General features: G+C 47.1%; 2 protein-coding genes and 1 long non-coding RNA gene across 3 annotated transcripts in view; all 3 read right to left on the reverse strand.

The window, feature by feature from the left end:
* Positions 1-1,016: 1,016 nt before the first annotated feature.
* Positions 1,017-4,117, reverse strand: LOC136471070 (probable histone acetyltransferase HAC-like 1). Its single transcript, XM_066468806.1, has 6 exons — positions 3,959-4,117; positions 3,413-3,663; positions 2,940-3,045; positions 2,662-2,802; positions 1,397-1,520; positions 1,017-1,307 (listed from the first exon to the last, which is right to left on the reverse strand). Exons 2-6 carry the CDS (start codon positions 3,619-3,621, stop codon positions 1,237-1,239), a joined length of 651 nt encoding a protein of 216 aa, XP_066324903.1. The 5' UTR covers positions 3,622-3,663; positions 3,959-4,117; the 3' UTR covers positions 1,017-1,236.
* A 27,768-nt stretch (positions 4,118-31,885) lies between these two features.
* On the reverse strand, positions 31,886-35,725 carry LOC136471071 (probable histone acetyltransferase HAC-like 1). The gene is made up of 4 exons (XM_066468807.1): positions 35,283-35,725; positions 34,810-34,915; positions 34,531-34,671; positions 31,886-32,511 (listed from the first exon to the last, which is right to left on the reverse strand). Exons 1-4 carry the CDS (start codon positions 35,489-35,491, stop codon positions 32,329-32,331), a joined length of 639 nt encoding a protein of 212 aa, XP_066324904.1. The 5' UTR covers positions 35,492-35,725; the 3' UTR covers positions 31,886-32,328.
* Positions 35,726-66,487: 30,762 nt separating this feature from the next.
* The window catches only part of LOC136478533 (uncharacterized), a 13,290-nt gene continuing 8,166 nt past the window's right edge, over positions 66,488-71,611 (reverse strand). Inside the window, exons 2-3 of the long non-coding RNA XR_010764268.1 lie at positions 66,679-66,813; positions 66,488-66,589 (exon numbers count right to left, since the gene is read on the reverse strand). This is a non-coding gene — a long non-coding RNA (uncharacterized lncRNA). The remainder of the gene's footprint in view (positions 66,590-66,678; positions 66,814-71,611) is intronic.

Consider the following 71,611-nt stretch of genomic DNA (forward strand, 5'->3'; position numbering starts at 1 on the left):
GGGCGCAGGGCGCCTGTTGCATGCTGGCCGTGGCCGGCCAGGTGGCCACAGAGGAGGAGGAGGGGGAAGGCAGCCGACTAGCCTAGCGGGGACGTGGGAGCGACCTAGCCCTGGTTATGGAGGGGTTGTGAGTTGGGTTGTAGATGAGGGGTGTTGGGATGGGTCTGAAGACCTACTCCTAATGCCCACGACCGGGTCTACAACCTCGACAGCCCTACCCCCTCAATGAGTCCTACATAGGTGCCTTAAAATAGGTTCCCTTCCTATCCATGGTTCATACAGGGTCTTAGGAACTGCCTTACCATGAACTCTATCCAGCAAGTACACGAGGATCCTTAATGCGTGCATCCACAAAGACAAAGGTACATCAGAATAACTTCACATATTCCTAACCATTTCCATGAGTGGGCTTGTGTCTTACATCCACCTCGTTTTGACAAGGTGTTTTAGGCACAATAAACGCACAAATGCCATGACTGTGAAGTAACTTTGCGAATGGATCTGGACATTGACCATTTTCATCATGCTTTCTAAACTATTCACCGCTCTATCAGATTTCTTAACCTTTACTTTCCCGATCAAGTTGCCTTTCCACCCATTGACAAAACACGTCTAGGATGCTTGCAGCTAAGTATTGATAACAATAACGTGAGAAATCATCAATAAAAAGAATGAAATATTTCATGCAACAAATATAGAATCAATAACATAAGAAATCATCAATAAAAAAGAAGAAATATTTTTCACCACCCCAAGAAGGAACGTCAAAGGGACCACAAATATTAGTGTGTATCAACTATGCGAGGTTTGCATGCCTTTAATGCAATCCACACATACATTCCGGTCAACAAAATCCAAATGAGATAGTATTTCACTTTTCACAAGCTTCATAGCTCTTTCTTTGGATATGTGATCCAATCTCTTATGCCACAAGAAAGCCAATTTCTCATTATGCGCGCTATGTTTTTCCAACAATATGCTTAACATGAAACGGGGATCTAGCAAAACCATCATCAAGATTGAAATGGTATAGGCCATCAATTAAAATACCAGAACCATAACAGTATTTATTCTTATATAATGAAAACATACAGTCAGCAACCATAAACTTAAAACTTATTACATCCAACTTGCACATAGACACAAGATTTCTAGGACACTAACATAAAGACACCTTTTCAAATCTAAGTGCAGACGAGTCTTGAGGATTATTCTATAAGTCTCGATCCAGTCACTTTAGGCCTTCATCATATTCCCATGTACAAGAACTTTTTCGGTCCGCTTATGGGTTGGATCATACAGAATTCCTGCATAATATGTGAAACATGAATAGTAGCACCAGAATCTAGCCACCCGGTACTATTTGATTTTAAGCATATAGAAACATAATGTATACCTTTCTTTTCAAACCATTTCTTCCTCTTCAGACAATCCTTCTTTAAATGGCCAATTTTCTTGCAAAAGTGGCATCTCAACTTCTTATGGATTTGTCCCTCACTAACATGAAGCGTATTCTTCACCTTCACTAACACATAGGAATGCATAAGGAATAAATACATGTTTTAGTATGGATTAGGAAAATTTTATAGAAGGTTGACCGAGCACTTTAAAGAGAAACAAAGTTAACCTTTTGATTAGTTGCTCAAATGGATGATCAGAGGCCATGAAAACGAAGGCCTCGTCGAATGCATTCTGTTTGACTACCCATACACGTTGTTCGGAGTTTGGATCATGAAGTTTTCTAAGATCTAGTAGAGTTTGAGATTTTTTAATGCATGGTTATAAGTATATGAAAAAAGAAAAGGAATAGTGTAGCTGTCATGAATGGTAGTGCATAGGTAGGTGCTTGAACGGTGGGTGTGAGGCTCTAGTGTGTTATTCATGTTTGCATTTGTTTGTATAATGGTGTTGGTATTGAGATTTGCTTCTAATAAGGTGGTTTGCCTTTGGAGCATGCTCAACTCTTCGCTTGATCGTCGGTAAAGGCAAGTAAATGTGGCGTTGTGTAGTCCACATACTTTATTAACTTTGTTGTTTGAATTAGCTCTACTAAATGTCAGTACCTCACACTAGCCATATAAAGGGGCTACTGCCTTGGCAATATCGACCATGGAGGCTGACAGAGTTGGTGGATGAGGTCGTGCGACTGGTGGTGACCGAGATGGGGGCTCAGCTTCTGGAGTCAGGAGCGCCATTGGGAGTGGTTGATGGGGGGACACTTGGATCCACAAGGGGACCCAGCGACCCCATCATCCACAACGACGACATGTGGTGGAGAGGTGGCAACCACAGGCAGGGATGGGCGCACCGAGAGAGTTGGGCTGTGGAGGAAGTTACAGAGGTGATGGCAGCAACGACCATAGATGAGGAAGCTGCATGGGGCGACTCAGTGATGAAAAATAGAGGTGAGAAGAGATGGAAGGGAGAGACGTGGGGGGAGACAGAGAGGGCTGAGGTACAGGTCACCTCCACCGACGGTTGCAACGGTGGGAAACCCTTGGAGGGTCGTCCTCTCGTTGCCTATCATGACCTCATGCCCATCCCTCTTAAGGTATGGAGTTGACTGTGAGGGCCAAAATAATAAATAGTTTTGGTCTAGCAAAATTTTAGGTTAAACAAAGAAGGTTAAAGTATTAAAAATTAAAATGCACAGAGATATACCAGATTTGAGCTGGATGAAGGTGGTGTTTGCCTTTCCACTTGTGGGTTTCGTTGATTTTGTTGGTTCTGAGCGCTCAAGGTCTTAATAGCAAACTGCAATTGCGGCTCGATTGGTCCCTTCGTCATATTGTAGTAGTCATTCTGCTCAAACAATACAAGAACAAAAAAACAAAATGGCGATGAAACAGCAAGATTTTATTCTGCTCCCCAGAAATATACTTGATCTCTAGTATACCAACAAAGCCTTGCAAAAGATGAAGGGAATGGGATAGCAATGCCTTGTTTGGGAATTTTCTGTACAAGATCTCCTCAAGCCGCTTTGCCAGTTCTGGCAACCGCTTCCGCCACTCAGCTGATGATTGTTTACTTCCTATATATTCGAATCTGCATGAATAGTAAAAAAAGATGTCATATACCCTCTATCGGGTTGAAGAAAAATCTGTCACAAACCTAAATTTTGGGCGATTATAGGAAGGGAAATCAATAAACCTCAAAATTTTTTAGGAAAGCCAACAACATAAGTAATGCATCCATTGTCGCATTCGTAATTATGGCAAGGAAATAAATTTATAAGCACGAAGTTTGATAAGGTAATATTTTTGTAGGGGCATGTAGACAATTTGGATCTGGCACTTGGTATCAGGATATATGTTGCCATTCAGCCAGCCCGAAGCTCACTAACTCAGTGCAATCAATACCTGACTACAACTGGAGTATTTAGTTAAGCCAACAGTAGTAAATAAACACATACATCTTTTCGCGCATAGCGGTCCGAAGCATGACAAACTGCTGGTCCGTTCCCGAGAGCGCCGCCATCTCCTGCATTGGCTGGTGCTGTGGCAGCCCATCAGCGCCACCAACGCCAACACCAACGCCGACATCGGTGCCGGGAACCTGATTCATCTGCGCTGTCTGCCCAGACATCTGCCCGGACAGGTGGGCAGCCTGCCCCACATTCATCTTGGCAGCAGGCGGAGGCTCAGGTCATCCCTCGCGCGGTAGCTGGACACAGGGCACCCATATGAGCAAGAGAGTGAAGCCATACGTGGGAGAAGGAAGAGAGGCAGTGTGGCAGCGGCCGCATGTATCAGCAGGCAGCCCAACGAGTGGAAATGGCGCCCACGACCGCGCGGGGGCAGCGCAGCTCGCGGCGATCGGCGCCCGAGGCGCGGGGGAGCCGGGGCGTGGAGCCCGGCCCGCGAATTGCAGACCCCCTAGGGTCGGCCCAACCGAAACCCTAGAATCCAGGCGGGGCCGCGCGAGCGGGGGGTCGGGAGCTGCTGCGGCGACCGGGTACCTGAGATTCCGTACGGCGGCGAGCGGCGGCGGGAGCGGGTCGAGGATGCGGAGCGGGCGCGGCGGGGAGTTCGGGGGGGGGGGGGGGGGGGGGGGATTTGGGAATGGGGGAATTTGTCGGGGCGGGGCTGCTGCGAGCGACGCGGGGAAGGAGAAGGGGGAGGGGAACGGGGACGAGGAGGAGGAGGCGTCGACCAATCGCGGATCTGCGCGGATTCGGGCGCTGCGGGTCGCTGCGGGTGGGCCCGGGGAGTGGCGGTTCTAGGCTCTGGTGCTGCGCGGGGGGTAAATGATTGGGTGCGCAAGCGCAGCAGACCAGCAGGGACTCCGGACTCTCGCTTCGCTTCGGCTCGCCGGGTTCGTTTCATTACACACGTGCGTTCAGAGCTCAGGAGATGGATCGTCCGGCCTTTGGGGCTTGGGCGCTCGTGTGTGGGTGCTCCTTTTTTTCAGGTCAGATTCAGTCGAGTCGGTTATAGCACTGCAGCGATGGTCCTTGGTGGACAAATAACGTCTTTTTGTAGGAAAGAGATCGTCACTGCTGCTACTTCAGGAATCAGGATTGAAGTAACCATGACCAACTCCGGACACACGATTGTAAGAAAGCTACTATTTCAAGCCGCATGCGGATAGGATAGCAGCATTACATGTGCTTCTATTTTCACTTTTATTTACTGATGATGATGTTTGAGTTACCAATTTTTGTGTCTTCGGTATGAGTTGGTTTCAGCTAAGTGTTCTTTTCGCATATACAGTCGTATCCCTCCGTTCTAAATTTTAAGACATTTTGATATATTTTTTATATATTTCTTTTGCAATATATCTAAACATAGCGTGTGCAAGTCTCTAGAAATGTCTTATAATTTAGAATGGATGACTTGTCGCCATCTTAAGCTGCGGTGCATGACCTCTTGTCGCGGCTCTCGACCTCCAGCCGTCTCCTGTCATTGTGTTCGTAGCAGCACTCGACATCATCTGCGCCCCTCAACAATCACCCAGACACATATTCGACCACCACCATTCGATGATGCTATTGAGGATGTTGCTATCATCGACGACAATGGCACCAACGTCTCTTTGGATAAGTTAAGTCACTTTCACAATTGTTTCCTTTATGTTACATACATTCTCTCCGCTTACTTGTTCTAAGTTGGCCTCCGACTTAGCAGAAATTTAGGGGCTACTACACATAACAAGCACACTATGGTGCATGTCTGCTTTTTTCTTCGATTTAGGTACCTACACGACATGCTCTAATTGGGGAATTTTGTTTGTGACACTGACTTACGTCACTAAACCAACACGACAACATATCACACCATCGGCAGCAAACACCCTGCACGCGGGGGGCTATATTCTAGTCAGCGAAGTATGCTTCACAGCGACCACTCAAAATAGGAAAACAACAGTCAAGCTCACCCTCCAACTGATTCTTCGAACCTCAATGTTTCGCCTTCCAGCCCGTGTAAAAGGTAGGGTTCATACCGTTGGCCCAAATAATGGGACCACTCAAGCCAACCCAATCAAACCTCGAGCGAGGGGGTACTCGTAGTAGCTGTTAGCCAGTCCTTAACCGCATCGCGTGTGCACTTGGAAACTATGGTACTCGAACAAGCACTTATTCATATCTATGAGTATGGCTCTCAAGGGAACTCGGAAGACCGTCGATCGTATCTATGATTCAACCACGAGTTAATGGCGTGCCCCCTACTAGGACTACGAAGCTGGGTACTTAACAACGAGTACTTGGATGCCACTTGTTGGTGTTTCAAACAAACATCGGCTAGTAAATTTATAATTATTGCGCGTTAGGCTCAGATGGTGTACTAAAGTACACAAGGTTTATACTGGTTTGGGCAGAATATCCCTACGTCCAGTCTGCTGCTGCTCGTATTATTAGTACCGAAAAAAGTTCGTAGTAGGGGGTACAAACGATCGAGAGAGGGACTGGTCCCAAGTCTCTGATGGAAAGGTCGAAAGGACGCCAAGAGCTCGGTTGTAGCTTGACTGTGTGTTGTGTGTGGAATTGATCCGTCGTCTTCTATATGAAATCGATCGGGGGCCCTTAGTGGGGTGCCCTGCCCTCCCTTTTATAGACCAAGGGGGGAGCAGGGGTTACAGATGGGAGAAAGAAGAAAAAACCAAAGATAGAGAAGGTCCTTCGAGGGAGCCGGGTCTTCCTTTTCAACTGTGCCTGCCCTGCTAACAGGGCAGATCATGTCAGGAATGGCGTGTTCGTCACTGTAGATGATGTGAGTTCTGTCTTGGATCATAGTTGTTGTTGTATGCTCGTGTTAGTATCCACGTCCGAGGGATGATGGCGGCGCCTACAACACCGTGGAACAAAAGTCAGCGCCTACAACACTGTTTGGGCTCCGTCAGGCCGGAAAGGGCCTAAAGCGCCCGTCCCGTCGTATCCTGACAGTACCTTCCTGCAGGCATGCAGGGCATGGCACTCGGTACTGCGGTTGACTCGAATGTCATGTCGTACCATGTGCTCATCTTTATGAAGGAGCAGGGTGTGGTCGTCGGGCGAGGCGGAGCCTGTCCTCAAACGTCGGGCGAGGCAGAGCCAACCCTTAGACGTCGGGCGAGGCGGAGCCTGCCCTCGGACATCGGGTGAGACGGAGCTAGCCCTCAGCCGTCGGGCGAGGCGGAGTCTACCCTCAGACATCGGGCGAGGCGGAGCCTGCCCTCAGACGTCGAGCGAGGCAGAACTAGCCTTCAGCCATCGAGCGAGGCGGAGTCTACCCTCGGACGTCGGGTGAGGCGGAACTAGCCTTCAGCCATCGGGCGAGGCGGAGTCTGCCCTCGGACGTCGGGCGAGGCGGAACTAGCCTTCAGCCATCGGGCGAGGTGGAGTCTGCCCTCGGACGTCGGGCGAGGCGGAACTAGCCCTCAGCCGTCTGGCGAGGCGGAGTCTGCCCTCAGACATTGGGCAAGGCGGAGCCTGCCCTCGGACGTCGGGTGAGGCGGAACTAGCCCTTCGCCGTTGGGTGAGGCGGAGTCTTAGCCCTTAGGGTCAGGCGAGGTGGAACCGATCTTCCATCGTTCGAGCAAGAAGTGTAGTAGCGTTCTTATCAGACCGGAAGCGTTAATGTTCGATGGTTATTAATTCCACCTCATTGGGTACCCCGGTATTAGGTCCTTGACAGTAGCCCCTGAGCCCTCAGGTGATTCAGATAGGATCGCCCGGGGGGTATTTTGATTTGCCAGAGGGTGCGCCCGAGCGCACCCGATAGGTGTAGCCCCCGAGCCCCTCGGTGATTCGGGCAGAATCGCCCGGGGGTGTTTTGATTCGCCAGAGGGTGCGCGCGAGCGCACCCGTCGGGTGTAGCCCCTGAGCCCCCGGGGATTCGGATAGAATCGCCTAGGGGGTAATTTCGGACCCTTTATAGGTATGGCTGTGAGATTCGGTTTTTGTCAACTAGACAGTTTGAAGGACACCCTGGTATCCCGTTCGCGGGGATTCATCCCGAGTTTGCCTAGTTGGGACTTGATTGCGCCTCGAGGCTCCCTTGAGGCTTGTGTGCCTGAGTTCTGGTCGCTCGTGGGCCCATCCCTCGTTGGGACGGCCGTCGAGATTGTTGGGATGGCCCTTGGACTCCTGGGCCTAGGCGGGTCGGAGAAAAAGCTTTTTGACCCGTATCCCCTCTGTGGGAAAAGAGTCTTAGTCTGCTTGGGAAGGTGAAACTCCCAGCGTGATTTTGGTGGGAAAGGATAGGGATCGCGGGCGCATATCACGCGATGTGACATGGTGGTGTATCGTGGTAGGCTCGGAGACCGAGGCGGGCGGTTGCTCTTCTCGCATCCGTCGCCCCTATAAAACCACGGGGTTCGCCCCCAAGGTTTCATACTTCGACTCCTCGCCTTCGCATCTACAACCTCTGTCGCCAATCGCCTGAGCCTCCTGTACCCGCATCGCTGTCGCCGTTAAGCTTGCATCCGCATCATAGCCGCCATCAAGCTCGCATCCACCCCCTTCCCCATCATTTCAATGGAGCCGTGGTGTAGATCCAACATCACCCCTCAGCACCTGGAGGGCCTCGTTCGCTGTGGCCTCCTTTGCCCGTTGACCACCGTCGAGGAGTGGCGGCTGCCCGGTGATGAGGACGAGTCATCGCCGCCCAAAGGATATGTCGTGTCCTTTGCTCACTTCCATGAGTGGGGATTCACCATACCTGCTCATAAGTTCCTTCGAGGGCTGTTGGATTACTACCAGGTGGAGTTGCAGCACCTTACTCCCAATGGGGTCCAGCACATTGTGGCATTCATCGCCCTATGTGAGGGGTTCCTAGGGATTAGTCCCCACTTTGATCTATGGTGGTATCTCTTCACCATCAACCTATCGAAGAAGCGGGTTGGGAAGCAAGAGCTAAGTATGCCGATGGGATGTGCCAGCATTCATCTGCGCAACAATCGGGTGAACGACTACCCGTCGATGCGTCTGTTGACCTCCAATAAGGGGTGGCATTCGCATTGGTTTTACGTCAAGGACGACATGGCCGCCCCCTTGCTGGTGTTCTCCGGGTGCATCATCAAAGAGGTCCCAGGGTCATGGAAGTGGGGTGTCCCGGACAAAGATAAGAAGAGGATCAAGGACCATCTCGCCGCCCTCCAAATTCTGCAGAAGGGGCATAAAGGGATCGGGGATCATTGGTGCCTACCATACGCGGAGGGTGGCGCCGTTGATGAGCCGCGCGCTCCCCCTGTACCTGATGGTGCCCGGGGCATTGCTTGAAGGGACGACGCTCGTCGACAAAGCGCTCTCTCCCACCAAAGTGGCGCACCAGATCAAGGAGGCGATGGAGCCTTTGAAAGACAGCGCCGACGTTGTCCTTGATTTTGTGTATTCGGTGCCAGGGCATCCCCCAATGTGGCCGAAACTGGGGTTCATCGATTTCGTAAGTTCCCTTTTCCCGTGCCTCCTCTTCACTTGAATTTCTAACCCCTTGATGCTGACCTCGGGATAGCGGGACCAGCCGAAGAGACTCATCTTTGGGGATAGCCCGGCTCCATTGCCGAAGGACCAGATCCTGGCGACAGCAAATGGCACCACGACCGAGTGGGATAGGAGGACGAGGGAGCTCAAGAAGAAGATGCTACGAAAGCAGCAAGCACGGGATCGAGGAGAGGAGACAGGCAGTGACGACGACAACGACGATGAGGATTTTGACAAGGTAGTTGCCAATGTGGATTGGGATGTCCTGGAGGGCGAGGATTCGCTGACGGGCACCTAATTGTCCACGTAGGGACCATTCTCATTCCACGTTGGGGAAAGTGAGTCCGTGAGGCCGGCGGAGACAGGCCAAATCATCGACCCATCCTCAGGACCGGTGGGAGCCGGTGGATCCGCCGCCACACCCAGGGTGCCGATGGCAGATCGGTGGATGGGGGGAGGTGGATCTATCACCACGCCCGAGGTGCTGATGGAGGGGGGTGGCTTCGCTGCTATGCCCCATGAGCCGATTGGGGGTGGGTGGACCTGCCGCCACGCCTGAGGTACTGACAGAGAGGGGTGGCTCCACCGCCGCGCCCTCAGAGACAAAGGAGGAGAGACCCTCTGCCTAGGAGCAGGAGGCAGGTTCAAAGAGGTCCCGCCCAGATGAGTTGGAGCAGGAATCTAGGGGTTCGTCCCCAAAATGTTCCTACCACCCAACAGCACCAGAGTAAGTCACCGATTGCTCTATTTTTTATGTTTTTCTATTTTTTTGGTGTGACCTTATGCCTTTTAACTCTTGCAGAGTGTTGTGATGGGGCCATTCTTTGGTGCTGACGCCCAAGAAGAGTGTTGCTCTTCAGGCGGTACGGGTGCCGTCGCTTGACGTCGCTCCTATTTCAGGCAGGAGTGGAGCCAATGTTGCAACCTTGTCAGCCGGTCAGGCGTCGCCTGCTGTGGCGCCCGTGCCCTCGGCGGGTCAAGCAGGCGCTGGGTTGAAGAAGCTCCCTCGGGGGTCGCCGAGCAGACAACGGCAGAGGTGACTCCGCCGCCTACGTTTGGAGCTGACGGGGCTGCTGCCCGTGCTTGTGGCGCCCTCTATGGTGGGCGCGGCACCACAAGTCAGGGCCCTGGTGTTGCAAGTGGAGGTGGCCGTGACCGCGCCAAGCCAGGAGCAGCCGGATGCAGCCATGGTGGTGTCCGAGGGGCGGCGCAATCCGCGCCTACGGCGGCCTAGGCGACGAAGGAGGATACGGCCGGAGGGTGATGGAGAGGACCAGCGGGAGGTCGCCCTCGGCCCTGATGTCGGGGAGTAGCCGCTGCCCCGCGCGGGGTGAGCCGCTGCACCAGTGGATGGATCCTCAAGACCCAATGTCGACTCTCTTCTCGCTCGATGATGCTACCAAGAGCATAGAGCGGGGGAGTCTCTACGAAGGGATTTCGGCGATGATGGATGTCCTGGATCAGGCCAGGGTCGTCCTGCATGACATCATCATTCCCAATGGCCGGGTATCCACCTGATCTTCCCTCTCGCTTTCATTCACTTTTGTATTTTTGACACTAGTCTTCTTTCTAGTCCCTTATTACTCATAGCCCGGAGAAGTCCTGGTTCCTCCACGAGCAAAAGGTGGAATGGGACCACCTCACCGAGGGTGCAGTAGGATGAGGAGGCCCGGCTGCGTGGAGATTTGAACGCCCAGCTTGCCGCCGCCCAGTGGCGGGAAGCTGAGGCATGTCAGGACATGGAGGCAGTCCATGGGATGTTCCAGGATCTGTCAGCGAGGGTGCAGCAGGACGAGGAGGCAGTCGCCTGGATCCGAAAGGAGTGGGATAAGTTGCTCCAGAAGGATACTGAGGCCATCTAGCGGGCCGTCGAACTCCTAGATGAGCTAGAGATAGAGCGGAATCTCAAGCTGAAAGCCGAGGATAGGTCCGTGGCACTATAGCCGAGGGTGGATCAGGATGCCGAGGTGATTGCCCGGTTGCGCAGGGAGCGAGACAAGCTGTGCCAGACTACGGAAAGACTCCGCTAGGAGCGCGTCACGGTCCACGAAGAGCGCGATCGGGCCATCTGAGAGCATGACGAGGAGCGTCAGGTGGTCAGCTCCCTCCGAGTGGATCTTGGAGCTACGGTGACCCGAAGGCTAGAGGCCGAGAGCATCTCTGCTAGGCTAGGCATGGAGCTTGTCGAGGTGCGGGGGACTCTTCAGGCCGAGAGTGACGAGCATGATCTTCTATGCGTCGCCGTCGGGGTGGTCTTCAATGACCTAGGGTGGCACGGCCGGAGGAAACCAGCTCACTTGTGGCCCATGCCATGGATATCATGGCGCGGGTGGGCTAGCTTGAGGAGAACGCCTTCCATGCTGGGGTCACCCAAGCATTTGCTGTTGCTCTCTCTCATTATGATCAAGAAGTTAACCTAGAGGTAATGAGCCTCGGCTTCGCGCTTGGCTATGAAAACTCCGAGCTAGATGAGATTGAGAAAGCGGTGACTCCCATTGCACAAAACCTGGCGAACAGGCTAAAAGGCATAGTTCTTCCTCCGAGGAAGTAGTTAGTTGAATAAGTTTGATAAACATTTATCTGTAATATGTGAACAAGTGTCGGTACTTTTGTGTCCGAAAACAGTTTTGTTTCGTAATTTTGTTTCGTTCGTTTGAGCTTACTTTCTTCCCCTTTGCAATTGAGAAAAAAGGTTTATGCGATCCGACCCTTCGGTTCGTTAAGACCATATGGCCCGAGGTGTATAAGGGGGAAATTTCTATTATGCTGGTGAGCAAAGTTACCATAGCTGTCGGGGTGTGGGCTTTTTGCAGTCTTACCGGGCATGCTTGTTTTGTTCCCACCAACCTTGTCGCTAGTCTTACCATGAGGAAAAGGTTTGATGCAATGGCTATTTCGAAAAAAGAAGGTATTCATATCTTTATCAGCCCCCGAGTGAGATCTAACCCCTTGTGGTCGCTAGGGTTGGATGTTACTGGAGACCAAAGTGAGGGCAGCGAACTTACTCTTGTATTCGCACGTACCCCTAACTTAGGATTTTAACGATCATTCTGTGACCATGCGTTTGGTCCTATTGCTCGCTCGGCCTTCCCCGAGCCCCTGCGCGTGGCGAGGATTCGGTCAAGGGTTGGCTCATTTTGTGACTGTCGCCCCATCCATAGTTTTTCGCAACTGGAGGGGTTAAGGCGGCGTCACTTGCCTCGACAGCTCGAGTGACATGCCTGATGAGCTAGCTAACGGGGATGTTCAGATGGAATCAGATCCTATGGCTTTGTGACAAGGTTGGCAAAGCCCTCGGGTGGCGTTCCGTTGCTCCTTGACATGCCTTCCAACAGATTCCCCCTCAATAGGGATTCTATGGGCTCGGCAAGAGGCTGGATTGAACTTAGAAGGTTGAGATGACCCTATCCGCCTCAATGCGGGTTGGGCAAAGGCTGCTGAGGCTCATCTGTGTTTCCTCCCCTGGCTCTTGTTTGATGTGAGGTAGCCTCGGACCCTTTGCGGGTCAGCCTTCGAACCTCGGTCTCTCGATCTTGAATCGAGCGGCTCAAGCCCCCGAGCCCCTTAGGGTCTGATAGGGGTCGGGCATGTTTTGTGTGTCGCCCCATCCTTTGTTTCCGCAACCAGAGGGGCTAAGTTGATGACACTTGCCTCGATGGCTCGAGTGTCGTGCTCAATGAGCTCGCTAACGGGTATGTTCGTGTGGAATCCGGGTCCATCATTCACTGATGGGGTCGGCAGAGCCCTCATGTGGCATTTCACTACTTCTTAACCCACCTCCCAATAGATGCCCAAGCCGTTTGGTAGGCTTAGGTGGCCCGTTGGTCTCTCCTTGATGGAGATTCTATGTGTTTGGCTCAAGGTTAGAATCGAACGAGGAAGGTCGAGATGTCCCTGTCCGCTTCTGAGCGAGGTCGGGCAAGGCCACTGGGGCTCATCATGGTTTTTGTCCCCTGGCTCTATTTGACATGAGGCGGCCTCGAGCCCTTCGCGGGCCGGCCTTCGAACCTTGGTCTTTTGCCGCTCATATCGAATAAGGTGACTGCCGCTTCGTGACGCGACACGAAGCATTGAGATGCAGCAATTGCATATGCAATGTTTGGATGATGGGATTAATGTATGATTTAATTGAAATGAAAGTGGGGGTCGGTAATGTTACCTTGGTGGCATGAGTGACGAGAAGCTCTTACTGGACATGTCCGTGCGGGGTTCAAGTCCGACGTTTGCGATGGGGCCGGCATGACCTGCATGAGCATCGCGATTTTTTGTTTCCGTCTCTCGGTGGCGATTCAAGCCATTCGATTGACTTTAAGTGACCTGACAGCTTCTTCTTTAAGGAGATTCTGCAGGTGGACCCCTCCGAACCCTTCTTGAGAAGGCGGATGCAAAAGCTTGGGGTACGAGGAACTATAAATTCGATTATGCTGGTGAACAAAAACACCATAGCCGTCGGGGCGTAGGGTCTAGCGGTTCATCCAGTTTTACTCAAAGTTTTACACACGTACCCCTTGTCTCTAGTTTTTAAACATAAGGAGGGGTCAGGCGATGAGGATGTCTAAACAAGTAGACACTCTCGACAACCCTCGAGCGATGTCCGTGCCCCTGCCGTTGATGGGGTCGAAAGCTCGGTAATGAATTTTACACGCAAAGTAAGTAAACAGAGGTGCTTATCTTTCAGCGGTCATTCGTTCGTCATTTTACCTAGGCCGTTCGATCGACCTAGGAGGCCCATTGGCCCCCCCCCTAGATGGGGGTTCCATCATCGGGTCATTCCATGGTCTTGCCTAGGGAAGCAGAGGGTCGCCTGCATGCGGGTGCACCCTAATTCTCATGCCTGACACGCGGTAGTGGTGGGCCATGCCCAGGCAATGTCCTGTTTGACCAAGCGATGTCTCGTTGATCAGAGTGTGTCCTGTCGGTCCAGGCGCGTCCCCTCAGATTCCTATCAGCATCGATTTCCCATCTACATTGAATAGGGGAAGGAAGAGAGTTTTCTGTCCCAACCTTTCGCCTTTCCTCAGCCATCGCGCCTCTTCCTTAAATAGGGAGGGGGAGGGGAGTTCTCGTCCCATTCTTTTGCCTGTTCTTGAGCCGCTACCTCTCCTCCATTCTCGCCAAGCGCATTCGTATGTCGCGGTGATTCCTAAGTGAGAGAGGGTAATACGAGGGGGAGGAGAACTCATAGGTTCATTCGTGAATCCAGAGTGTGATGTCGAGCTGGAGGTCATCCAATGTAGATGAGATGGTGTCAGCCACCTTCACCGAGAAGGGGCCACCTCCGCCGAAGGAGGAGGTGCACTAGAGGGTGCTGAGCGTCGTCGGTTTCGCCGTCGTTCGTGGCGGCCTTTCTTCGACGGGAAACGCCCCCCACGTAGACGCCGTTGTTAGGGTTGTAGCTAATCACGATGGCATAGTCCCTGGATGCCCTGGCATAGGTGCCATTGTTAGGGTTGCGGCTGATCATGATGGCGCAGTCCCAGGACGCCCCGGTGGAGGCACCAAAATCGCTGGCGTGGTGCTCGATGTTGTAGATGACGGTGCCCTCGAGGATCCCACGGAGCGGTAGGATGTCACCGATGGAGAGCGTGGCACGGCGACTGTAGTAGTACTCATAGTAGAACTAGTCATAAACTGTAATTGAATAAGTTTGTTGGGGGAGCCCCCGAGTGAACAGTTTTTGTATTTATGAATACATCAGTCCTTTTCGTGATGAAATAACTTTGTAAGCGATGAATTTGTGCGAAAAATGAATAAGTTTTCAACTTTCGTTGCGGCAAACAGCTTTTCTCCCTCTTTTTGTAAAAGAGGTTTGGTGCCTTCCGACCCTTCTCATAGTTAAGGTCACAAAAAACTTGCAGTGCGGGCGAGCCGATTCTAATCATGATGGTGAGCAAGGAGGCCGTAGCTGCTGGGGCATGGGTTTCCCGTAGTCCTACCAGTTATACTCAGATTTTGTTCCCGAAATCCTAGCACTCATGACTTGCCATGAGAAAAGAGAGAAAACACAAAGAATGTTTGCAAGATAACAGAGAGAGTGTTTGTAAGGTAAGCATACTTGTATCAGCCCCCGAGTGAGGTCTGACCCTTCGCTCTTTGCAGGGGTTAGATGTCACTAAAGTTCGGGGATTTTTTAAGACAAAAACTGATAAGAAAAGGTATGTGTTTATTTAAGGGTAAAAACGACGTAGCTGCTCAATGTTCCAAGCGTTGGTGAAGACCTCGCCGTCGATGGTTTTCAACTTGTAGGTGCCTGGCCGGAGTACCTCTGCGATGATGTATGGTCCCTCCTAGGGTGGGGAGAGCTTATGACGGTCCTTGTTGCTCTACATGAGATGGAGAACCAGGTCCCTGACGCTATAGGCTTGGTCCTGCACCCGTCGGCTATGGTACCGACGCAGCGTCTGCTGGTAGTTGGCTGAACAGAGGAGGGCGATGTCACGAGCTTCATCCAGCTAGTCCATGGCGTCTTTGTGGGATGCCTCAGCTCCCTATTCGTCGTATGCTCTGATTCTTAGTACTCCATAGTCGAGGTCGGTTGGGAGGACGGCCTCGGAACTATAGACCATGAAGAAAGGCGTGTTGCCGGTGGCCCGGCTGGGAGTCGTGCTCAGGCTCCAGAGCACCGTAGGGAGCTCGGTGACCCAGTGTGAGCTGAACTTGTTTAGCCGGTTGAAGATCCTAGGCTTGAGGCCCTATAGGAGCATGCTGTTTGCGTGCTCAACCTGCCCGTTCGTTCAGGGGTGCACGGCAGTGGCCCAATCGACCTAGATGTGTTGTTCATCGCAGAATCAAATGAATTTCTTGCCGGTGAACTATGTGCCGTTGTCCGTGATGATGGAGTTCGGTACTCCAAAATGATGCATGATGTCGAGGAAGAACAGCATGGCTTGCTCAGACTTGATTACGGAGATCAGCCGAGCTTTGATCCATTTTGTGAACTTGTCTATGGTGACAAGCAAGTGGGTGTAGCCCCTAGGCACCTTTTTGAGAGGTCCAACCAGATCAAGCCCCCAGACCATGAAGGGCCATGTGTTGGCGATCATCTAGAGTGCCTGGGCCAGGAGGTGCGTCTGTCGAGCATAGTACTAGCACCCTTCGCAGGTGCGTACAATCTGCTTGGTGTTGGCTACTACAGTGGGCTAGTAGAAGCCCTATCGAAATGCGTTCCCAACCGAGGTTCTAAGTGTGGCGTGGTGACCGTAGACCCCACCGTGGATATCGCTCATCAGAAGCTTCCCCTGTTCAACGGGGATATAGAGCTGTAAGATCCCGGTGTGGCTTCATTTGTAGAGTTTGCCCTCTACAAGAACAAAGGACTTGGCATGACAGGCGAGCCGTCGAGCCTCTGTCTTGCCCGTTGGCAGCATGTCATGGAGGAGGTAGTTGAGGTAGAGCATTCTCCAATCATCCAGAGGGTCGGGCTCTGTTGCTGGATCCTCCTCAAGCTCCATGACCTCGGGGCCGGATGTAGCCATCGGCTGGTTAGCCCCCAGGGTTGGATCAGGCGGGCCATCGTCGGCTCGTTCTGACCCTTCGTAGCATACCGAGGGCTTATGTTGGTCGCTGGCGAAGACACCCATTGGCATTGGCTCTCGACTGAATGCCACTTTTGCAAGCGCATCGGCCGCCTCGTTGAGGTGCCTTAGGATGTGATTGAGTTCGAGGCTGTCGAACTTGTCCTCCAGCCATCAAACCTCTTGGCAGTACATAGCCATCTTGGCATCGTGGCAGCTTGACTCCTTCATGACTTGGTTGACGACCACCTAAGAGTCACCCCGAATGTTGAGGCGTCGGATGCCCAACTCGATGGCGATGCATAGGCCATTGATGAGCGCTTCATACTCGACCACATTATTTGATGAGGGAAAATGGAGACAAACCATGTACCTCATGCGGACCCCGAGGGGTAATACAAAGACCAGCCCCACGCCGACGCCCTTCTTCATCAGTGATTCGTCAAAGTACATCGTCCAGTACTCTTGATCGACGATCGTCGGTGGTGTTTGGACCTCGGTCCATTCCACGAGGAAGTCAGCCAACACCTAGGGCTTGATCGCCGTTCAAGAGGCATATGTGATGCCTTGATCCATCAACTCGAGTGCCCACTTCATGGTTCTTCCCATGGCATCCTGGCTCTGGATGACCTCATCGAGGGGGAACGACGTCACAACCGTCACGGTGTATGATTCGAAGTAGTGGCGTAGCTTCCTCTTGGTGATGAGGACGGTATACAGGAGCTTCTGGATTTGGGAGTAGCGAGTCTTGGAGTCAGATAGTACCTCGCTGATGAAGTACACATGTGAAAGATCCTAATGGCTAGAGGGGGGGTGAATAGCCTAATAAAAATTTCTACAACAACACTTAGCAAACCGGTTAGACAATTATGAGGCGAAGCAAGTGTTGCGCTAGCCTACTAAAATTGCAAGCCACCTACCACAATTCTAGTTTATATAGTTTCTATCCACACAATAGCTATGTCACTACACTAAGTTAGTGTGCTCTCAAAGGCTAACTGAAGAGCCACACTAACCAAACTAACAAGCTCTCACAACTAGCTACACTAAAGAGCTTGACAACTAGTTTGCGGTAATGTAAAGAGAGTGAGCAATTTGTTTATACCGCCGTGTCGAGGAAGGAGCCAATCAATCACAAGAATGAATACCAATGAAGACCAATCACCTCGGAATCAAATGATGAACATAATGATTTTTTACCGCGGTTGACTTGCTTGCCGGCAAGCTACTCCTCGTTATGGCGATTCACTCACTTGGAGGTTCACGCGCTAATTGGCATCACACGCCAAACCCTCAATAGGGTGTCGCACAACCAACATAAGATGAGGATCACACAAGCCACGAGCAATCCACTAGAGTACTTTTTGGCCCTCCACTGGGGAAAGGTCAAGAACCCCTCACAATCACCACGATAGGAGCCGGAGACAATCACTAACCTTCACTCGACGATCCTCGCTGCTCCAAGCCATCTAGGTGGCAGCAACCACCAAGAGTAACAAGCGAATCCCACAGCAAAACATGAACACCAAGTGCCTCTAGATGCAAACACTCAAGCAATGCACTTGGATTCACTCCCAATCTCATAAAGATGATGAATCTATGATGGGTGCGTCCGGTCGTTTCCAGTAAGCATCCAAAGACGACTTTTCACGACCGGACGCATCCTGTCATGCTCGACCGGACTCTCCTAGCATCCGGTCACACGATGACTCTTCTATGCGCTGCCACATCAGTAGGACCGGACGCACCCTGTCAGCGTCCGGTCACTAAGTGACCCAGCATCCGGTCAAAGACCGACGCCAGCGTCTTCATGCTCCACCTGACCGGACGTGTCGGTTCTACTAAAACCAGCGCCCGGTCACTTACAGTGACCTCCGTCTTTTCTATCTAGGGTGCCGGTGGCATCATCGGACTATCTGTACTCTACAAGCGGACACTCTACCAGTGAAGTTCCTTACCCTTGCTCAAATATGCCAACCACCAAGTGTATCAGCTTGTGCACATGTGTTAGCATATTTTCACAAACATTTTCAAGGGTGTTAGCACTCCACTAGATCCTAAATGCATATGCAATGAGTTAGAGTGTCTAGTGGCACTTTGATAACCGCATTCTGATACGAGTTTCACTCCTCTTGATAGTATGGCTATCGATCCTAAATGTGATTACACCCGCTAAGTGTCACGATCACCAAAACAAAATGGCTCCTACCATTTATACCTTTGCCTTGAGCCTTTTGTTTTTCTCTTTCTTCTTTTCAAGTCCAAGCACTTGATCATCACCATGGCATCACCATCATCATGTCATGATCTTCATTTGCTTCACCACTTGGAATGTGCTACCTATTTTATGATCACTTGATAAACTAGGTTAGCACTTAGGGTTTCATCAATTCACCAAAACCAAACTAGAGCTTTCAATCTCCCCTTTTTGGTAATTGATGACAACCCTTTCATAAAGATATGAATTGAAATTCATTTGAATCCATGTTGCTTGTCCAAGCATATTTACCATGTGTAAAGGATATGGACAAGTTTCATGAACTCCATATGGTAGCGATTGCTCCCCCTACATATGTGCTAAGAGTTTGGATTGTAGCTTACACATATGATTAGATAGGAAATATAGGAGACAATGTCTAGCAAATGATGCTAAGGTATAAAAGATGGACCTTTGAAGCGTGATACCAATCGGAGTGCACCATAGTTAGCTAGATACCACTTGAAAAATACTTTGAAAGGATAGCTAGACACCACTTGTAAAAACTTTGTAAAAGATACTACTTGAAAATCTATTTGGAATAGATATCACTTGGTAATACTTGGAAATGATACCACTTGTGAATAAACCTATGCATGCTAGTTTTTCATTTCATCATTTCAAGTTTACAACTATCATTTATCACACAATCATGGATATTTAAAATAAAACTTGTTCTATGCAAGCAAACATATGAAATGTACATTCAAATGCACCATACAAGTTTATGAGCTTGCTCCCCCTACTTGTGTGCTTAAGATTTTAATTGATCCTTATTTTAATTGATCCCTATCCTTTGTCATATCTCTTCCTTATTTCACGTTCTCCCCCTATCACTTATATCTTATATCTTTATTTTAATTTCTCTTCTTGTGAACCCTTGGTTTCACCAAATTCAACATCATGAACTTCCTCAAGAGTAGCACTATCCAAATTCCAAACTCTATATGCTTTGCTTGTAGTGGAATAACGAAGTAGGAATCCTTTATCACATTTCTTGTCAAACTTGCCCAATTAGTGCCTTTCTTCAAGATATAGCGTTTGCAACCAAAGACCCGAAAATATGCAATGTTGAGCTTTCTACCATTCAAGAGCTCATATGGTGTCTTCTCTTACAATGGGTGACAATAGAGGCGGTTGCTACAATAGCAAGCCGTGTTGATAGCTTCGGCCCAAAAAGATTGACTTACATTGTATTCACTAAGCATAGATCTTGCCATATCATTGAGTGTTTTATTCTTCCTCTCAACAAGGCCATTTGATTGTGGAGTGTACTTGGCCTAGAATTGATGTCTAATTCCAAATTCATCACACAACTCATCAATTCTAGTGTTCTTGAACTCACTACTATTGTCACTTCTAACTCTCTTGATGGTTGTTTCAAACTCATTGTGATTGCTCTTGACAAATGATTTGAATGTTGCAAACACATCACTTTTGTCCACTAGAAAGAATACCCAAGTGTATCTAGTATAATCATCCACTATCACAAAGCCATATTTGTTAACACCAATGCTAGTGTATTATGTTGGCCCAAACAAGTCCATATGCAATAACTCAAATGCTTTATTAGTGCTCATCGTGCTTTTCTTAGGATAGGTGTTTCCAACTTGTTTGTCGGCTTGACAAGAGCTACAAAGCTTATCCTTCTCAAACACAACATCTTTCAAGCCTCTAACCGAGTCATGCTTAACCAATCTATTCAATTGTTTCATTCCAACATAACCAAGCCTTCTATGCCATAACCAACCCATGCTAGACTTAGTGAACAAACATGTAGATAATTTAGCTTCACTAGCATTGAAATTAACCAAGTATAGATTCTTATATCTAAAGCCTTTGAAGATCAAGTTAGAGCCATCTACACTTATGATCTCTATATCATCTACCCCAAATATGCATTTGAATCCAAGATCACACAATTGAGCCATGGATAGCAAATTGAAGTTCAAGCTCTCTACTAGCAACACATTGGATATGCTCATGTCATTAGATATTGCAATCTTACCAAGTCCTTTGACCTTGCCTTTGCCATTGTCACCAAATGTGATACTATCATAACCATCATTGCCATTTGTGTTGATTGAGTTAAACATTCTTGCATCACTGGTCATGTGTTGAGTACACCCACTATCAAGAACCCAATGCCTTCCTCTGGCTTTGTAATTGACCTACAAAAGAAGATCAATTCTTTTTAGGTACCCAAACTTACTAGGGTCTTTGAAGGTTAGTTACTAAGCTCTTTGGTACCCAAATGGCTTTCTTCTTTGAGCCCATCCATGGTTTACCAATGAACTTAACCTTTACACCATTTGCACCCTTGGTAAGCACATAGAAAGAATCAAGCTTAATGGAGGATACATTAGCTTGTGACTTCTTGTTCATGCACTTTTGCTCTATATGACCAACTTGCTTGCAACTCGTGCAAAACCGACTATTATTCTTCACAAAACTAGTCTTGTGAGGAGCAAAGGCCGCCTTGCCTTTTTTAGGGGTATAGCCCAATCCCTCTTTGTAGAGAGATGCTCTTTGGCTACCCAAGCACATAAGCAAGCGGTCATCACCACCATAGACCTTTGCTAAGGTGTGAGTGAGCTTATTGACCTCCTTGAGGTTTTCATTCTCAACCATTAGTGAGGCATCACAAGTGAGACCATCACTACTAGATGAGGTGGAAGTAGAAGTACTATAAGAAGGGTTAGCAGGAGCAAGAATGATAGGCATAGATAATGATTCATCAATTATATCACAAGTTAAGCCTACATTGCAAGTTTCAACATGCTTCTTTTTATTTTGCTCATCAAGCAAAGAGGAATGAGCCTTTTCAAGCTTTTTGTGAGTCTTGCTAAGCTTCTCATGGGCTTCCTCTAGCCTCTCATGAGATGCATTGAGCTCATCAAAGGCTTGCTTAAGGGCTTTTAGTTTCTTATGCAAGCTTTTGCATTCCCTTCTCTTGATGTCAAAGTGTTCTTTAGCATCTTCTAGCATGTCAAATAGTTCATCCTTAGTAGGTTCATCATCATCACTATCACTTTCATTTTCTTTTTCATTATCATGTTCCTCATCACTTCCATCATCACAAGTTTGTACCTTAGTGGCCTTAGCCATGAAGCATGATGGAGTGTCGAAGAGAGAAGGCTTCTCATTGATAGCAATGCTTGTAAGTGCCTTCTTCTTGGTGGTCTTGTCATCATCACTATCATCATCATCACTTGAGGAAGCATCACTATCCCAAGTGACCACATATGAACCACCCTTCTTCTTCTTGAAGGTCATCTTGTCCTTCTTCTCTTTCTTTTCCTTCTTGTCCTTCTTCTTGTTCTTCTTGTTGTCATCATCATTGTCGCTATTGTATGGATATTGAGCAACAAAATGATCTTTGCTTCCACATTTGAAGCACCTTCTTGACTCTTCCTTGTTCTTGGATGAAGATTTCTTTCTTCTAGCATGGTACCCTTTCTTCATCATGAACTTGCCAAATTTCTTGACAAAGAGAGCCATCTTCGCATCATCATCATCATCCCATGAACCATTATCTTCACTTGATGTATCTAGCTTTGCCTTGCCCTTGGATGATGTGGCCTTGAAGCCACACTCTTCTTCTTCTCATCTTTCTTCTCCTTCTTTTCTTCCTTCTCATCATCATCTCTATATGTATCATCGGTCATTATATCTCCCAACACTTGGTTTGGTGTCATGATGTCCAAACCACTCCTCACTAGAATAGTGACCAATGTGTCAAATCTTGAAGGCAAGCATCTCAAGAACTTGTGGGAGAAGTCCTTGTCCTTCACCTCTTCTTCAAGTGCATTGAGATAATTGACAAGCACTTGAAGCCTATGGAACATCTTCGGCACACTCTCATCCTACTTCATCTTGAAGCTTACAAACTTTTCTTTGAGAATGTATGCCTTTGCACCCTTCATGGCTTGAGTGCCTTCAAAAGATTCTTCCAACTTCTTCCAAGCCTCATGAGCCATCTCAATATTCTTGATTTGCTCAAATGTTCTCTCATCAATTGCATCATGAATGGCACTTAGAGCAATGTCATTGTTTTGGAGAAGCACTTCTTCGGCCGCGGTGGGATTCTCTGGATCCTCAATCTCAATTTTGGTTTCTACCACCTTCCACACTATTCTATTGATTGACTTGATATGTGTGGTCATCTTTGATTTCCAATATGGATAATTTATGCCATTAAATTGGGGTGGATTCTTGGTGTTGTTGATTTGAGCCATTTTTTACACTGAAGGTTGTTAAGCCTCAAATCACGGTGACCTTGGCTCCGATACTACTTGAAAGGTCCTAATGGCTAGAGGGGGGGGTTGAATAGCCTAATAAAAATTTCTACAACAACACTTAGCAAACCGGTTAGACAATTATGAGGCAATACAAGTGTTGCGCTAGCCTACTAAAATTGCAAGCCACCTACCACAATTCTAGTTTATATAGTTTCTATTCACACAATAGCTATGTCACTACACTAAGTTAGTGTGCTCTCAAAGGCTAACTAAAGAGCCACACTAACCAAACTAACAAGCTCTCATAACTAGCTACACTAAAGAGCTTGACAACTAGTTTGCGGTAATGTAAAGAGAGTGAGCAATTTGTTTATACCGCCGTGTCGAGGAAGGAGCCAATCAATCATAAGAATGAATACCAATGAAGACCAATCACCTCGGAATCAAATGATGAACATAATGTTTTTTACCAAGGTTCACTTGCTTGCCGACAAGCTACTCCTCGTTGTGGGGATTCACTCACTTGGAGGTTCACGCGCTAATTGGCATCACACGCCAAACCCTCAATAGGGTGCCACACAACCAACACAAGATGAGGATCACATAAGCCATGAGCAATCCATGAGAGTACCTTTTGGCCCTCCACCGAGGAAAGGTCAAGAACCCCTCACAATCTCCACGATCGGAGCCGGAGACAATCACCAACCTCCGCTCGACGATCCTCGCTGCTCCAAGCCATCTAGGTGGCAACAACCACCAAGAGTAATAAGCGAATCCCGCAGCGAAACACGAACACCAAGTGCCTCTAGATGCAAACACTCAAGCAATGCACTTGGATTCACTCCCAATCTCACAAAGATGATGAATCTATGATGGAGATGAGTGGGATGGCTTTGGCTAAGCTCACAAGGTTGCTATGTCAATGCAAATGGCCAAGAGAGTGAGCTTGAGCCAGCCATGGGGCTTAAATAGAAGCTCCCATAAAATAGAGCCGTGTACCCCTTCACTAGGCACAACGTGGGGTGACCGGATGCTCCGGTCATGCGACGCATGCCACGTGTCCCCTCTCTTCAAATGTTGATCGCCTGATCTCAACGGTCAAGTGATGACCGGACGTAGCAGCTCAAAGTGACCGGACATCCCCAGCATCCGGTCGTTCCCAGTAAGCATCCAGAGAGACTTTTCACGACCGGACATGTCTGGTCATGCTCGACCGGACTCTCCCAGCGTCTGGTCACACGGTGACTCTTCTGTGCGCTGCCACGTCAGTTGGACCGGATGCACCCTGTTAGCGTCCGGTCACTAAGTGACCCAGCATCCGGTCGAAGACCGACGCCAGCGTCTTCATGCTCCACCTGACCGGACGCGCCGGTCCTACTGAAACTAGTGTTCGGTCACTTACAGTGACCTCCGTCTTTTTCGTCTAGGGCGTCGGTGGCACCGTCGGACTATCCACACTCTACGGGCAGACACTCTATCGGTGAAGTTCCTTACCCTTGCTCAAATGTGCCAACCACCAAGTGTATCACCTTGTGCACATGTGTTAGCATATTTTCACAAACATTTTCAAGGGTGTTAGCACTCCACTAGATCCTCAATGCATATGCAATGAGTTAGAGCATCTAGTGGCACTTTGATAACCACATTCCAATACGAGTTTCACCCCTCTTAATAGTACGGCTATCGATTCTAAATGTGATCACACTTGCTAAGTGTCTCGATCACCAAAACAAAATGGCTCCTACCATTTATACCTTTGCCTTGAGCTTTTTGTTTTTCTCTTTCTTCTTTTCAAGTCCAAGCACTTGATCATCACCATGGCATCACCATCATCATGTCATGATCTTCATTTGCTTCACCACTTAGAATGTGCTACCTATTTTATGATCACTTGATAAACTAGGTTAGCACTTAGGGTTTCATCAATTCACCAAAACCAAACTAGAGCTTTCAACAGGGTGCTGCACCTTGAGGGCGTGCCCCTCTTCCTCCCGCTCTACTACCAGGGTGGCGCTGACCACCTGCGTGGTGGCCGCTATGTATAGCAGGAGGGATTCTCTGTCGCTTGCAGGAACTAGGATCGAGGGCCTTGTTAGAAGTAGTTTGACCATGTCAAGTGCCTCCTGGGCCTCGGGTGTCCACTCGAAGTGGTTGGCTTTCTTCAGGAGTCGATAAAGGGGGAGACCTCATTTGTTGAGGCATGAGATCAATCGACTGAGGGCAGCGAGGCAACCTATGATTCGCTGAACCCCTTTTATGTTCTGAATCGGGCCCATCCTTGTGATGGCTGAAATCATCTCCGGGTTGGCTTCAATGCCACGCTCGGAGATGATGAAGCCGAGCAGCATGCCCCTTGTGACCCCCAAAAACACACTTCTCAGGATTGAGTTTGATGCCATTTGCCTAGAGTTTCGCAAAGGTTTGCTCAAGATCAGCAACGAGGTGGTCAGCCCGTTTGGACTTAACCACGATGTCATCAACGTAGGCCTCAATAGTCCGCCCGATGAGGTCCCCAAAGCATTTGAGCATACAGCGCTGGTACATAGCCCCAGCGTTCTTCAGTCCAAACGGCATTGAAACATAGCAGAACAATCCAAAGGGGGTGATGAAAGACATCGCGAGCTGGTCGGACTCTTTCATCGCGATTTGATGGCAGCCGGAGTACGCATTAAGGCAGCAGAGGGTTTCGCACCCCGAGGTAGAGTCGACTATTTGGTCTATGCATAGCAAAGGAAATAGATCCTTTGGGCATGCTTTGTTGAGGCCCGTATAGTCAACAAACATCCTCCATTTCCTGCTCTTCTTTCGTACAAGAACGGGATTAGCTAACCACTCTGGGTGGTGTACTTCCTTGATGAATCCAGCGACCAACAGTTTTGCTATCTCTTCACCGATGGCCCTACGTTTTTCCTCATCGAAGCGATGCAGGCGTTGCTTCACCGGCTTGGAGCCTAGATGGATTTTCAAGGTATGCTCGGTGACCTCCCTCGAAATGCCAGGCATATCCGAGGGTTTCCATGCAAAGATGTCTTTGTTGCCACGGAGGAAGTCGATGAGCGCGCTTTCCTATTCAGAGGAAAGTGTGGTACCAATGCGTACCATTTTACCCTTGGAGCTGCTGGGATCTATGAGGACCCCCTTGGAGCCTTCTGCTGATTCAAATGACCCGGTTGATTTCTTCACGTCGGGCGCTTCTTCGGCGACCTCCTCCTTGAGGGCGGTGAGTTCCCCAAAGGCGATGATTGCTGTGGCATGGCCACAGCACTCAACCTCGCACTCGTAGGCTGCTGGAAGGAGGTGCCGACGGTGATGACCCCATGGGGGCCTGACATCTTTAGCTTGAGGTATGTGTAGTTGGGGAAGGCCATGAACTTTGCATAGCATGGTCGACCTAGGATGGCGTGGAAGGTTCCAGGGAACCCAACCACCTCGAAGGTGAGGGTCTCAGTCCTATAATTGAACTGATCCCCAAAGGTAACGGGCAGATCGATCTGCCCGAGTGGCATGGCCTGCTTCTCGGGCAATATGCCATGGAAAGGCGCTCGGGTTGGGCGGAGGCGTGTCCGGTCGATGCCCATCACGTCGAGCGTCTTGGTGTACATGATGTTGAGGCCGCTGCCTCCATCCATCAGTACTTTGGTGAGTCTCTTTGGGCCAACGATCGGGTCGACCACAAGTGGATATCTCCCTAGGTGCGGGACGGTGTTCGGATGGTTGGTCCGATCGAAGGTTATGGTGGATTCCGACCACCGGAGGAAGGGAGGTGTGGTCGGTTGGGCCGTGTAGACTTTGCGGCGTGCGACCTTCTAACGGCGTTTAGAGTCGTAGGCCGTTGAGCCTCCAAAGATCATAAGGCAGTCGTTCGGCATTGGAAATCGTCATCCTTCTCCTCAGCGTCGTCTGTAGTGGGGGCAGGTTCCATCCCCTGCTCCCCTTTATTGGAGCTTCTGGACAAGAACTTCCGCATGAGGTGGCAGTCCTTGAGCAGATGCTTTACGGGAAAGGTGTGGTTTAGGCACGGCCCCTCGAGTAATTTTTTGAAGTGGTTCAGAATGCCCTCCGTGGGCTTATGACCACCCTTACGGTTAGCAGCGGCCACGAGCGAGTCCCCGCGCCGTTGCTTCTCGTTCTTCCTTTTGGCAGAATGATTAGAGGTGCCTTCACCGGCACCCTCGCCCCGTCTTGCCTTGCCCTCAAGGTGATCGAAGATTGCTCCGACCACCTCTTCTCCTGAGGCATGGCTGGTGGCGATGTCCAGGAGTTCCTTGGTGGTTCGCAGGCCCTTGCATCCCAGCTTATGAACCAAGGACTCGTAGGTCATCCTGGATAGGAAGGCTCCTATCACGTCGGCATCGGCGACGTTAGGGAGTTCATTGCACTGCTGGGGGAAGCGCCGTATGTACTCATGGATGGTCCCACCGGCCTTCTGACAGCAGTTCTTGAGGTCCCATGGGTTCCTAGGGTGCTTGTACATGCCCTGGAAGTTTCCCACAAAGATCTCCTTCAGATCTGCCCAACTCTGATTGCGCTGGACGACAGGTGTGCCAACCACGCTCGTGCCGAATCGGCCAAGAACAGTGGAAGGTTGCGGATAATGAAGTCATCATTATCCGCACCACCGGCTTGACAGGCAAGCCGATAGTCTTCAAGCCAAAGTTTGAGGTTTGTCTCCCTAGAGTATTTAGGGATATTGGTAGGTGGTCGATACCTTGACGGGAATATAGTGTTGAGGATGTGCCGGCTGAAGGCCTGAGGCCCTGGCAGGCCAGGGCTCAGGCTCTGGTCCTCGCCGCTGTCGTAGCGTCCGCCACATCAAGGATGATAGCCATGGTGGGCTCCTTCCCTTGGGTCACTGTTGGTGCGTCTATGGGCGTCGATGGTGCTACGTGTCACCCTGGGCATTCGATCAAACTGAACTGATCGGTTCGGTTCCTCGGTCATTCGGTCAGTTCGGTCATTAGAAACCTGGGACCGATCGGTCTTTGCAAAAAACGAAGACCGAGGAAGTTCGGTCTCGGTTAGTTTGGTTCGGTCTCGGTCACGACCGAACTAACCAGACCTGAGTAGCAGCCACAAACAATAGCAGAATCTATAGCAATTTTCAACAGCATGCTTGCTATTTGAAGGCAAAAAAATAACAACACAATATATAAAACAAACCACACATTATTATGACAAGTTCTAGCACACAACTTTCTCAGTTCTCACAAATCACAATCACACATAATGACATTACGAACGAAGTCTACAAAACTACGGTCAGTTCGGTCACTTCGGTTAACCGACACATATGATCGAACTTCTATCAGTTACTTCGGTTAGTTGGGAGCCAGGACCGAACTCATGACCGAACTTTTCGGTCTCGGTCTTTTCGGTCTCGGTCTCGGTCTTTTCGGTTCGGTCTTTGGTCTTCGGTTAATTATGCCCAGAGTGAGCTACGTGCGTCGTGGTTACGTCTGAGACGTTGATGTAACTGGGCCGCAGCGCGCTGCCTGGCGCCATGTGGTGCTTGATGGACTGATGTGTCCCAGGCGGGATGCACCGAGGGCGTGCACTGGCTGGTGTCGGGCTTGCATCGCCGAGACAACGAGCTCTCCGCCTGCTGCGCCGCCGCACACTCAAGCAATGTGTGAATTTTGTGGTGGGCCCAACGATCCTCGGGCGTTGTGGCCTCTAGAAGGCCATGGAGTAAGGCCATTGCGGTGGCGATGTTCTGGCTTGCCCGAACGAAGTGAGGAAGGGTTTCATCGTTGGCGATGATCCTTCGGTTCACATCACGGGGCACGACGCGTGCGCACCCACCGTTTCCGCGGCGTTCAATCTCCTGATCGACCTTCGTGTACTCCCGAACAAGCTATTGTCCGGCTTCGTCTATCTTCTGCTTTTAGGCTCTCAGCTGCTCCACCCCTACGTGAGGTGGGCGGCTGTCCCTGCTTCGGTTCTGCCGCTGAGGTTGCCTACCGGGGTAGTCTCATCCGTGGAGACGCTTTCGTCGTGTCCCTCGGGGGTTTCTGCCATGAAACATTCCCGGGAGGGGTGATGGCTCCCCTGCTGGAGTTAGAGCCAGAGTCCGACCTCGGCTCCTCCGTGAGGAGGCCGTGGAGGGATTCCGTGATGCTTTCGATCATCCCCACGAACTCGTTGTTCGTGGGAGATGGGATCGTGCGCTGTGCAACAAGGTGGCATACGGTTGCCGTGGCGTTACGGAGACCGAACAGAAGCGCCATCGAGGCACTCCGTGCGGAGTGTTTTAGAGAGAGGGTGAGGTGGCATGGGTCCTCCCTAGACGGCTGGGGTCTGAGGGAGATGCTGGGCTGGCGCTCAAGCCTCCTATAGTTGAAGCCAATGGAGGCGAGCGATTGGATGGCGACGTGGGCCAACGCCAACTCTCCTCCCACCGTGATGATGAAGTCTAGGTCACCGAAACGCACGTGTGCGCTCAGGACCTAGCTGATTGCGTGGCTAGCCATCCAAGGCCTGATTTGGAATGCGCAAAGGCCCCTACCTGGTGCGCCAACTGTCGGTGTTTCGAACAAACACTGGCTAGTAAATTTATAATTGTTGCGCGTTAGGCTCGGATGGTGTACTAAAGGACACAAGGTTTATACTGGTTCAAGCAGAATGTCCCTACGTCCAGTCTGCTGCTGCTCGTGTTATTAGTACCGAAAAAAGTTCATAGTAGGGGGTACAAACGGTCAAGAGAGGGACTAGTCCCAAGTCTCTGATGGAAAGGTCTAAAGGACGCCAAGAGCTCGGTTGCTGCTTGACTATGTGTTGTGTGTGGAATTGATCTGTCGTCTTCTATAGGAAATTGATCGGGGGCCCTTAGTGGGGTGCCCTGCCCTCCCTTTTATAAACCAAGGGGGGAGCAGGGGTTACAGATGGGAGAAAGAGGAAAAACCAAAGGTAAAGAAGGTCCTTCGAGGGAGCCGGGTCTTTCTTTTCCCCTGTGCCTACCCTGCTAACATGGCAGACCGTGTCAGGAATGGCGTGTTTGCTGATCCTTATAGGGCCATGCCCTGGCCTCTTTCAGCAAGTGGGTGCGTCCCATCCTACACCGGTGGACGGTGTGGCGTGCCAGAGAGCCGAGCCGTGACCCTTCGGGGAGTAGACGGGGAATTGACCATATGTCTGTCACTGTAGATGATGTGAGTTCTATCTTGGATCTTAGTGGTTGTCGTATGCTCGTGTTAGTATCCGCGTCCGAGGGCTGATGGTGGTGCCTACAACACTGTGGGACAAAAGTCAGCGTCTACAACACTATTCGGGCTCTATCAGGCCGGAAAGGGCCTAAAGCGCCTGTCCGGTCGTATCCTGACAGTACCTTCCTACAGACATGAAGGGCATGGCCCTCGGTACTGCGGTTGACTCGAATGTCATGTCGTACCCTATGCTCGTCTTTATGAAGGAGCAAGATGTGGTCGTCGGGCAAGGCGGAGCCAGCCCTCAGACATCGGGCGAGGCGGAGCCTGCCCTCGGATTTCGGGCAAGGCAGAGTCTACCCTCAGATGTCGGGCGAGGCAGAGCCTACCCTCAGACGTCGGGTGAGGCGGAACTAGCCTTCAGCCATTTGTCGAGGCAGAGTCTGCCCTTAGACATCGGGCGAGGCAGAGCCTGCCCTCGGACGTCGGGCGAGGCGGACCTACCCCTCAGCCATCGGACGAGACGGAGTCTTAGCCCTTGGGGGTCGGGCAAGGTGGAACCGGTCTTCCATCGTTTGACCAAGAAGTGTAGTAGCGCTCTTGTCAGACCGGAAGCGTTAACGTTTAGTGGTTATTAATTCCACCTCATTGGGTACCCCGGTATTAGGTCCCCGACACCACTTGTTCATCTCGTTATTAGCTCGACAAGCATAAATGTCACTGCTTGATGATGAGCACAAACTTGTTCACCCCATTATTAATTGCTTGACGGGAGACTAGCGGCCTGGGCGTGGGGCGCCTGTTGCATGCTGGCCGTGGTCGGCCAGGTGGCCACAGAGGAGGAGGGGGAAGGTAGCCGACTAGCCTAGCGAGGACGTGGGAGCGACCTAGCCCTAGTGGGCAGCAATGGGGAGGGCTGAGGGTGGGAGGCCTCCAGGGGTAGCCACAAGGAGGAGGGTAGGGCGAGCGCCGGACACTGTGCAGAGTCAGGAGAGAGGCGCGGGCGAGGCTAGTGCGTGGTGGGATGGTGGTTAGGTTTAGGGAGGGGTTGTGAGTTGGGTTGTAGATGAGGGGTGTTGGGATGGATCTGAAGACCTACTCCTAATGCCCACGACCGGGTCTACAACCTCGACGGCCCTACCCCCTCAATGAGTCCTACATAGGTGCCTTAAAATAGGTTCCCTTCCTATCCATGGTTCATACATGGTCTTAGGAACTGCCTTACTATGAACTCTATCTAGCAAGTACACGAGGATCCTTAATGCGTGCATCCACAAAGGCAAAGGTACATCAAAATAACTTCACATATTCCTAACCGTTCCATGAGTGCGCTTGTGTCTTACATCCACCTCGTTTTGATGAGGTGTTTTAGGCACAATAAACGCACAAATGCCATGACTGTGAAGTAACTTTGCGAATGGATCTGGACATTGACCATTTTCATCATGCTTTCCAAACTATTCACCCCTCTATCAGATTTCACCACCTTAACTTTCCTCTCAAGTTGCCTTTCCACCCATTGACAAAACACGTCTAGGATGCTTGCAGCTAAGTATTGATAACAATAACATGAGAAATCATCAATAAAAAGAATGAAATATTTCATGCAACAAATATAGAATCAATAACATAAGAAATCATCAATAAAAAAGAAGAAATATTTTTCACCACCCCAAGAAGGAACGTCAAAGGGACCACAAATATTAGTGTGTATCAACTATGCGAGGTTTGCATGCCTTTAATGCAATCCACACATACATTCCGGTCAACAAAATCCAAATGAGATAGTATTTCACTTTTCACAAGCTTCATAGCTCTTTCTTTGGATATGTGATCCAATCTCTTATGCCACAAGAAAGCCAATTTCTCATTATGCGCGCTATGTTTTTCCAACAATATGCTTAACATGAAACGGGGATCTAGCAAAACCATCATCAAGATTGAAATGGTATAAGCCATCAATTAAAATACCAGAAGCCATAACAGTATTTATTCTTATATAATGAAAACATACAGTCAGCAACCATAAACTTAAAACTTATTACATCCAACTTGCACATAGACACAAGATTTCTAGGACACTCGGGAACATAAAGACACCTTTTCAAATCTAAGTGCAGACGAGTCTTGAGGATTATTCTATAAGTCTCGATCTAGTCACTTTAGGCCTTCATCATATTCCCATGTATAAGAACTTTTTAGGTCTGCTTATGGGTTGGATCATACATAATTCCTGCATAATATGTGAAACATGAATAGTAGCACCAGAATCTAGCTACCCGGTACTATTTGATTTTAAGCATATAGAAACATAATGTATACCTTTCTTTTCAAACCATTTCTTCCTCTTCAGACAATCCTTCTTTAAATGGCCAATTTTCTTGCAAAAATGGCATCTCAACTTCTTATGGATTTGTCCCTCACTAACATGAAGCGGATTCTTCACCTTCACTAACACCTAGGAATGCATAAGGAATAAATACATGTTTTAGTATGGATTAGGAAAATTTTATAGAAGGTTGACCGAGCACTTTAAAGAGAAACAAAGTTAACCTTTTGATTAGTTGCTCAAATGGATGATCAGAGGCCATGAAAATGAAGGCCTCGTCGAATGCATTCTGTTTGACTACCCATACACGTTGTTCGGAGTTTGGATCATGAAGTTTTCTAAGATCTAGTAGAGTTTGAGATTTTTTAATGCATGGTTATAAGTATATGAAAAAGAAAAGGAATAGTGTAGCTGTCATGAATGGTAGTGCATAGGTAGGTGCTTGAACGGTGGGTGTGAGGCTCTAGTGTGTTATTCATGTTTGCATTTGTTTGTATAATGGTGTTGGTATTGAGATTTGCTTCTAATAAGGTGGTTTGCCTTTGGAGCATGCTCAACTCTTCGCTTGATCGTCGGTACAACAACAACAACAACAACAAAGCCTTTAAGTCCCAAACAAGTTGGGGTAGGCTAGAGTTGAAACCCAACAGAAGCAATCAAGGTTTAGGCACGTGAATAGCTATCTTCCAAGCACTCCTATCTAAGGCTAAGTCTTTCGGTATATTCCATCCTTTCAAGTCTCCTTTTATTGCCTCTACCCAAGTCAACTTCGGTCTTCCTCTGCCTCTCTTCACGTTACTATCCTGACTTAGGATTCCACTACGCACCGGTGCATCTGGAGGTCTTCGTTGCACATGTCCAAACCATCTCAATCGGTGTTGGACAAGCTTTTCTTCAATTGGCGCTACCCCTAATCTCTCACGTATATCATCGTTCCGAACTCGATCCCTTCTTGTATGACCGCAAATCCAACGCAACATACGCATTTCCGCGACACTTAGCTGTTGAATATGTTGTCTTTTCGTAGGCCAACATTCTGCACCATACAACATAGCAGGTCTAATCGCCGTCCTATAAAACTTGCCTTTTAGCTTCTGTGGTACCCTTTTGTCACATAGGACACCAGACGCTTGCCGCCACTTCATCCACCCTGCTTTAATTCTATGGCTAACATCTTCATCAATATCCCCGTCCCTCTGTAGCATTGATCCTAAATATCGAAAGGTATCCTTCGTAGGCACTACTTGACCTTCCAAACTAACATCTTCCTCCTCCCGAGTAGTAGTGCCGAAGTCACATCTCATATACTCAGTTTTAGTTCTACTAAGTCTAAAACCTTTGGACTCCAAAGTCTCCCGCCATAACTCCAGTTTCTGATTCACTCCTGTCCGGCTTTCATCAACTAGCACTACATCGTCCGCGAAAAGCATACACCAAGGGATGTCCCCTTGTAAATGTGGCGTTGTGTAAAGGCAAGTAAATGTGGCGTTGTGTAGTCCACATACTTTATTAACTTTGTTGTTTGAATTAGCTCTACTAAATGTCAGTACCTCACACTAGCCATATAAAGGGGCTACTGCCTTGGCAATATCGACCATGGAGGCTGACAGAGTTGGTGGATGAGGTTGTGCGACTGGTGGTGACCGAGATGGGGGCTCAGCTTCTGGAGTAAGGAGCGCCATTGGGAGTGGTTGATGGGGGGACACTTGGATCCACAAGGGGACCCAGCGACCCCATCATCCACAACGACAACATGTGGTGGAGAGGTGGCAACCACAGGCAGGGATGGGCGCACCGAGAGAGTTGGGCTATGGAGGAAGTTACAGAGGTGATGGCAGCAACGACCATAGATGAGGAAGCTGCATGGGGCGACTCAGTGATGAAAAATAGAGGTGAGAAGAGATGGAAGGGAGAGACGTGGGGGGAGACAGAGAGGGCTGAGGTACAGGTCACCTCCACCGATGGTTGCAACGGTGGGAAACCCTTGGAGGGTCGTCCTCTCGTTGCCTATCGTGACCTCATGCCCATCCCTCTTAAGGTATGGAGTTGACTGTGAGGGCCAAAATAGTAAATAGTTTTGGTCTAGCAAAATTTTAGGTTAAACAAAGAAGGTTAAAGTATTAAAAATTAAAATGCACAGAGATATACCAGATTTGAGCTGGATGAAGGTGGTGTTTGCCTTTCCACTTGTGGGTTTCGTTGATTTTGTTGGTTCTGAGCGCTCAAGGTCTTAATAGCAAACTGCAATTGCGGCTCGACTGGTCCCTTCGTCATATTGTAGTAGTCATTCTGCTCAAACAATACAAGAACAAAAAAACAAAATGGCGATGAAACAGCAAGATTTTATTCTGCTCCCCAGAAATATACTTGATCTCTAGTATACCAACAAAGCCTTGCAAAAGATGAAGGGAATGGGATAGCAATAGCCTTGTTTGGGAATTTTCTGTACAAGATCTCCTCAAGCCGCTTTGCCAGTTCTGGCAACCGCTTCCGCCACTCAGCTGATGATTGTTTACATCCTATATATTCGAATCTGCATGAATAGTAAAAAAAGATGTCATATACCCTCTATCGGGTTGAAGAAAAATCTGTCACAAACCTAAATTTTGGGCGATTATAGGAAGGGAAATCAATAAACCTCAAAATTTTTTAGGAAAGCCAACAACATAAGTAATGCATCCATTGTCGCATTCGTAATTATGGCAAGGAAATAAATTTATAAGCACGAAGTTTGATAAGGTAATATTTTTGTCGGGGCATGTAGACAATTTGGATCTGGCACTTGGTATCAGGATATATGTTGCCATTCAGCCAGCCCGAAGCTCACTAACTCAGTGCAATCAATACCTGACTACAACTGGAGTATTTAGTTAAGCCAACAGTAGTAAATAAACACATACATCTTTTCGCGCATAGCGGTCCAAAGCATGACAAACTGGTGGTCCGTTCCCGAGAGCGCCGCCATCTCCTGCATTGGCTGGTGCTGTGGTAGCCCATCAGCGCCACCAACGCCAACGCCAACGCCGACATCGGTGCCGGGAACCTGATTCATCTGCGCTGTCTGCCCAGACATCTGCCTGGACAGGTGGGCAGCCTGCCCCACATTCATCTTGGCAGCAGGCGGAGGCTCAGGTCATCCCTCGCGCGGTAGCTGGACACAGGGCACCCATATGAGCAAGAGAGTGAAGCCATACGTGGGAGAAGGAAGAGAGGCAGTGTGGCAGCGGCCGCATGTATCAGCAGGCAGCCCAACGAGTGGAAATGGCGCCCACGACCGCGCGGGGGCAGCGCAGCTCGCGGCGATCGGCGCCCGAGGCGCGGGGGAGCCGGGGCGTGGAGCCCGGCCCGCTAATTGCAGACCCCCTAGGGTCGGCCCAACCGAAACCCTAGAATCCTGGCGGGGCCACGCGAGCGGGGGGTCGGGAGCTGCTGTGGCGACGGGGTACCTGAGATTCCGTACGGCGGCGAGCGGCGGCGGGAGCGGGTCGAGGATGCGGAGCGGGCGCGGCGGGGAGTTCGGGGGGGATTTGGGAATGGGGGAATTTGTCGGGGCGGGGCTGCTGCGAGCGACGCGGGGATGGAGAAGGGGGAGGGGAACGGGGACGAGGAGGAGGAGGCGTCGACCAATCGCGGATCTGCGCGGATTCGGGCGCTGCGGGTCGCTGCGGGTGGGCCCGGGGAGTGGCGGCTCTAGGCTCTGGTGCTGCGCGGGGGGTAAATGATTGGGTGCAAAAATAGCAAGCGCAGCAGACCAGCAGGGACTCCGGACTCTCGCTTCGCTTCGGCTCGCCGGGTTCGTTTCGTTAGAGCAGCTCCAGGGCCCCTAAAGCCTTCATAGCTAAATACAGAGGCTCAGATCAAAAATCCAACTTCAGTAGGGCCCCTACTACGGATCCTAAATTTATGTGGGCACCCAAATCCTCTCACCAAACCCCATTTTGGTTGGGCCAACAACCCGGCCCCCATCCGTGCGGGCACTGCTCCTCCCCTCTGGTGGCTTCCTCCGACGAGCGTCGCGGTGTCCCAGTCAGTGTTTTCCTAAACACTAAACGGTAAGCAGTCGGCCACCTACCGTTTAGCCATTATTCGGGCAAAACGTCCCATTAAACGGGCTAAACGGCCAACTAAACGGGGTAAACGGATGATTAAACGAAAACGGCGCACCACCGTGTAGCGTTTACACGGTGTTTAAACGGGCTAAACAACCGTTTTGGCGAACAGTGGTCCCAGTGCGGCAGCGAGCACCGGCGGCGCGGCTCCCTCTCCTCCCTCGCGCGGAAGCGAGATTGAGCACCGGCAGCGCGGCTCCTCTCCCTCCGGTGGCTTCCTCCGACGAGTTCTGCGCGACCAGATCCACGGAAGGCAGGGACGGAGGGCTCACCGGCTCCTCCCCTTCGCGCCGCCCTGCCATGGCGCCTGGCCCCTTCTCCTCCACCCAGGCATGCGCAAGCTCGAGCGCGCACCCCCTGCCATGGCGTCCGCGACCTCCCCTCCCCGGCGTCGGCCCCTTCTCCTCCGCTGCCGCCGCGTGCACGCAGGCCCGCTGCTCCCCTCTGCTCCGCCGTGCGGGCCTCCCTCTACTTCGCCGTGCGGGCTCGGTCCCCTCTGCTTGGCCGCACGAGCTCGGCCCCCACAGCCCTGCCGGCACAGGCGAGCCCTCGTTCTGCACGCGTCATGGTATGTGGGGTGGATTTTAGGGGAAGAAGATATATTTGACCCAATGACAAGTGGGCCCCTTATGTCATTGTCTACTAATATGGATTTGGGGCCTTCGTTTTGGGGCTACTGCTGAAGTGGAAGCACAAATTTGGACCAACAAAAATAGGGATAGGCACCCAAATATAAAATGGGGGCTCTAATTTGGGGGCTACTGCTGGAGTTGCTCTTACACACGTGCGTTCAGAGCTGAGGAGATGGATTGTCTGGCCTTTGGGGCTTGGGCGCTCATGTGTGGGTGCTCCTTTTTTTCAGATCAGATTCAGTCGAGTCGGTTATAGCACTGCAGCGAAATTGCAGCGATGGTCCTTGGTGGACAAATAACGTCTTTTTGTAGGAAAGAGATCGTCACTGCTGCTACTTCAGGAATCAGGATTGAAGTAACCATGACCAACTCCGGGCACACGATTGTAAGAAAGCTACTATTTCAAGCCGTATGCGGATAGGATAGTAGCATTCCACGTGCTTCTATTTTCACTTTATCTACTGATAATTGTTCTATTCGCTTGGCTGATAAGCCATGGCTGAAAGTACTATTGCCTGATTTGTTGTGAGAGAAAAATATTATTCGCTCACTGAAAAAGTACGGTTTATAAGCCAAGCGAACAGGGCGAATGATATTTGAGTTACCAAATTTATATGCGAGCGGGGGGTCGGGGGCTGCCGCGGCCGGCGACGGGAGCGGGTCGAGGATGCGGAGCGGGCGCGGCGGGGAGTTGGGGGGGGGGATGGGGGAATTTGTCGGGGCGGGGCTGCTGCGAGCGACGCGGGGAAGGAGAAGGGGGAGGGGAACGGGTACGAGGAGGCGGCGTTGACCAATCGCGGATTTGGGCGCTGCGGGTCGCTGCTGGTGGGCCCGGGGAGTGGCGGCTCTAGGCTCTGGTGCTGCGCGGGGGTAAATGATTGGGTGCAAAAATAGCAAGCGCAGCAGACCAGCAGTGGGACTCCGGACTCTCGCTTCGCTTCGGCTCGCCGGGTTCATTTCATTACACACGTGCGTTCAGAGCTGAGGAGATGGATCGTTGTAACACCCCGGGTGTTTAAATACTAAAACTGCCATGTCATCATATGCATTGCAAGGCATTTGGTCATATTGAAAACTTGGAGATGCATACACTAAAACAAGTTTATATTTATGTGGGATGTGTTGAATTGTATTGTTTGACTCAAGTTCAAAGTTTGTTTGGATTTTGAATTTTTCGAGAAAACCCCGCTTTTCAGCATTTAGATCCTACCCTAGAAATCCATTTCAAAATTTAAGCATATTTTGGGGTTGAGCCAAAAAGCAAAAGTGTAGAGCTTAGAAAGTTATACAAAGTTTGTTTTTGGAGTTTTTCAAGTTGTTTAGAAAATTTTTGAGTAATTCAAAAAGGCGTAATTCGTTAAATTTCCTTATTCAAATTCAAAAGTTCATTTCAAAATCTAGACCGAATAAGGAGATAGTTATAGAAGCAAAGTTGTAGAACTTTTGATTTTGAACAACTTTTGTTTTTGGAGATTTTTGAGTTGTTATGAAAATTTGGGAGTAATTTGTGAAATTTGGCGAATGGCAAACTTGTAAATACTGTGAACAGTGTTCACCGCCGTAGCTACACCGCCGGCGACCTTCGGTTCGCTTCTAGGCGCGTGCGTGGATGTCCTCGGCTTCGCGCTGGTGCGGAGAAGTCTCCTGCGTGGCTTCCTTGTGCTTCTGAGCCGCTCTATTTAGCCCTGGCCGTCGCCGTTTGCCCCCGCTCCTTTCCTCTGTTTTCCAGTCACAGCCGCCGCAGCTCCGTCGAGCTCTCACCGTCGACCTAGCGCCGTTGCCGTCTCGGCAAAGCCTGTCCCAGCTTCGCCTATTCCTTGCGCACCCAGCCAACCAACCTTGGTCGTCTATATTCGCCGAGAACTCGCGGTGCACGCTCTTCTTCCTCACGGTCGGCAGCGTCCCCGTCGCGAGCGCTTCGCCGTGGCCAGAGCTCCACGGTACGCCTCTGCTCCTGCTGAGTCTTGTTTCAGCTTCGCCACGATGTTGTAGTCCTCCATGACCCATTGGTTTCTCATTTTGACCACCACAGCCTCTGGAACATCGCCACCGACGACGATCTGCTCCGCCGTGCTTGCTCGAAACGTTGACCCACCCCTCCGTTGCTTCTCCGACCACGCTCCTTGCTTCAACGTGTTCGGGGTGAGCCACTGGTGCTTCCTCGACCTTTAGTTTGATCGCTACCGGTCTATAGTCGCCAGCGTAGTACTGCCGTGCCACCGCATCCGCCATGGACGATGACGAGCTAGTATAGGTCCGTAATCAGTGCTGATAGGGACGTCAATCGATGCACCTAGTCTTAGTGATCATTTTGGTGCTTTAGCCGTCGCCGTTGGACTCACCGCCGATGAGTTTACGTCGGTCAGCGCCGTCGCCGTCGTAGTCAAACGCGCGAGGTTAGGGATGACAGGTGGGACCCGTTGTCAGTGACTCAGCGTTCAATTGGATTTTTCTATTTTCAGATTTGAATGAATAGTGTCTGTTTTTGTTATTTTTGTGTAGATTTATTTAGAGCTCCAAAAATTATGAAAATTTTTGTGTGACTTCTCTGTGATGTGTAGTATTTAAGAAAAATATGAAATAATATTTTTCAGTACTTTTTGAATGTAATAAAAATTGCTTAATTTATTAATAAATGGATTTCTATGATTTTTCTAGACTTATTTAATTGCCCAAAAATTATGAAATTTGTTTTGCCACTTACTTATCATGTAATGAACATGTACTAAAATTTTGAGTTCAATTAAAATAAGTTGATTTATTTCATAATTTTGAATTAAATAATTAATTCATAAAAAGCAAATAGTAACCTTTAATGATTTAGGTTTTGTTTGAAATTTTGGATTGAGTGATGACCTTGGGTCATTAGTTGATAATGATCCTTGGCAATTGATGTAGGTGTTACGAAAAAGATTTAGTTGTTTGACTTGCAACTGTACCGCGAAGGAAAGTTGTATTCAAATTGTTAATTTTGCATCCATCATCGAGCATCACGTTTCGTATTCCGTATCATGTTAAACATGGCATTGTTATTACGTGTAGTAAACGAAGGTGAACACGTGGTAGTTAATCAAGTTGTTGAGGAGGTTAATCCGTCTGTTGAGGTCGGATCGAATACTTGTGTAACGTCGTAGGAACCGGATTTTTCCGTCAACGAAGGCAAGCCCCGGATGCATACAACCCTACCTTGTGTTTTATAAATTAATTTCGCTTTTGCTTTCTGTTACTGCATTAAGTGATTAGGAGTTAAGTAAGAGCCTAATTGGTGCATTACCACTCTTGTTATTCCATATTTACCATATTACCAGTGTTAAGCTCGTATATGCCTAGTTTTGCTTAGCTATGCGTAGAACGATGAAAGTCGGGTGACTACCTACCACCTGCAAGTAACAAATGGAACTTTGGTTAACTATGTTAGCATGTGATATGGGAATGTGGAGTAATAAATCTAGACCGGGCGGACTCGGTGTGTGTGAGCCACAAGACATGGAGGTCTTGTGAGTGGGGTCTTTCCGCCTGTGTCGATTAAGGAACGTCCGTTGTTGAATTGCATGAGATGAGAATTTGTAGTACTAACCACATACTCCGGTAAGCCTTTGCTCGGCTATTCTATTATGAGAATGGCTACTCGCGCACTAGGAGTGGAGAGATGGCGGGAATAGCGTGTACCCACGTGGCCATGGGCTGGAATGGTGGAGTACTGTGTTCTCGGGTGGCGCGGACCCGTTCTTGTTTTAGAGGATCTGAGGGTAGGTTGGTATATGGAGATCAGGGACCTGCATATGTCGTGTGGTCTGGAATTCCCAGCTGGGTGTTTAATCGGTTCGAATCGTTGTTGCTCCTCGGTTATGGAGACTCAACTCACTGTTCATCATCGTAGTATTAATAACTGGAACTTGAATAAGGCTTGTGAAGGTGTTGGATATAAAGTTTCATGATCTCAGCATGGATCGTGTCAGCTTTGTATATAATTCTTATGAAGTTTTCTATATAAAGAATTTTGTTAAAAGAGCTTTTACGCAAAAGAACTTTGATCATTGTAAAGCCATATCTTGAATCCCTGAGCCTGCATTCCTAAGTTTATCAGTTAATGTTTTGGTTAAGTCTTGTTGAGTACTTTTGTACTCAGGGTTCGTTGACCCTTGTTGCAGGTGAGCCTCATGAGCAGATCTATTTTGGATCATGCTGCATGACTATCGTTCATTCTGACGATGAGAAGTAAATATGTGATCCTTGGGCAGGATGTTTATTTTGTGTGTTATGTATATGTTTATTATGCCACTCCACTACTACTATGGTTTGTAATAATTATCGAACTTAGTTTGTAAGGTTTGAAACAACTGGTTTGTAAACTATGTTATCATAAGACTTCCGTTGTTTTTACTCTGGTAGTGATATTTGAATAAATATTGTAATACTGCAATGACTTTGTAATGTGATCCTGCTCGGAAATCGTGGATGATTCGGGGTTCCTCGAGGACACCCGACAGTCTTTTTAAGTTCATGGAAACATATGCATAGATGTCAAAGGTCGTTGGACTATGATAGGTGCATGTGGGCCCTATAACTTAGGAGGTTCTGCCACAGAATGGTATCAGAGCAATCGTTACAAGGTTTTTGTTGTATTGTTTACAAAAACTTCAAAATGATTTGGGATGACTAAATCTAACTTGATAATTTAGTCCAAATTGCTTCTGACTTGTCTTATTTCTTTCTCACCATTCCATATTTGATTAAAAAGGTTTTGTGTGGTGGAGTAGTAATCATACTATGCCCTATATAAAAATAAATGTTGTTTATGTGCATTATAAACTTTGATGTTTTTGTTCGTAAGAACGATTCATGCATCATGAATAATTCACTCGTTACTTCCTTCACCTCTTAGTCATGAGTTAAGTAGTGAGTCTGGTTTGAGGAATGTAATCCATCTTAGCTACTTTTTAGATTTTGATCAAATGGTCTTACTTGGATTAAATTGGTTTCCTACAATATGGCTCGTGCCAAGATGATGCCCCGTAAGTCCACCGGACCCAAAGGAGTTCCTCGTCACCAACTTGCCCCTAGAACTGATGGTGTTAGCAGTAGCAGTGCTAGGCCTGATCCTCAGGTAGAGATACTGAGGGTTTCTATAGAGTTAGCACAATCTACTAGAGATAGGGCTTTGGATGTTATACAAATAGGAGAATTACAGGGTCAATTGAGGCATCTCACCACCGCGCATAGGAACTGTGAAAGCATGTTAGTTTGTACGGTGGAGGGAAGAAATGAAGCTTGGCATAGGGAAAATGTAGCTAGAGCTAGAACTCATGAGCTAGAATTCTATGTAGAAGATTTAGAAGAACATAATACCTATCTACATGAGGAAGTTCATAGGCTTAGCAATCTACTAAATCCGAATCATGAGCCTCAAGCTGATGCCATGGACCCCGGTGTCATCCTTGCTGATGATGACGAATCGGAAGAGGAAGAAGAAGAAGATCCTGAAGAATTAGTAATGATCAATGAAAGTAATGATGAAGGCGATAACAATTCCGAAATGGATACCGAGCCCGGAGTTTGAAGTAATTGAGGAAAGGAGTAGAGTTGTATAATAGTAGCTCTAGTTTAGTTATGTAGTTTTGTTGTTGTACTCGCGGGTTTGTTTGTACAGTAGTAAACTCTATGTAATGTGTCTAGAGTAAGCTTTGGTACAATTCAATAAAGACATGTGAATAAAGTTTGGTTTGTTATAAGCAGATGCGTCGTACGTGGGGTTTGTTTATTCCGGGAACTTCATAAGATGAGGACAGTATTCTAGATCCGCCACCAGTTCCAACAAATTTAGCTGATGCTATAACCGCACTTGTCAATGTGATGGCTAAAAATTCTCGTTTGCTTCATGAGATGGCTCAGAGTAATCAGAATCAGATGTACGGAAACCATGGTCGCCACCATAACAGACAGGAGGCTACATATGTTGATTTTACAGACACAAGACCACCGGTGTTCACCAAGGCAGATGAACCATTGGAGGTTGATGACTGGCTTTGAACCATGGAGCAGAAATTTGACCTTATTCCATGTACGGAGTATCAGAAACCTGCGTTTGCCGCCCATCAACTTAGAGGAGCAGCAAGTGCTTGGTGGGCAAACTTAGTAGCTATGCAACCAGCTGGCATTCTAATAACTTGGGCTGAGTTCCGTGCTACCTTCAGAGCTCATTATATCCCTGAAGGAGTGATGGCTATGAAGCTAGATGAATTCCTTGCTTTAAAACAAGGAGATCAAACTGTGATGCAGTATGTGGGAAGATTTAATCATCTGTCCCAATATGCATCCGAATATGTCAATACTGATGCCAAGAAGAAGAGGTGGTTTATGAGAGGCCTGAATACCAAGTTGCAGACTATGATGACCACTTGCACCAATGTTACTTATCATGAGGCAGTAAATATTGCAATTGCTTTAGAGTCGAAGTATCGGCAGCATAACGAGCTCAAAAAGAAAAAGAGTGTGCCGTCTAGATCTTTTGGGGGAAATCAGAAGAGGTAGAGGGTGATTTATCATCCAATACATCATAATCGTCCTCCTTATCGTCCGCCACAGTTCTAAGCCAGGCAACAGTCAAATGTCCGTCCTGCTATAACCTATCCGAATTCACAGTCAACCAATGCTCCTGGTAGCAATGCTCCAACATCCCAGGGTCACAACTATCCATGTTACAATTGTGGAAGGACTAGTCATTTCTCCAGAGAATGTCCATATCCTAGGCAAGCTAATCAAAATTATCAGAAGGTCCCTGCCAATCAACAACAGGGTCAGGCACCAAACAAGAATCCCAATCAGAATGCTCAGAAGGGCAAAGATGAGAGAAAGACAGGACGGGTGTTCTATATTCAAGCTGGAGAAATTCCGGAAGGGGAGCCAGTGATGATGGATATGTTTCCTATTGCCAATCACCCTGCAGTTATACTTTTTGATTCTAGCGTATCGCATTCATTCATCAATAGAACATTTGTCGTGAAGCATAAAATTTCAATTAGGGCAACAAAGGAAAGTTTCTTTATACAGTCGCCCGGGGGGACGTCTGTGTACTAAGAAAATGGTATACCAGGTACCCGTAAACTTGGATGGGCATATTTTTCCCACTACCATGATTATCCTTAAGGATCAGGATATAGATGTAATCTTGGGAATGAATTGGATGTATCAGCATAAGGCTGTTATAGATATTTTGAATAGGACATTAAGAGTGAGTTTGCCTGATAGTAATTCTCAACTTCTTATCCAACTTCCGACCCTAAGAAGATCAGTGGGCAAGATTTGTGCAACTACTGTCAAAGAGATTAGGGATATTCCGGTAGTGTGTGAATTTCCGGATGTGTTTCCTGAAGATTTACCCGGTCTACCACCTGATAGGGATGTACAGTTTAATATAGAGTTACAACCTAGAACAGCTCTGATTTCTCGAAGGGCTTATAGGATGCCACCTAAGGAATTGGCCGAGTTGAAGACTCAGTTACAAGAATTGATTGAGAAGGGGTTTATCCAACCTAGTTCCTCACCTTGGGGATGTCCGGCAATTTTTGTGAAAAAGAAAGATGAGACTTTGAGGTTATGTGTTGACTATCGTCCGTTGAATGAAGTGACCATCAAGAATAAGTATCCATTACCTTGGATAGATTTGCTTTTTGATCAATTGGCCGAAGCCAAAGTTTTCTCCAAGATAGATTTGAGATCAGGATATCACCAAATCAAGATAAAGCCTAAAGATATTCCCAAAATGGCATTTACCACAAGATATGGATTATATGAATACTTGGTAATGTCTTTTGGTTTGATAAATGCTCCAGCTCATTTCATGTATCTAATGAACTCAGTATTCTTGCCTGAGCTAGACAAGTTTGTAGTGGTGTTTATTGACGATATTTTAGTATATTCCAAGAATAAGAAAGAACATGCAGAACATCTCAGAATTGTTCTGACCCGCTTGAGAGAACATCAACTATATGCCAAGTTCAGCAAGTGTGATTTTTGGCTTAAGGAAGTGCAATTTCTTGGACATGTCTTGTCAGCCGAAGGAGTTGCAGTTGATCCCAGCAAAGTGAAGGATGTACTTGATTGGAAACCGCCAACCATAGTTCATCAAGTTCGGAGTTTTCTGGGATTGGCGGGGTATTACCGTCGGTTTATTCCAGATTTCTCTAAAATATCAAAGTCCATAACGGAACTATTGAAAAATCAAGTCAAGTTTGTCTGGTCATCTGATTGTGAAGAGGCTTTCCAGACCTTGAAGAGATTGTTGACTACTGCACCAGTATTAGCCCAACCTGATATCGAGAAGCTGTTTGATGTGTATTGTGATGCTTCAGGTATTGGTATTGGATGTGTGTTGATGGAAGAAGGCCGAGTCATTGCCTATGCGTCCAGACAACTTAAGCAACATGAAGAACACTATTCGACTCATGACTTGGAGTTAGTAGCTGTGGTTCATGCTCTAAAGATTTGGCGGCATTACCTGCTTGGTAATACGTGCCATATGTATACAGACCACAAGAGCCTAAAGTATATCTTTACTCAGTCAGAGTTGAACATGCGACAGAGAAGATGGTTAGAACTGATTAAAGATTATGATTTGGAAGTACATTATCACCCTGGTAAAGCAAATGTGGTTGCAGATGCCCTCAGTCACAAAAGTTATTGCAATTGTTTGACAGTAAGAATAATGGGTTTGAATTTATGCCAAGAAATGGAAAAGTTGAATGTAGAAGTAATTCAACAAGGAAGTTTGACCAACATAATTGTTGAAGCCACTATTCGAGATCAAGTTATTGCTGCTCAGAAGGAAAACAAGGGTATAGCCCATATCAAGGAAAGAGTTAAAAATGGAAAAGCAGAATGCTTTAGCATTGATGATGAAGATGTGTTGTGGTTCAAGGATCGCCTGGTGGTACCAAAAGTTCCTGAGTTGCAGCAGTCAATTCTAGAAGAGGCACATGCTACTAGGTTATCTATCCATCCGGGAAGCAACAAGATGTATCATGACTTGAAGCAAAGATTCTGGTGGACTAAAATGAAAATAGAGATTGCTAGATACATAGCAAAGTGTGATACTTGTCAAAAGGTGAAAGCTATACATTTGAGGTCTGCTGGTGAATTACAACCATTACCTATTCCATCTTGGAAGTGGGAGGACATAAGTATGGACTTTATTGTTGGTCTACCCAAGACATCAAAGGGATTTGACTCAGTGTGGGTTATTGTAGATCGACTCACTAAGTCAGCACATTTTCTTCTAGTCAAGACTATATATCCTACGATCCAATATGCCAAGATGTACTTAGCAAGAATCATGAGTTTGCATGGGGTACCAAAGACCATAGTGTCAGATAGGGGTACACAGTTTGTCTCCAGCTTTTGGAAACACTTACATGCTTCGTTGGGTACCAAACTTCTGTATAGTATAGCTTATCATCCGCAGACTGATGGACAGACTGAAAGAGTCAATCAGGTGCTTGAAGATATGTTAAGGTGTTGTGTCCTTAACTATTCCACTAAGTGGGACAAATGCTTACCTTTGGCCGAGTTCTCATACAACAATAGTTATCAGGAAAACATTAGGATGGCTCCATTTGAAGCACTATATGGTCGTAGATGCATAACATCATTGAGTTGGTCTGAGCTTGGAGAAAGAAGATTCTTTGGAGTTGACCTTATGAAAGAAACAGAAGACAAGGTTAGGCAAATACAGAGTAATTTAAAGATAGCTCAGTCCCGCCAAAAGAGCTATGCGGATAGAAGACGAAGACCATTGGTATTTAACAAAGGAGATTTTATATATCTGAAAGTGTCACCAATGAAGGGAGTTACCCATTTTGGTGTTAAAGGAAAGTTGGCACCCCGATATATTGGACCATATCAAATTTTGGAGAGGTATGGAAAAGTGGCATATCGCTTGAAATTACCTGAACATCTCGCAGCTGTGCATGATGTATTCCATGTTTCTCAATTAAAGAAGTGTCTCCGAGTGCCAGAACAGAATGTTGAAGTTGAAGGAGTGGAACTAGAACCGGATTTAACTTATTCTGAATATCCTATTTGAGTGTTAGATCAGAAAGATCATGTTACTCGAAGATGGACAATCAAGTTCTATAAAATACAATGGAATCAACATTCAGAAGAGGAAGCTACTTGGGAATCAGAAGATTACTTATTAGAAAAGTTTCCAAAATTTCTAGCGTCAATATAGAATAGAGTAATGTTAGTTGAGCTCAGTAATACAAGTTGTGTTTTGTAAAGAAACCTCAGTTGTTTTATGGACAAGTTCTGAATGTTTTTGGACTGACACATTTCCTTTTCCATTACTTACCCAATGGCTTTGAATCTCGGGGCGAGATTTCTTTTAGGGGGAAGGATTGTAACACCCCGGGTGTTTAAATACTAAAACTACCATGTCATCATATGCATTGAAAGGTATTTGGTCATATTGAAAACTTGGAGATGCATACACTAAAACAAGTTTATATTTATGTGGTATGTGTTGAATTGTATTGTTTGACTCAAGTTCAAAGTTTGTTTGGATTTTGAATTTTTCGAGAAAACCCCGCTTTTCAGCATTTAGATCCTAACCTAGAAATCCATTTCAAAATTTAAGCATATTTTGGGGTTGAGCCCAAAAGCAAAAGTGTAGAGCTTGGAAAGTTATACAAAGTTTGTTTTTGGAGTTTTTCAAGTTGTTTAGAAAAATTTTGAGTAATTCAAAAAGGCGTAATTCGTTAAATTTCCCTATTCAAATTCAAAAGTTCATTTCAAAATCTAGATCGAATAAGGAGATGGTTATAGAAGCAAAGTTGTAGAACTTTTGATTTTGAACAACTTTTGTTTTTGGAGATTTTTGAGTTGTTATGAAAATTTGGGAGTAATTTGTGAAATTTGGTGAATGGCAAACTTGTAAATACTATGAACAGTGTTCACCGCCGTAGCTACACCGTCGGCGACCTTCGGTTCGCTTCCAGGCGCGTGCGTGGATGTCCTCGGCTTCGCGCTGGCACGGAGAAGTCTCCTGCGCGGCTTCCTTGTGCTTCTGAGCCGCTCTATTTAGCCCTGGCCATCGCCGTTTGCCCCCGCTCCTTTCCTCTGTTTTCCAGTCACCGCCGCCGCAGCTCCGTCGAGCTCTCGCCGTCGACCTAGCGCCGTTGCCGTCTCAGCAAAGCCTGTCCCAGCTTCGCCTATTCCTTGTGCACTCAGCCAACCAACCTTGGTCGTCTGTATTCGCCGAGAACTCGCGATGCACGCTCTTCTTCCTCGCGGCCGGCAGCGTCCCCGTCGCGAGCGCTTCGCCGTGGCCAGAGCTCCACGGTACGCCTCTGCTCCTACTGAGTCTTGTTTTAGCTTCGCCACGATGCTGTAGTCCTCCATGACCCATTGGTTTCTCATTTTGACCACCACAGCCCCCGGAACTTCGCCACCGACGACAATCTGCTCCGCCGTGCTTGCTCGGAACGTCGACCCACCCCTCCGTTGCTTCTCCGACCACGCTCCTTGCTTCAACGTGTTCGGGGTGAGCCACTGGTGCTTCCTCGACCTTTAGTTTGACCGCTACCGGTCTGTAGTCACCGGCGTAGTACTGCCGTGCCACCGCGTCCGCCATGGACGACGACGAGCTAGTATACCTCCGTAATCAGTGCTGATAGAGACGTCAATTGATGCGCCTAGTCTTAGTGATCATTTTTGTGCTTTAGCCGTCGCCGTTGGACTCACCGTCGATGAGTTTACGTCGGTCAGCGCCATCGCCGTCGTAGTCAAATGCGCGAGGTTAGGGATGACAGGTGGGACCCGTTGTCAGTGACTCAGCGTTCAAATGGATTTTTCTATTTTCAGATTTGAATGAATAGTGTCTATTTTTGTTATTTTTGTGTAGATTTATTTAGAGCTCCAAAAATTATGAAAATTTTTGTGTGACTTCTCTGTGATGTGTAGTATTTAAGAAAAATATGAAATAATGTTTTCAGTACTTTTTGAATGTGATAAAAATTGCTTAATTTATTAATAAATGGATTTCTATGATTTTTCTAGACTTATTTAATTGCCCAAAAATTATGAAATTTGTTTTGCCACTTACTTATCATGTAATGAACATGTACTAAAATTTTAAGTTCAATTAAAATAAGTTGATTTATTTCATAATTTTAAATTAAATAATTAATTCATAAAAAGCAAATAGTAACCTTTAATGATTTAGGTTTTGTTTGAAATTTTGGATTGAGTGATGACCTTGGGTCATTAGTTGATAATGATCCTTGGCAATTGATGTAGGTGTTACGAAAAAGATTTAGTTGTTTGACTTGCAACTGTACCACGAAGGAATGTTGTATTCAAATTATTAATTTTGCATCCATCATCGAGCATCACGTTTCGTATTCCGCATCATGTTAAACATGGCATTGTTATTACGTGTAGTGAACGAAGGTGAACACGTGGTAGTTAATCAAGTTGTTGAGGAGGTTAATCCGTCTGTTGAGGTCGGATCGAATACTTGTGTAACGTCGCAGGAACCGGATTTTTCCGTCAACGAAGGCAAGCCCCGGATGCATACAACCCTACCTTGTGTTTTATAAATTAATTTTGCTTTTGCTTTCTGTTACTGCATTAAGTGATTAGGAGTTAAGTAAGAGCCTAATTGGTGCATTACCACCCTTGTTATTCCATATTTACCATATTACCAGTGTTAAGCTCGTATATGCCTAGTTTTGCTTAGCTATGCGTAGAACGATGAAAGTCGGGTGACTACCTACCACCTGCAAGTAACAAATGGAACTTTGGTTAACTATGTTAGCATGTGATATGGGAATGTGGAGTAATAAATCTAGACCGGGCGGACTCGGTGTGTGTGAGCCACAAGACATGGAGGTCTTGTGAGCGGGGTCTTTCTGCCTGTGTCGATTAAGGCACGTCCGTTGTTGAATTGCATGAGATGAAAATTTGTAGTACTAACCACATACTCCGGTAAGCCTTTGCTCGGCTATTCTATTATGAGAATGGCTACTCGCGCACTGGGAGTGGAGAGATGGCGGGAATAGCGTGTACCCACGTGGCCATGGGCTGGAATGGTGGAGTACTGTGTTCTCGGGTGGCGTGGACCCGTTCTTGTTTTAGAGGATCCGAGGGTAGGTTGGTATATGGAGGTCAGGGACCTGCATATGTCGTGTGGTCTGGAATTCCCAGCTGGGTGTTTAATCGGTTCGAATCGTCGTTGCTCCTCGGTTATGGAGACTAAACTCACTTTTTATCATCATAGTATTAATAACTGGAACTTGAATAAGGCTTGTGAAGGTGTTGGATATAAAGTTTCATGATCTCAGCATGGATCGTGTCAGCTTTGTATATAATTCTTATGAAGTTTTCTATATAAAGAATTTTGTTAAAAGAGCTTTTACGCAAAAGAACTTTGATCATTGTAAAGCCATACCTTGAATCCCTGAGCCTGCATTCCTAAGTTTAGCAGTTAATGTTTTGGTTAAGTCTTGTTGAGTACTTTTGTACTCAGGGTTCGTTGACCCTTGTTGCAGGTGAGCCTCATGAGCAGATCTATTTTGGATCGTGCTACATGACTATCGTTTGTTCTGACGATGAGAAGTAAATGTGTGATCCTTGGACAGGATGTTTATTTTGTGTGTTATGTATATGTTTATTATGCCACTCCACTACTACTATGGTTTATAATAATTATCGAACTTAGTTTGTAAGGTTTGAAACAACTGGTTTGTAAACTATGTTATCATAAGACTTCCGCTGTTTTTACTCTGGTAGTGATATTTGAATAAATGTTGTAATACTGCAATGACTTTGTAATGTGATCCTGCTCGGAAATCGTGGATGATTCGGGGTTCCCCGAGGACACCCGACAGTCTTTTTAAGTTCATGGAAACAAATGCATAGATGTCAAAGGTCGTCGAACTATGACAGGTGCATGTGGGCCCTATAACTTAGGAGGTTCTGCCATAATCGTCCGGGCCTTTGGGGCTTGGGCGCTCGTGTGTGGATGCTCCTTGTTTTCAGATCAGATTCAGACACGTCAGTCAAGTAAGGATGGCAACGGATCGGGTTTGGGGCGGATATCCGTGGGTTTCGGGTTCTGCGGGTTCGGGTTTGGGGATGGTTTTTCACCCATAGTTTTCGGGTTCGGGGCCCCGAAACCAATTGGGTTCGGTTTCGGGTTTGGTTTTCCACCCGTGGATATCCAATGGATATTCGAAATAATTCATTTGGAATTAAAACTCATGTTTTATAATATACTAATAATAATTTGTTTGCTTAGATTATTAAATTTATTTAAAGTTGACTCATGAAAATATTTATTATTTGTTGCCTCTTGTTTATATATGTGAATATGTGTATATATATCCGCGGGTTTCGGGTATCCATTTGGGTTTCGGGTATCCGTTCGGGTTTTGGGTATCCGCGGGTTTGGTTTTGGTGATGAATTTCCACCCGAATCGGTTTTCGGGGCGGATTCGGGTTTCAATTTCGGGTTTTGGTTTTGGGTGCACGGAGACTGCGCCCGATCCGAACCCGACCCGTTGCCATCCTTGCAGTCGAGTCGGTTATAGCCCTGTAGCGAAATTGCAGCGATGGTCCTTGGTGGACAAATAACGTCTTTTTTGTAGGAAAGAGATCGTCACTGCTGCTACTTCAGGAATCAGGATTGAAGTAACCATGACCAACTCCGGGCACACGATTGTAGGGGTGTTTGTTTTTTAGTCGCTCCTAAAATTCATATCACATCGAATGTTTAGATACTAATAAAGAGCAGTAAATATAGATTAATTACAAAACCAATTACATAGATGGTGGCTAATTTGCGAGACGATTTTTTAAGCCTAATTAATCTAGCATTAGCACATGATTACTGTAGCACCACGTTGTCAAATCATGGACTAATTATGCTTAAAAGATTCGTCTCGTAAATTAGTCGCAAGTTGTATAATTAGTTTCGTAATTAGTCTATATTTAATACTCCATGTATGTGTCTAAACATTCGATTTGACAGGAATTTTATGAGCGCATGTAGAAACCAAACAGGGCCGTAGAGTAAAGCTACTATTTCAAGCCGTATGCGGATAGGATAGCAGCATTCCACGTAATTTTATTTTCACTTTATTTACTGATAATTGCCCTGTTCGCTTGGCTGATAAACCATGGCTGAAAGTACTGTTGTCTGATTTGTTGTGAGAGAAAAATACTGTTCGTTGACTGAAAAAGTACGGCTTATAAGCCAAGCGAACAGTGCGAATGATGTTTGAGTTACCAAATTTTGTGTCTTTGGTACGAGTAGGTTTGAGCTAAGTGTGTTTTTCGTACGTATAATTAGACTCCCTCCATTCTAAATTATAATATATTTTGGTATTTTCTTTATATATATTTTTTGTAATATATCTAGACATAGCATGTAGCAAGTTAGAAGAGTCAAGACGTCTTATAATTTAGAATAGATGACTTGTCGCCATCTTAAGTTGCGGTGCACGACCTATTGTCGTGGTTCTTGACCTCCTGTCGTCTCCTGTCATTATGCTCGTGGCAGCACTCGACATCATCAACGCCCCTCAACAATCACCCATACACAATTGACCACCACCATTTGATGATGTTATTAAAGATGTTGCTATCATCGACGACAATTGCACCAGCATCTCCTTGATAAGCTAAGTCGCTTTTACAATTGTTTCCTTTATGTTACGTACATTCCCTCCTCTTACTTCTACTAGCAAAACATGCATGTGAGGTGCACCGAGACATATGCAAGCCCGTCTTAATGGGAGGGGCAGGCAATGCGACGGCCGGAGGACCATGGCCTTGGGGTCCCATAAGTATACACATATATAGTCTGTGGATGCTGGGCTGAAGGTTGAAGACGGCATGGTAAGTGATTTTAGTTTATCAGTTATAGGGCCTGGTTTTGCAGTAGTACAGTTCAGTGTTTGACTGTTTATCCGACAACCTCAATATGCTTTTCGACCTTGCAATCCAATTCATACAGGCTTCAGGCTATCAGGCATCAATGATCCATTAGTTAATTATTGAATTCATCAAGCCACATAGGAGTTGCTAAAAAAAACCCACGTAGGAACCGAGAGCGCCTGTAGGCAGTAGGCAGCAGGTAATCAGGGTTCTAATTTTCTAAATTTAAGTCATTCCATATTACCGTGATAGAGCTCTAATTTTGTAAATTTTTAATTTAAATTGATCTCGATATTGTTTTTAAAGATTTTGCATCAAGAAATGTCTAAAGACAATGTTGGTGTCTTACTTTCTTAAGGGCCCTAAAAATTATTGAGACTGCCCTGGACATATAATTTATTGTCCAGCACTACTTGTATTAATGGCAAACAGGTCGTGCATCGGGACCTACTATTGCGTGGTAACATAAAGCTATTAGCTATCTTTGTCTAGTTTAATTGGACCAACCTTATTTCAGTTAGATATCAAGGCCAATAATAAATGGAGGTGCAATGAAGTATTAACCCCGCGTGAGTAGAGAATTAGAGACTGACTCCACATGAGGCCTGTAATAATCAGAGGCTCAGTTGTATTGTTTTTTCTAACCAAAGCTTGTCATGTCTCTTGATTTTGCCTTTGGAGAAAAATGAATATACATTATTTTACTAAAACTAAGAACATTTGGTGCTTGGAAGTAGTAGTCCCAAGGCCCTCCCAAACCATCAGCCACCTACTCCGCAACGCTAGCACAAATTAGCTCGCAATTGCAGCTACTTAGGTTCTGTTTGGTAGGACTTCTATCACCTTCTGACGTATTCATTGTTTATGCACTGGAGCTCTTTTTCTCTCTCCTCTATCCCTCATAAGAGAAGCTGAAACCGGTAGGAGCTCTACCAAAGGTGGCCTTATTTGCCATAGCATTCCAGTAGCAAGAACCATGCTTCAGGCCTTACATACTGGGAGTACTGGAGATGAAAAAACAAGAGTAAATTGCACGACCGGTCCTTAAAGTATTGAGTGGTTTTCATCTGGGTCACCAAACTATGAAATCGCATATTTTGCTGTCTAATGTATTTAAGTGATCTCATCCAGGTCCAAAATAGACACGAGGAGGGTTAGAAGCTGATGTGGTCGTCCACGTGGACATGATTTGAACAGGAAAAACCCGAGCCGAGGGTCCCACGGTGCCCAGTGTCCACTTCCTCCGCCGCCACCGACGGGGACGTCGCCATGGTCACCTCATACCGCCACACCATGCGTTCCTTGTTCGCGTACGAGGTCACCAGGGAACGGGCCGCATCGACGCCGCCGCGCGGGGCGGAGACACGTGACACGCCTACCGCGGGGAAGGTCGTTGGAGCCGAGGAGGAGTCGCGGCCCGACGACTGGAGCGTCGTCGCCGCGGTGGCCGTGCTGGACGACCCGCATGCTAAGCTTGACAAGGATCGTGGCTCGGACGAGGCAACGGGCGTGGAGGAGGAGAAGGCGGCAGTGGACATGGAGGAGCAAGAGCAGGAGCTGCAGCTGGAGATGCCGCACGAGTGGGCTCGAGCCGCCGCCGCTCTCCGTTTGGCTGCTTGCGTGGAGGCGCAGATCTCTCTCGCGTGGACACCCTTCAAGCAGGAGCTGGCAAGCGTGGACGCCTCACTGCACCATCGCCGTTAAAAACCCGAGCCGCCAACCGTCTCTCTCTTTCCCTTTCTCGACCATCGTCGAGCTCCTCCGTCCGTCGGTAAAATATGTCGTCGTCGATCCATCCCAGTCCAATATCTCACGCTCGTAGCTCATCCACATCCCTGCGCTTCTCCCTGACCCGGTCGTGTTGTCTCTAGTCGCCGAAATGGACTGTACGCCGAAGTTTCGCCGCTGCTGTTCGTCATCGCCACCACAAGCATCTCCACCATGGCCAGCCCGCTACAGTGAGGCTCTCGTCCTCTCGTCTTTTGTTTTAGCTATTCGTGCTTCCGTGATGCTTATCAGCTCGTTGGTTGCGACGAGGACACACAGGATGCGCCAGAACACCGATTCGACCGCCGGTTCATGCCGCCGTCTACGTCCTCGACGCCGGTAGCGCCTTCTGCTCCGCCTCCGCTTCAATCGGGTAGCCAACGAAGTCTCGATGAGCACCTCGGAGCCATCCCGTCCCTTGCGCGTGTCCGTGAGGCCAAGAGGGACGTGTAGATGCAGGTCTTATCGCCGGTGAGAACCCGCCGGTCAATGCCGTGTACCCGTGGCTGCTATGAGGACGCCTAGGGCCCGAGGTCGGCGCCCATGACCATGCCCAAGTCGACGCTGAGGCCCAGCGATGGCGCGCCGCCCACGGCCGTGTAGGAGACAGCCGTCTTCGCGACGAGCGTAGGCATGGGGCGCGGCTTACGGGAGCCGCCACCGGTGGGGACGTTGCATGTCTCAGGGGTTTTCTGTTCAAATCATGTCCACGTGGATGACCACGTCAGCTTCTAATCCTCCTCGTGTCTATTTTGGACCTGGATAAGATCACTTAAATACATTAGGTAGTCAAACGTGTGATTTCATAGTTTGGGGATCTAAATAAGAACCGCCGAATACTTTAAGGACCGGCCGTACAATTTACTAAAACAAACAACAATATAACTCAGGATACATATATTTCGCGTGTGGCCAAGCCAAAACAGGAACTGAGCATACAAATATTTTATCTAAAATACAGCAAAAGCAACGCGCGCATATTCGCACATCAATAGAATGTTAACAGTGGGGATCTGCAGAATAGCTCCTGGCTTTGAACTACCATAGAAGTAAAACTGAATAGTTGATCGAACCCCCCCTACCCACCCACACCCAAAAAAAAAGAAAGAATAGTTGATCGTTGTTATCGTGCTAGCCCCTGATCTGTGCTGGCAACGACCAGAACCAAGAGCAATCCGCTACGAAATTTAATCAGAACCTTCTACTGTTTATACAGGTAGAGAAAGATTTGTGTTTAGGAGTCCGCGTCAGAAGTACAAGGACTTGTCCTCCGTGTGTACCTAGGACTTCTAATGACAGTTTGATCCAACTCTAAGCTGTTACCGTCCTGGACTCAGCCTCGCCATCATTGAAGCATTTGACCAGCATACGAACAATGTAGGACCTGCTGCACGACAATGGCAGCTTCAATGCCTCGGCTCCGTCACCTGGGGCCTGAGCACGCAGTTTTTCTTCACGGCGAAGGGCCTGAGGCCAAGCGGTAGCATCTGGGTCCGAGCACACAGATGTTGGTGACTGCGGCAGGCTCGGCGAGGGCAACTCCTGGGCGAGCTCGGCGACTAGAGTAGTGAGACACCGTGCATGGCGTCTGGGATCCGGGTCGCCACCGCGGGTCGTGCTCAAGCAGGCCCTGAGGCCGAGCAAAGACGTCTTGTTAGCAGTAGGCAAGGAATAGAAGCAATTGAGAAGGGAATCAGACGAACAGCATAGCAATTAGGCAGGAAGGATAGGCTAGGAAGGATGAGTGCTTGAGGGTTTAGAGTTTGATTTCATAATTTGTGATGATCCCCTCTCTCTCTCTCTGGTAGCTTATATGCTTACACGGCTTTTGCCCGCAGGTGCACACAGGCACGCTCACATCCACTCAGCGCCAGCGAGACGAATGTTGGGCCGGCGAGTGCATGATCTAGCCCGAGGTACTTGGGCCGCCTCTTCTGATGTACACGTAGCAGATGGGCCGTTAACACCCCTCGGTCCTTTTGAACCTGCTTGTCCCCAAGCAGGAGCTCTTGGGAAGGCTTGACGAAGCTGAAGCAGGTTCTCCCAGGTCGCCATGTCAGACGGCCAACCAGACCATAGGATCAGGCCTTGCTCCATCGAGCCATTAGCAGTAGAAATTACACGACGCTGCAACACTTCCATAGGAACCCGAGGCAACTCAATATCAGCTGGTAAAGATGGAGATACCTGGACATGAGGAAGAACCGCGGCTTTCAATTGCGAAACATGAAACACCGGGTGGATGGCAGCTGAACTTGGCAACAACAACTTATATGCCACAAAACCAATGCGCTCTGTGATCTGAAAGAGTCCATAGAATTTGAAGGACAGCTTCTGGTTAGAGCGAGGGGCCAGAGTAGACTGAACATAGGGTTGAAGCTTGACAAACACCATATCACCAACACTGAATTGACGTTCAGAACGTTTCTTGTCAGCTTGACGTTTCATACGTTCATTGGCTCGAGCTAGGTGCTGATGGATCAAATCAGTCATAACCTGACGATCTTAAAGCCAAGAAGACAACTCTGGTACAGCCACATCATCCAAGACAGATATCCCGAAACGACGAGGTGGGTAGCCATAAAGAGCTTCAAAAGGGGAGCAGTCAAGTGCAGAATGAGGGGAAGCGTTGTACCAGAATTCCGCCAGAGCAATCCAAGAGGACCATTTAGCCGGGCATGCATTGGCAAAACAACGTAAGAATGTCTCCATGGATTGATCGATGCGCTCGGTCTGACCATAGGACCGCGGGTGGTAGCTGGAACTCATATGCAAAGAGACATCTGCCAAATGGAAGAGCTCACGCCAAAAGTGACTTGTAAAGATACGATCCCTATCAGATATAATTATAGTCGGCAGACCATGCAAGTGGTAAACATTGTTGAGGAACAACTTAGCAACCACAGGAGCTGTAAACGGATGGAGCAGTGGCAAGAAGTGGCCATATTTAGTGAATGAATCGACCACAACGAGAATGCAGTTAACATTACCAGCGCGGGGCAGCCCCTCAACGAAATCCATAGATATAGTTTGCCAAGCAGCGCCAGGTACTGGCAGAGGTTGAAGGACACCGGGCAAACGAGTATGATCGGGCTTAGCCTGTTGACAAGTAAGACAAGCTTCAACGAAGGCTCGGGTAGCAGATTTCATGCCACGCCACTGGAAGAGCTGTTTCAACCGAGTATACGTTGCTGAAAATCCAGAATGACCGCCCAAGGCGCTTGAATGGATTGCATGGAGAATTTTCTGCTGAAGTACTTTGTTGTCCCCAATCCAAATATGTGGACCCTGACGGAGGACACCATCCCATAGAGAGAAGCCTGGCATAGCTGTTGAATCAATGGTAAGCTTCGTTATCATCTCTGATGATGTAGGATCGGCAGCATACCCCGACACCACCTCTTGTATCTAGGTAGGAGCAACCACAAAAATAGCAGCACAGGCTGAATCATGAAAGCTCTTACGAGACAAGGCATCAACGACTTGGTTTGCAGTCCCTGGCTTGTATGCAATGCGAAATTGTAGACCAACGAGCTTAGAAAAGAGTTTCTGTTGCCACGTGGTATGAAGACGCTAGTCAGTAAGCTGCACAAGGCTTTGCTAATCAGTTAAAATTGTGAATTTAGCATGTTGTAGATAAGAGCGCCACTGCTGTATGGCCCTCAAAACCGCCATGTATTCCTTCTTAGAAGTACTCAGCCCACGAGAACGGGGTCCCAATGCTTTGCTGAGAAACGCCAATGGGTGGCTCTCCTGAGTAAGAACAACGCCAATACCACTGGCACTAGCATCCGTCTCAATGCTAAATGGCTTGGAGAAGTCGGGCAAGGCAAGGACTAGTGAAGAACTCAGGGCTTGCTTCAGTGCTTGGAATGACTAGTCATGGGAAGTAGTCTAGATGAACAAGGTGTTCTTTTTTAGCAGCTCGGTCAACGGTTTTGCGATGATACCAAAATTGCGAACAACTTTTCTGTAATACCCTGCCAAACCCAGAAAGCTGCGCAAATCCTTTACTGACTGGGGAGTATGCCAATTGACCACAAGCGCTACTTTCTGATCAATTGTAACACCTACTGGAGTAATGACATGGTTGAGATATGCAATACTTTGCTTGGCGAACTCACATTTAGAAAGTTTAATCTTCTAGTCATGATCTTGAAGCTGCTGAAAGACCAGCTGCAGGTGGTGAAGATGTTCCTCATAGGATGAACTGAATATCAGGATATCATCGAAGAAGACCAATACAAATTTTCGAAGAAAAGGAGCCAGAGTCGAATTCATGGCATCTTGAAATGTTCCAGGCGCTCCTGTGAGGCTAAATGGCATGACTATGAACTTAAACTGTCCAAAATGGGTTTCAAATGCGGTTTTGAACTCCTCACCGAGCTTCAACAGAATCTGGTGAAAACCAGAGCGCAAATCGAGTTTGGAAAACCAAGAAGCTCCAGCCAACTCATCTAGAAGCTCATCAATTATGGTACTGGATATTTGCCTTTAACGGTGATAGCGTTCAGCTATCAGTAATCTACATAGAACCTCCATGCATTGTCCTTTTTTCTAACCAACAATACTGCAGATGAGAATGGGCTGGTGCCTTTTGAATGATACCTGATGCCAACATTTCTTTGACTTGTTTCTCCAACTCATCCTTGATAACTGGGGAGAAACGGTAAGGACGAGAATAGATTGGAGCTGCTCTAGGAACCAGTGGAATTGAGTGATCACAATTGTGAGAGGGAGGCAACTGATTAGGCGGTTCAAACAACCCAGAGTAAGTTTGGATCAGTTGTTGAACTTCGACAAGGTAAGCAGTAGTATCAGAAGACTGCTGAGGTTCAATAGAACATAGCTGTAAGACTGCTCCAACTGTTAAATCCGACAGAATACCCACTAAATGAACAGTAGTGCCCTAATGTTGGAGCTAAATCCACTTCTGACCCCAATGAACATCCATCGGACTATGGGCTTCAAGCCAATCAAGACCCAAGATCATGTCATAAGAGGATAATGGAAGCACCTTCAAATCTGAGGAAAACTGACAGCCCTGTATAGACCAACTGGCATCAGGAATGTGCGAAGAACAAGTTATCACCTGACCATTAGCTACCTATACTTTCAAGGGAACAGGCAACTGTTGCAGAGTTGGACAGCCAGAAGCAATAACTGAGCTGATGAAAGTATTGGAACTACTCGAATCAAGCAGAATTTTAACATGTTGATCTCTAATGAGGCCCCAGAAACACATGGTGCACGGTTGAACAGTTCTAGTTATCGCTCCCCCTGATAATGATAGAAACAACTGCTCTTGTTCTATTTCCTAAACTGAATCCTCAGCTTCGACAGGATGTGCTTCACGAAAAACATCCAGCAGCTCTTGAACGACATGTAGTTGAACTGCAGCATGGCACTGATGATCGTGACCCCATTTTCCACCACACCTCATACAGAGGCTTTGAGCATGCTGGGTCGCGCAAAGTGCGGACCAGCATTCATCTAGAGTAGGTCCACGCCCAGCATCTACAACCGGCTTCACCTCGGTGGCCGATAGAGCAAGACGGGGAGGTGGTGGAGGTAGACGAAGCGCCCGCAGAGCATACAATCATCAATTACCAAAAAGGGGGAGATTGAAAGGTCCTTGTGTGGTTTTGGTAATTGAGTGACAACCTAGGTGGACTAATTATGTTTATGTGAGATACACAGGTGATTAGTCTACAGGTACATATGTGTGAGCAACATATGCCATGAAGGTGAAAATAGCCTGGAGATGTTGCAAAGCTCACATGTGATGATGAAGGAGCTCATTGCACATGAGACATGGCATTGAGTCATGTGATCAAGGTGGAGAAGATTAAGACAACACTTGGCTTGATGGACCGGTTGCAAGCGTGAAGGGCAAGTCGAAGGCTTTAGAGTGATGGACCGCATGGCGGTGAAGCTTGAGCAAGACTTGGCACCGATGGACGATGGCAACGGTGAAGAGCAAGTGAAGTCAAGATCGATGAACCAATATGATCACATAATGATATGAAGTGGATCATATCATTGTTGATCATGTTGGTGCATATGTTGCATCAACATTGGAGGAGATGGAATGGAATGCGCAAGGCAAAGGTATAACCTAGGGTATTTCATTTCATTGGTCATAGGTGTGTAGAGAAGTTGATGACCGAGTTTAGGATAGATGGCCGTACTATCAAGAGGGGCAAACTTGTTTGCATATCGGTCATCTAGTGTCACTCGAGTGATCTAACTTTGCATCATCGCTAGGATTGAGTGGCGTGGCAAGTTGAGTGGCTAATCCTTTGAAAAATGATTGTGAAAAGCTAACACACATACACATGGTGGTGTATACTTGGTGGTGTTGGCACATTTACAAAGGAGATGAAGTTGGAGTTGATGTGGATCAACTCGGTAAAGGAACGGAGATGAGAAAGGTCCCACAGAGTGGACCGGACTCTAGTCACGCAGTGACCAGACGCTGAGGCTCAGTGTCCGGTCAGTAGTGGCAGTCAGCGTGCAGCGTCGGTCTATCGACCGAACACTGGCTCTGAAAGTGATTGGACGCTGGAGGCAGTGTTCGGTCCTATTGTCGGATGAAGCAGTGTCGCTGGAGAGTGACCGGACGCTGGGGCTGCATCCGATCACGTCCGACTGGACACGTCCGGTCGGGGTTGGTACCTTACTGTAAACGACCAGACGCTGAGGGTCCATCGTCCGGTCAGTTGAAGCTGCTGTGTCTGGTCAGAAGATGACCATTGAGATCGGAAGAATGCCATTGAACGTAGGTGACACGTGGCTGTCATCGGGCGACTGGACGCTGAGGTCCAGCGTCTGGTCAACACGACCAGAGCATCCGGTCGACTCGACAGTTGTCCAGTGAAGGGGTAACAGCTAGTTTAGCCCTTGGGGCTATAAATAGAAGTGGCCTTCAGCCATGGCTGGTGCTGACCACCTTGGGGGACTTTGTGTCCATGCTTGAGAGTGCTTAGGAGCCCTCCATCTCACACATACTTGATAGTGATCATCCAATTGTATGAGTGAGCGATTCTAGTGCGATTGCATCGTGAGGTTGCATCGAGTGGCACTAGGTGATTGAGTTGTAAGCCGGTGATGCTTGTTACTCTTGGAGGTTGCCACCTCCTAGATGGCTTGGTGGTGGTCTCCATTGAAGCTCGCAAGAAGCTTGTGCAGTGCTCCGGAGAAGAGCTTGTGAGGGGCATTGTGCTCGCCCCACAAGAGTCGCGAAGAGCAACTTTAGTAAAGTGTGTCATTGAGCTACCCTCACCTTCGGGGTAGGTTCTTGCAGCGCCCGACGTGCGGGCTTGGCGGGTGATGCCAATTAGCCACCGAACCACCAAGTGAGCGGTCGACACAACGGGGACTAGTGTGTTGGCAAACACGTGAACCTCGGGAGAAAATCATCGTGTCAACCTTGTTCTTCCTGTTGGTTTGCATCCCCGTTACACAAGCTTGCGATTACTTTCATATACATTGAGCTTGTGTTGTTGCTCTTGTAATTAGTTAGCTTGTGTAGCTTACTAGTTACCTTCTTGCTTGTGTAGCATAGAAGTAGCTCCCTTGCATGGCTAATTTGGTTTATATAACCTTGTTAGTCACATTACTTAGTTTGTGTAGCTAAGTAATTGCGCTCTCTAATTTGGCATTGGTTGCCTTGTTATTGAGCATTGCTAGTGGGCATTAGGTGGCTTTGTGCTTTAGCTTACTAGCATGTGTAGGAGGTCTCTTGTTGCTTAAAGTACTAGTGGCATAGGTTTGTGTGACCTTACTCCTAGAATTGGTTAGGTGAGCTCTAGCTAGCCCGGCACCTTTGTTGCTTGATTAGTATCTTTGGAAGGTGCTAGAGAACATAGATAGAGGGGTGTAGTCTTGGCTAGACCGATCGTTTTAATTCCGCACTTGTTTCGGTTAGCCAATGTGATTAAGTTTTTAAAAAGGACTATTCACCCCCCTAGTCGCCATCTCAACCCTTTCACTCCTCCTATAATTTAGCAAGGATGCATGCAGTATCCATATTTTGGGGATGATGCAAAGCTACTGCGACTCTAATATAGTCTTTCAAACCATCAACGAATCTCATAGCATAGTAGAGAGGGTCTGTGGTACCACCATAAGCTGATAAGTCATCTACAATAGCAATGAATTGGTCTATATACTGCTGAAAAGAATTAGTTTGATGGATTTGGAAAAGTTGTCTAAGCAAAAGCTCATGTTCATCCTGGCCAAAACGATCAAGGATCAAGCGGGTAAATGTAGGCTAGTTGGCGGTTTGGAGTTGGGACTCAACAGAAGGATACCAACGCTTAGCACCGTGTGTGAAATGCATTTTAGCGACCCTAACCCACATGTGAGGTTCAGTACCATAGAGTTCAAAGTAATCCTTGCATTGACTAAGCTAGTATTTGGGTTGGGATCCGTCAAACTTAGGGAAATCAAATTTAGGAAGTTTGGGAGGCTGGAACCCGTTAAGCCCCACTACGAACTCCAGGATCATCAGTAGACTGGAAAACGGATCTTAGAGAGGGAGGAGTGGGGAATGGTGGCATACCCTTGACCAGGGAATGAATCAGGGTAGAAACTACCCCAAATCCACTCTCCTGGTGGTGATTGTCGACGCAGTGCCCGTTGGGCTGATTTGCTGGAGCGCTGACGAATGGACGCTCGACAGCTAGCAGAACGGCAGTGAAGATGCCCAGCATGGTAGCCGATTGATTTAGGATCGCCCGGTCCTAGTTGTGAGAGATATTCGATACCTCCAACTTGGACTTCGAGATGTCGAGCTTCATGTCGTCGATGATGCCTTCAATTGAAGGCTGCCACTCATCGATCGACGTGGTGACCTTCTCTAGAGCCACCATGCATCCCTCTTGTGCCTGCTCTAGGTCACGAATCTAGTGAGAAAGGTGCGCATCCTGATCCACGAAATGCGAATCCCATTCTGGTCATGCTCGTTGAAGTGGCGGTTGATCTCGTCGAGGATGATTTTCATCTCTGGGTTCATGATTCCCAGGCGGTGCTGTCATCGGGTGAAGTGGTCGTGGGCTAAAGGTTGGGGACGATCCATATCGACCGCAACCACAAGTCGATTCGAGCAGAGAAGGGAATTACGGCGACCGAATCCCTAGCAACAGCTCACTGCTAGAGACGAGATCGAGCCAACCAGATCAGTTGCTCAAATCAACCGATGGAGTTTGCTACTCATGAGAAGCAACACATGAGCAAGGAAGAGAAGGCTCAATCAAAGAGAGTTTGCTACTTATGCTGGGAAAGGGGACACATGGCTAATTCATGTCCCCTAGGTAATAATTCTAAGTCCATTTCAATTGATGATAATATTGTGCTTAGAAAGGACAGTAATGGTACCTCTATGGTTGCTATTGCAAAATATCCCGCTACTCATGCTAAGGCAATGTCTAAGTATGTTGCTCCTAACTTGAGAGGACCCAAACTAGTTTGGGTATCATCAAAAAGTGGATGAATGATTGTAGGTATCATGGCATTGGAGGCTTGATTCAATTGATCTCACATTGTTCATCACATATTGAGTCAAGTTATGACGCTTAGTGCACATCCAAACCCAATGCCAAATGAAAATTGAGTGAAGTCCAAGTGCTATCAACATACAAGTGTCATATTCAAGTTGTGGTGATTTATTGGATTATTTGATGGCTTGTAAAAATATTTGAGTTGAAGCTTGCTAGTTGGATGATTATGAGCTAACCAAGGTATATCTCTTGTTGATCATTTTATTTGAGTGCATATGAGTTGATTGAATTGGATAAATATACAATGTTGCTTGTTATGAGATGTTTGAATGGATAAATAGCTTAGTAATCAAGTTTGGATTGATTTGTGTTGGATAAATTCATAAGATGACCTTTAGTGAGTGTATTGAAGGGATATATGTCTTGTGAAAGTATTCAAACAAGTTAGTTTCAAGTTTGATTCATATTTGATGAAATATAGCCCAAGTGATTGAAATCTGTCCTATATTGAAAATCTGAGTGAGCTGTGATCTTAGCCATGTTTGAGTGAATAAACTTATTGTATTGGCATAAAAATTGTGTATATGCTCTAGACTTATGTTATAAGATTCTGTACAAATTTTATGAGAATTGGATAAGAGATGCTTCGGTTTTGGAGTGTATCTTGTCAGCTATAGTGCAGCAGTTTTTAGCATGTAACAGTGGTGGAAGAATTGAAATCTGGTAGCAATCTAGAAGTTAAATGAAGCTCAAATTTTTACAGCTACTAGATAACTTAGTGAATCACATCTCCACCAATTTTAGTGGTATTTGTATTTATACTTTGGGAGATATGTATTTTTATTTGAAGAGTACAGAATCTGCTAGAAAAGTGACAACTATTGGATTTATTTAAAGTCACTTTGATTGAAAGGTCCTCAAGCTGGAACATATTTATAAGTAATTGAGGCACCTAAGTTTGGTTTTGAGATGATCTAGAAGCATGACAAGCACCTTTGTTTCTTAATTAGGATCTTTATAAGGTGGTTGTGAACTTCGATAGAGGGGTGTAGTCTTGGCTAGACCGATTGTTTTAATTCTATATTTGTTTTGATTAGCCGGCGCGATTAAATTTAGAAAGGACTATTCACCCCCTCTAGTCCACCATCTTGACCCTACACTTACCCCCTCAATGAGTCCGGCAGCCTAGGTGCCTTAAAGTAGGTTTCCTTCCTGTCCATGGTTCATATAGGGTCTTAGAAACTACCTTACTAGGAACTCTATCTAGCAAGTACACGAGGATCCTTAATGCATGCATCCACAAAGACAAAGGTACATCAGAATAACTTAACATATTCCTAACCATTTTCATGAGAGTATGCTTCTATCTTACAGCCACCCCCATTTTGATGAGGTGTTTTAGGCACAATAAATGCACAAATGCCATGACTTTGAAGAAACTTTGCTAATGGATCTGGACATTGACCACTTTCATCATGCTTTCCAAACTATTCATCCCTCTATTAGATTTTACCACCTTTACTTTCCTATCAAGTTGCCATTCCACCCATTCACAAAACACCTCTAGGACGCTTGCGTCTAAGTATAGACAACGATAACATGAGAAATCATCAATAAAAAGAATGAAATACTTCATGCAACAAGTATAGATACAATAACATGAGAAATCATCAATAAAAAATGAAATATTTTTCACCACCCCAAGAAGGAACGTCAAAGGGACCACAAATATTAGTGTGTATCAACTATGTGAGGTTTGCATGGCTTTAATGCAATCCACACATACATTCCAGTTAACAAAATCCAAATGAGATAGTATTTCACTTTTCACAAGCCTCGTAACTCTTTCTTTGGACATGTGATCCAATCTCTTATGCCACAAGAAAGCCAATTTATCATTATGTGCGCTATGTTTTTCCAACAATATGCTCGACATGAAACAAGGATTTAGAAAAACCATCATCAAGATTGAAATGGTATAAACCATCCATTAAAATACCATAACCATAACAATATTTATTCTTATATAATGAAAACATACCATCAACAACCATAAACTTAAAACTTATTACATCCAACTTGCACATAGACACAAGATTTCTAGAACACTCAGGAACATAAAGACACCTTTTCAAATCTAAGTGCAGACCAGTCTTGAGGACTATTCTATAAGTGTCGATCCCGTCACTTCATGCCTTCATCCTATTTCCTTGTACAAGAACTTTTGAGGTCTGCTTATGGGTTGGATCATACGGAATTCCTACATAATATGTGAAACATGAATAGTAGCACCAGAATCTAGCCACCTGATATTATTTGATTTTAAGCATATAGAAACATAATGTATACCTTTCTTTTCGAACCATTTCTTTCTCTTCAGACAATCCTTCTTGAAATGGCCAATTTCTTGCAAAAATGGCATCTCAACTTCTTACGGATTTGTCCCTCACTAACATGAAGCAGATTCTTCACCTTTTGTAACACCTAGAAATGCATAAGGAATAAATACATGTTTTAGTATGGATTAAGAAAATTCTATAGAAGGTTGACCAAGCACTTTAAAGAGAAACAAAAGTTAACCTTTTAATTAGTTGCTCAAATGGATGATCAGAGGCCATGAAAATGAAGGGCTAGTTGAATGCATTTCGTTTGACTACCCATACATGTTGTTTGGAGTTTGGAAAGAGTATCAACCAATAGGTAGATAGGAGTTTGTAAAGCTTGGGGTGACTATCATCTATCTGTCTTAGGTTATGTATTCCCTTAGTGATTGGATCGAAATAGGACAAGGAGTCTAACTAAGGAGTGTAATGGAATTGCTTGTCAACCATAGGCTTCTTCTACGGAGCTTAGGAGAACTAGAATATGAGGAAAAGAAGAATGTCTATCCTTGGGGATAGAGCAAGGTCCTATAGCGAGACATTCTTTCTCTTCCAAGACAAGGAAATCATAATGGGTTAGATAAGTTCCTGCCTCAACAGTCTAGATTGAAGTCTAGTCAAGAGAAGAGGTTCGATCAAGGGTAAAGGAGTCAAATTAGAATACCGTTGTGATAACTAAGCACCCATTCCATGTTAGAGTTTTTAAGAAAGCTCTTTGAGATTTTTAATGCATGGTTATAAGTATATGAAAAAGAAAAAGGAATACACTACTACAGATTGACTTATCACTATCACAACTTTCACTGCCGTAGCAATAGAAGCAACTGTGTTTTACTTCCATCGCCGATTGGACCGATAGCGAGGCCTCCTGAGGAAGGAAACCAGCAGTTGAAACTTCTACCACCGACGGGTTAACAATAGATGCGACAGTGGTATTTTCTTTGTCGTATGAAAAGTTGAGCCGACTGGGATACGTGTTATGGCCGCCGGCCCTCCATGATTGTTTGGTCTTCCAGTGGTAAAGTCAATGTGAGTTATTTCCCAACTACCTACAACACAGTTGCATCACCATTACTTGCACTTCTCTATCTTTAAGGTTGGCCTATTTAACTAGGGTCTAGATGCACCTCTTGGCCTCACACCGAAATCTAGGAAGATGCACAGGAAGCCCAAAACTCAGGGAAGTGTGTGTGATTGTTGAATGTCGTCACAATTTCCAACACCGTTCCCACCACTTATTATGCCAGGAACCATCGTATATCTCATCTTCTCTGATGCATGCTCCCTAGACCATGCATCTTAACTACACTGAGTCTGGTTGCATCTTCAAGGCTAGCCTATTTAAGTGTGTGAGTGTTGAATGTCCCAACTTTGATTCCAATACCATCCCCACCCACCACTTATTACTCTGGGAATCGTCATATACCTCGTTTTCCCTGATGCGTGCTCCCTAGATCACGCATCTTAACTGCACTGAGTCTAGATGCATCTTCAAGGCTGGCCTATTTAAGCTGGGTTTGGGTGCACTAAGTCTGTCACCCCTCCCCCTCCCTCCAAATCAATTAGCATTAGACTGAGAGAGTGGCAACTCCTTTCATCCACCATGGTTCATGGCATACTTCGGTGGCTCCGCCATTGCTGGGAGAAGGCTTTCAAGATCGAGTTCTGCAGCGGCCTGCTGGTGGCCATTTGTCCTAGGTGTTAGAGGAAGTTCCATGAAGAGATGGGGAAGAACAATACCATCTTTGGTGGCCCGAGTCACCGATGACACGATGGCTAGGCTCGTTGATGGTCGGTGTGCAGGAGACTTCTAGGTTAGAATATCTGTAGGAAATCCTAGAGGGCAGAGGAGGGTGCCTTGTTGTTGCCGAGAAACCTTTTGAGCCCACAGATCTTGACCTAGGATCTCTCGATGTCGTGGCATGCGTTCCTCCCCGACGTTGATGAAGACGGCATGGGCAAGGCTCCTCACAGGGCTCCTCATCCTCTCGAATGTTAGAGGGAGTTACGCGAGGTGGTTCTTCCCTAGGTTTCTTCTAGACATCGTCCCTGCTCGTGGCGAAGATTTAGAGGTGCGGTGAAGGTTAGTTATGCCTTCGTCCGAATTCTATGCTTCATGAGATGTCCATCGCTCAGTGCGGGGATAAACCTATGGCCATCGCTAAAATTTGGCTTATGCCGATGCTTATGCTGATTTGTTGTGAGAGAAAAACACTGTTCATTAGCTTAAGCGTACTATTGAAGTAGTGCTGAAGAATAGGGCCAAGGTTTTTGTCATCATAACTACAGTTGCTGATAGATCCTTGTTATTTTGTACACCTGGTGAATGAAAAGTGTAATAGAGTTAATAAAAAAAGAATATCTTTTGTTGATTTTGAACACTGTTATCTCACTATGATCCTGGTGGGGTGTTACTTTGTATGTGCAAACCACCGTATAGTATGGCTTTGTAATCGCGTCCATTGTTATTGTAGAGATCAGTACCTTTATTATGCAACATCAACTGACGAACTTTGTCATGTTAGCGTCCATTGTTATTATAAAAAGTACACCGTGTGTTCAGTAAGCTACTAAGACTCAGCTGAATTAGTATCAACATTGTACAATTATGCCACCGTCGGATATAAGCGTCGTTGAAAAAATTATATCACCGCCGCTATTCGCCATTAGGTGCTAACATCTCCTTTCCAACGTTCAATTTCCATATGATACGCCTGTTGTTAGGTGCTATGTACCATCTTCTTTAAGGACCCAATCACCACCGCTGGTAGCCTTCACCGCCGATATCGTCAAAATTTGCAAGCCAGCGTGAGACTCCCGCACATTTTTAGAAATTTTGGCACGTTTGTAGTTAGCTTACAAAGGCCGCGACCCACCTAGCCACCACCCTGCCCGTCTTGTCCTCAAGTGCTGCTATTCCTCACCTACTCATTGGCATGCAAGCCGCCACTAAACGCCAAAAAGTTAGTGCTCCGAGCCGGTACGCCTCACCGACACGCCCGCATAGATCCACCGATGACCAGGCTAGTACTCATCACCGTCGTGGCCGCTCGAGCTCACTGTCACAAGATCCAAAGGCAAGGGTAATGCTTTCTTGCACTTCCCTTATCCATGTTTCTTAGTTTTTTAATCCCCTCTTATCTCATCTGAGTATGAATCAAGCTTCCATCTGATCATTAAGGAGCTCACGAGCATGTCTGAAAGCTCTAGTTTGGTTTTGATGAATTGATGAAACCCTAAGAGCTAACCTAGTTTATCAAAGTGATTATGAAATAGGTGGCACTACTCCAAGTGATGAAGAAATTGTGAAGATCATAATGATGGTGATGCCATGGTGATGATCAAGCGCTTGGACTTGAAAAGAAGAAAGAGAAAAACAAAAGGCTCAAGGCAAAGGTATAAATGGTAGGAGCTATTTTGTTTTGGTGATCAAGACACTTAGAGAGTGTGATCATATTTATGTTCGATAGCCGTACTATTAAGAGGGATGAAACTCATATCAAAATGTAGTTATCAAAGTGCCACTAGATGCTCTAACTCATTGCATATGCATTTAGGATCTAGTGGATTGATAACACCCTTGAAAATGTTTGTGAAAATATGCTAACACATGTGGATAAGGTGATACACTTGGTGGTTGGCACATTTGAGCAAGGGTTAGGAACTTCACCGGTGGAGTGTCCACCCATAGAGTGCGAATAGTTCGACAGTGCCACCGGTGCCCTATATAGAAAAGACAGAGGTCACTGTAAGTGACCGAACGCTGGCCTCGGTAGGACCGGTGTGCCCGGTCAGTAGAAGTTGTGAAGACGTTGGCGTCGGTCTCTGACCAGACGCTGGGTCACTAAGTGACCAGACGCTGGAGGGATGCATCCAATCCTACTGACGTGGCAGCGCACAGAGAAGACGCCGAGTGACCGGACGTCGGGTGAGTCCGGTCGAGCATGACCAGATGCGTCTAGTCATGATTTCTCGCTTCTGGATGCTTACTAGAAATGACCGGACGCTGAGGTCCAGCGTCTAGTCACTTCATAGTAGCGTGTTCGGTTATCACTTGACAGTTGGGATTGAGCGCTCAGTGTTTAAAGAAAGGGGACACGTGGCGTGCATCGCGCGACCAGGCGCTGAGGTCTAGCGTCTGGTCAATCTGACCGGCATGTTTGGTTGGCCCGTGTTCAGTGGAGTGAGGAGCCCAACGGCTCTATTCATGGGGGCTCTCTATTTAAGCCTCATGGCCGGCTCAAGCTCACTCTCTTGGCCATTTGCATTAACATAGCAACCTTGTGAGCTTAGCCAAAGCCCTCCCACTCATCTCCATCATTAATTCATCATCTTTGTGAGATTGGGAGTTAATCCAAGTGCATTGCTTGAGTGTTTGCATCTAGAGGCACTTGGTGTTCTTATTTCGCTGAGGGATTTGCTTGTTACTCTGGGAGGTTGCCGCTACCTAGACGGCTTGGAGCAGTGAGGATCGTTGAGCGGAGGTTGGTGATTGTCTCCGACTCCGATTGTGGTGATTGTGAGGGGTTCTTGACTTTTCTCAGGCGAAGAGCCAAAAGGTACTCTAGTGAATTGCTCATGGCTTGTGTGATTCTCATCTTGTGTTGGTTGTGCGGCACCCTATTAAGGGTTTGGCGTGTGATGCCAATTAGCGCATGAACCTCCAAGTGAGTGAATCGCCACAACAAGGACTAGCTTGCCGACAAGCAAGCGAACCTTGGTAAAAATCATTATGTCATCATTTGATTCCGAGGTGATTGGTCTTCATTGGTATTCATTCTTGTGATTGATTGGCTCCTTCCTCGACACGGCGGTATAACCATCTTGCTTACTCTCTTTACATTACCGCAAATTAGTTGTCAAGCTCTTTAGTGTAGCTTGTTGTGAGAGCTTGTTAGTTT

The sequence above is a fragment of the Miscanthus floridulus genome, chromosome 8, assembly GCF_019320115.1.
Source record: "Miscanthus floridulus cultivar M001 chromosome 8, ASM1932011v1, whole genome shotgun sequence".
Taxonomy (NCBI): domain Eukaryota; kingdom Viridiplantae; phylum Streptophyta; class Magnoliopsida; order Poales; family Poaceae; genus Miscanthus; species Miscanthus floridulus.

Bases quoted from the DNA above. Each gene is read 5' to 3' on its own strand.
- LOC136471070 (XM_066468806.1), bottom strand. From the start codon at position 3,621: ATGAATGTGGGGCAGGCTGCCCACCTGTCCGGGCAGATGTCTGGGCAG. The intron at 3,046-3,412 runs GTATGTGTTTAT...CTATTCATGCAG, and splicing joins ACCGCTATGCGCGAAAAGAT to ATTCGAATATATAGGAAGTA. The intron at 2,803-2,939 runs GCATTGCTATCC...TTGTTTGAGCAG, and splicing joins ACAGAAAATTCCCAAACAAG to AATGACTACTACAATATGAC.
- LOC136471071 (XM_066468807.1), bottom strand. From the start codon at position 35,491: ATGAATGTGGGGCAGGCTGCCCACCTGTCCAGGCAGATGTCTGGGCAG. The intron at 34,916-35,282 runs GTATGTGTTTAT...CTATTCATGCAG, and splicing joins ACCGCTATGCGCGAAAAGAT to ATTCGAATATATAGGATGTA. The intron at 32,512-34,530 runs GTATATCTCTGT...ATGCATTCCTAG, and splicing joins CTTCATCCAGCTCAAATCTG to GTGTTAGTGAAGGTGAAGAA.